The sequence below is a fragment of the Hoplias malabaricus genome, chromosome 2, assembly GCF_029633855.1.
Source record: "Hoplias malabaricus isolate fHopMal1 chromosome 2, fHopMal1.hap1, whole genome shotgun sequence".
In the NCBI taxonomy this organism is placed as follows: Eukaryota; Metazoa; Chordata; class Actinopteri; order Characiformes; family Erythrinidae; genus Hoplias; species Hoplias malabaricus.
The window spans coordinates 25,829,843-25,890,790 of record NC_089801.1 but is presented as its reverse complement, the minus strand read 5'-3'; the positions used below and the strand labels follow the sequence as shown (position 1 = coordinate 25,890,790).

At 38.0% G+C, this 60,948-nt stretch overlaps 1 long non-coding RNA gene across 1 annotated transcript; it reads left to right on the top strand.

The window, feature by feature from the left end:
• Nucleotides 1–1,108: 1,108 nt before the first annotated feature.
• Nucleotides 1,109–42,772, top strand: LOC136674614 (uncharacterized). Its single transcript, XR_010796073.1, has 4 exons — nucleotides 1,109–1,285; nucleotides 13,353–13,432; nucleotides 38,811–38,858; nucleotides 42,699–42,772. It is a non-coding gene; the product is annotated as an uncharacterized lncRNA (long non-coding RNA).
• Nucleotides 42,773–60,948: the final 18,176 nt, after the last annotated feature.

Below are 60,948 nucleotides of genomic sequence, written 5' to 3'. Positions count from 1 at the left end.
TGGATACAATAATATTAGCAATATTACAGTGAGTTTGTGCTGTTCTGATACTGTTATTACAGGGTTTAGTATTAGAAATGACACAGATACAGGAAAGTGCTAACTAATATCGGCAGGGCGGGTGGGTGCATCTTATCCACCCAGAGAGTGAGGCCAACTCTGCGCTGTTGGCCCTTGTCCTCAGAGGTTTTTTGAGTGATGTCTATCATATTGCCAGATATTTACTTTAAACAATTGATTGGGCTTTGAACAGCCTTTTAGATTTGATTGATGTATTTCATAATGTATTTATTGTACTACAGCAAAGCATAATGCATGGATGACCCCGGGGCGCTGTATTTAAATATCTGACATTAATTTTAGTGCATTCCTGTTACACTAAATAATTATAATCTAATATTAAAGCAGAGAGTGTAAAATCTGTATTTAAATTAAATAACAATAATTTGACTTTGGTATAAGACTCTCATATCAGTACATCACCAGTGATAACCACTTTTATTGCTTGGCCATCTTAATACAAGCAAATAAGTTGTAAGTTGATTCATGTTTTATTAATTTGGATAAAGAATCAATGCTGATCTGTCTGTACGGAAACACGAGGTAGTAGGAACCCATACATCTACACACATGAACGCATATATTTTGTTTGGCTAGAGGAGGAAAGTTCCCACTTGTGAGTATTGGTTCCTACCAAAGTTTCTTCTTCCAGCTTCGAGGGACTCTTTTTTTGCCACTGTCGCCTTTGGCTTGCTCTTCTGGGGATGATATTCATTTACATTTGTTTAACTTCTGTAAGTGCATGTAAACCAACAAGTATGCATTCACTCTTGTTTTCATGGTTTTGCGCATGCACATGCTCTCGGTGCACGCAATTAAGTTAGACTTTGGACAGAGCTGGCTGAGGGGAGGGCAGGAAAACAGAGAGAGAGAGAGAGAGAGAGAGAGAGAGAGAGAGAGGGAGTGACGGATGGGGAAAGGAGGGGGCGTCCTGCACTGGGAGTGTATGTGCGTGAGTGGAAAAGTGGCTGTGTGCATTTCTCTCTCCATTTGGAGCACTCTTGCACTCTTTCTGTCTTTCTCCCATTCTCTGTTGTTTTGGAAGGTGGCGGCCAGTGTGAGTCCAAGCCAAGTGCAGCCACTGGATTTAGAAAGAGGACTTCTCAACAAAGAAATAAACACTAGAGCGGAGGAAGCAGCCAGAAGGTCTGGAGCGAAACGAGTTTGTACTGATGCAGAAGGGAATATGAAGGACAAACTTCGTTTTGAGAAAGCGACGAGGAAGGTGAGCACAATTTTTGAAATCCTGGGCGAGTGGCTCGTCTGAATTCTGACTTCAGGGTGTAAGTCTGTGAGGGAAGTTGAGATTGGCATCAGAGAGCATTTTTCTTAGAACAGTTTTCGCTTCATTATTGAGCAATAAGTTCTTCTAAAGTTAGACCTCTTGCATGTTTTAGATATTACATGTACAAGTGTGTCTGTGTATTTATCGTGATGGTTAACACACATTCCTTCCCAGAAATGATATATAATATATAAAATAATATGATATATAAAATAATATATTACATTATTTTCTATAATATAAGTATAATTCATCGTGGTGTCCTTAATGATGCTTATATATGTGGTTTTGCATTTTGGGGGGGAATTCCCTGATGGCATTTGGTTTAACAGCAGCTTGAAAAGTACAGTTGGTATCTCTGCTTCCGCTTGGCAAACTTTGATTTCTTGGACAAGACTCTGTAGTCTACAGTTCACCTACCTCTGTAGGGCAGATTTAAACTGTTATAATACTGTAGTCTTCAGTGATTTCTGAAATTCTGTTTTTGCTTATTTTTATTGTTATTCTGTGTTTTTGTGATTATTGCATCTTTGGCTTCATTTTGGGATTTTTTATTTTTTTTAGGATTTTTTGGTAGAGACTCTAGATGCAGATGAGTATATTATGTGCTTTTAATGTCAGTTCATGTAAGTGCCTTTGCTGTATGCTGTAGATGTATATGGTCTGGTGTGGTATTAGATTGGCTTGTTCACGTTCAGAAGGTTGTATGTACCTGTCATGATGTAACTTATGAATTCAAATAGACATAGTTTGTTTATGTGTATGATGAGTGTTAGCCTTGTGGTACCGTAGGTGACAAAATTAATGTGAGTGTACATGTGTAACAGAAATTCCAGGGTATATATACAGCGTGAGTGTGTAAGACTGAAAGACAGTATAAGTGTGTTTGCTTGTATCTGTGTGTGTGTGTGTGTGTGTGTGTGTGTGTGTGTGTGTGTATGCTTGTGTATGTGAGGGACTCAGCTGCTGTGTCTCAATCCACTGGCTTGTCTGTGTCTTCTTTGTTCAGACGTACAGACATCTACTGCATCCAGAAATAGACACACTGATTTTTGTGAGAAACACTAAAACCGTACATGCACAGAACAAAGGAGCACTTTGCAAAAGTTAGAAACCACCCTTGGACATTAATTACAAGATGTCATTTTTTTCAGGAGAAAATTCTAAGGACAATCCACTTGCACAAGAATGAAGGAATTAAAATGAAAATTAGTGTATAAATAAGTATTTTTTATTTTTTAAAACAAGAGCTTATAATAAGACTCCTAACAAATGTGCAAGACCTAGCAGACCAGTGCTTAATGCTTTCATCTTTGCGAAATTAATATTTATTAATGCTTTGGATCAGGAAAAAAATCTGTATATACTTATACAGTGAAAATATGCACTAGATTGTAATGTTTAATGTGTTTGGGATTATTTCATTTCTAAAAAGCAAAAGGAAAAAAAATGCAACCAAATTCTCTGATTGAACTTTGGAGGTGTGGAAAAATATCAATATATATATTTTAAAAAATCACATAAACACTTACATGAAATTAAAACTGGAAATTACAATCTCAGTTGTAATTTTCTGTTAAGGATATTTTCTGCTTTCTTTCCTGATGGTAAAACACGGCCAAGGACATGTAGTTAATGACCATTTTAACTAGATAATATAAATTAATTCAATCAATTTGTCTTGGCAACCTTATGTGATTTGATTTTAGCTTTTAGAGAACACTTTAAATAATCAGCTAACTATCAAGACCTTGGTGAGATTAAATGCTTGTGTACAGAATGCTGGATTTAATGATTATTATAAAATATTAGGGGTATTAAAAATTTATCACACTATTTTGTATAGTTAGTTGTTATTAATCATAGATTGTAGTTTCTAATATTTCGTGCTAAAATATAGATTTTGCTAATTAACCACATGAATGGAAAAAAGTGAACAACATCAGAATGGTTTTATTATTTTTGATGATTCACAAGTGAAGCCTGAGCCCTTAAATTTTGCAGGTTACAAAATTATATATTTATTTTTGCTGTTGTAGCAGACTGTGATGTTCAAAAACTACTATACACCTATATACAGTTACACTACAAAGAAATATAGCAATTCTTTGAGTTGATGCCTGTGTTATCTCCTACAATGGGACGTCATATAGGGTGAATGTATCTTTTAAAGATTGAAGATTGTAAAATAATATTAAATGAACAAAAAAAAAATTTGGATGCTCTTAGCTGCCACTTCCTCTAGTTAACTGTCCATTGGAATGGGCTAATATCTGAGAAGATATATAGTTTTCACTTTATTTTGTATAATAGTTTATTATTTGTTTACAAAGTTATGTTATGACATGGCTTTACACAGTATTTTTTGTTTTGTAGGTTATGAACCATGTAACCACAACTGTCACTCATCTCACAAAAAACGTATTTCTTTCCAATAAAGATGGATTGTGGCTCATTGATACATTGACTTCTGGTAGAAAACATGTGGAATAATGACTTTATTAGTTAGTAGTCTGCATCCATAAATCCGCTGTTTGTTCAGTGGGCTTACTTAAATTCACTCATCAGAGTCTCTCTTGCTGTCCCCTACACACTTAAAACAAGAGGATTACCATCTGCCCTTGGGGGAGGTCTTTGTTAGTTTAGCAGAAATTGGTTGTGTCTGAATCATCATAAATGCTGTCTACTTGGGAGGTATTATGAGGGAGGAAGACAGCGTGTATTGAGTGTTTGTATAAAGTTGCTTGTTGATGTTCCTCCATTAGGCCAGTTTTTGAAGGCTGTTTCTGTTTAGATAATGTTAACATGAAGTAACAGAACTAAAATTAGAATGTAAAGCTAATTTGCTAAAGCTTTAAAGGTGGTGCTCATTATTTTAAACACAAAACACTTTTTCTAAAATACTATGGTTGTTTCTTCACTATTTGCTTGCTCTCTAGCCTGTTTGCATGCTCGAAACTGGTCTAAAGTGTTTAAGAGGCCCCAGTGACTGTAAACTGCTAAAAAACAAAGGGTCTCTGTCCGGTACGCTGTGCTTTCTCTCTCTCTCTGCTCACAGCAGAGAAAATGTGTCTGGGGGTTTTTAGACAAAAAAACAGACACCCAAATGTTCAAAAGCATGACCTGAGATGAGGATTTTGCAGGACAATTATCTAGGAAATATCATGACAGATTGCTGTTTTTATTACAGGTATATTCATGTCAAAATGCTACCTTCTAAGGCACTGATTCATGAGACTTGATGAGCAGCAAAGCATTAAGGTTGCTGGTTTCTCTTTTGGGAATAGCCAATCTCTGGCTTACAGGGTTAGCACTAAAATATTCTTATTACATTTATAAATCTAAATGATTTCATAATGTTTGTTTTCCTTACTTTATCTGACTGAAATGGACTGTCAAGCCTATAATGAAGTCCTCTTAGATCTGCTCATGAATAATTATGGAAATTAATAGGTTAGGTCTATAAACATCCAGAAGAGGGAGAGCCTAATTGGTAAAACAACATAGAGAGAACACCATGTTTAGGTTTCTTATTTAATAATTTTTTTTGAATGGCATATTCAGGTGTACATAATTATATGTAAGTAAAATATTCTCAAACTAACTCTTTAAACTAAGATTAAATTCTGTCTTTTAAAGAATACCGTTAGAAAACGTCAGTTAGATACTGCTACTCTGGTGCAATCAGTTAGCCTGTAAAATAGTATGTAATGTAACGGCTGGATAATATGGCCAAAATTTATATCATGATATATGTCTTAACTTTGGTCCATATAATAATATAATTCCGATATCGAAATGAACAGTAAAAAATCCACGGAAAAACATGACATCACCATCAAACATGAACTTATTGGCTTTGTCAGTATTTTTAAACTTAAACTTTAAACTTGCCAGGCTACTGTTGTAAATAAGAATATGTTCTTAATGACTTGCCTTGTTAAATTAAAGGTTAAAAAAAAAAAAAAAAACAACTAAATTTAATATTGAGTGCAGTGAACTAATGGCAGCGCCCTGCATTGAACGTCAGTCAGTGACAGATGTTGTGGATAATGTATTTTAAAATATTGAAAATGTGTTTAAAAGTCATATCATTGTTATTGAAACATTTTATATTGATATTTAGTTATTGTCCAGTCCTAATCTACTATGTGGAAAAATTTGTACACTATTACCCTGCAGTCAACTAATAATTAGTAATACCCTTTTTGTCATAAACTGCCAATGCTTTTTGTAGCCAACTAGGATTCTTTCTGTTATTTTTTTAGGCATTTCCATCCACACTTCCAGGATGCTTTAACTTCTGCAATATTCTTGGGCCTTGAATGAACCTAATTTTTATGGTCTGCTTGCTGTTTTTCACTGTTGCTCACCAGAATCAAGAAATTGTGGGCACTTTTCCAAAGCTTTTTGTGTTTCTTGAAGTAATTTGGATTTATTTTGGATTTTGAGATATGGATCATTGTTTAATTGTAGATGCCAACATCTTTTCATTTTGTTTCTTGACTGACAAATTTTCTTTCAGAACCTATTGATATATAGTGTAATTCATTCTTCCACTGCAGTGTTTCTGGTGCCACTGGCTGCCAGTGGGTCTACACCTATCAAATGCTGTTCTCTATTTCTCCAAACATACCTTTAGTGACCGTGCCTGAAGAGTTCAGTTTTCTAAATGCTCCTGACTTATGTAGATATATTTTCAGTATTTCAGACAATGTGTTTTCTCAAGTAAAGATTCCTTTTGATTATTTTTCAGTGCTGGTTATGTTTATGTAGGTGAAGTATATTTTAATGTCTTTAAATTTTGGACACCCCAATGATATTACGTAGCAAACTTGTTTTTTGTGTGTGGTGGGAGAATTTGCCAAAGGTTCTGAAAACCTACAGAATGTCCAAAAGGATATCCTGTGGTTAAACAGCCTAAAATAGCAACTTTTTTAAACATGGTTATAGAGGAGATATTCAGATTTAATCAGCCTAACAACAACACGAGACAAAAACTTTAGATACATCAGGTAGTTTTGTATATATGTTTTCATGTGTTCATTAGGGAAGATTACAGTACATATTTAAATTAGCATGAGAGGAATAAATTAGTACTGATTATATTTTTCTATGAAAGACTTTTTTAATGTATGTTTATTTGTATGTTCATTTTTATGAAAGAAAAGCTTCTGTGTGTCAGTTTCTATCTGATTAGAGTTAGAGGGAACGTTGATAGAAGTATTAATACCCACTAATATGTGTGCACACACACACACACATACACATACTCACGCACACACACACACACACAGTGAAAGTAAGGGACAAAAAGTGAAAGTGTTAGCAGGAATAGAGCTGCAGACAATCGCTTGCGGGCCAGGAATTCCAAGCTGCTGACCGTTTGTAAATTTCAGTACAATTCAATTTTTAACAGCACATTTTATAACTGGTGTTATCATAAACAAATTTACAGAATTCTGGTTTGTAGGCCCAAGTTTGCAAGCAAGTGACAACTCACTCAGAACATAATTTTAAGAGGAACCAAGATTTAAAAGTGGGACCCATCCTCCTCTGGTCAACAGAACAGAACAGACTCAGAACAATCAAATCGCCGTGTATAAACAAATGAGAGTTTATAAACAGAGACCAGTATGAATAAGGAGTTATAGGTATAATGAATGTACGGTGATCTGTTATGCCATGTTCTGAATGTGTTAATAGCTGTGTTAATAAAGAGCATTCTTACGCAGTTGAAGTGTAAACAGTAGTAGTCTGCTCAGATTCTAAAGTCTTGGATATAAAAGGTAGATTTGAAATAGGTCTACAGTTTGGCAGCTCACAGGGTTTAAGATTTGGTTTCTTTATCAAAAGCGTAATCACTGCTAATTTAAATGCTTTTGGTACGTACCCAAGTTCAAGATGAATTTATTATTGTCAATACAGGCTCAATTATTTTTGGTAACATTCCCTGAATGTGTGTACGAATAAAGTTGAATATGTAAGTCAAAGATGTTGAAGAGAATATAAGTTTATCTATGTCTGTTTCCAGAAGTAAGGTATATTCAAGATCTGCACTGGCTGCATAAAAGCTTTGTTAATCGTGTGGTCAGGATTTTTTCTAAACCCTTCAATTATTTTATTTCAAAATATTCATAAAATCATTACTGCTACAGACATGGTATACGAGGATTAAACATTGATTACTAGTTAGATTAGAAATGGAAATTAACAGTAACCTAAACTTATACTTATTAGAGATATTAGCCGAATGTGCTAAGGCTAGTGCCTTTCGAAGGTCTGAGACTATCTTTCCAAGTCACCTGGAATATTTGTAGTGTTGTTATCCATAAAATATGCTCAAAATTTCTTACAATTTGTTTCGGGTTATGAGAGTGATGGTGTTCAGTGGAGAAAATACAGCTTGATTAAACACTGAAAGTGCTCAAATAAAAAATTTAGATCCTCCCTGGTAGTGACAGGATGATTCATTCAATAACTGTAACCGCTTATCCAGTTCAGGGTGCCGGTGGGTCCGGAGCTTGCCCAGAATCACTGGGTGCAAGGGGGGAACACATCCTGGAGGGGGCGCCAGTCCTTTGCAGGGTGACACACACTCGCACATTCACTCACACACTCACACCAATTGACATTTTTGAGTAGCTAGTCCACCTACCAAAGTGTTGTTTTTGGACCGTGGGAGGAAACCCACACAGACACAGGAAGACCACACTATATTCCTCGTAAGAGAATTATCCTGATGAAAAACAGAAACAAGAAACCAAAGCCCATGTAAAAAAAACAAGGGTAAATCATCAAAAAAATTTTAATGAAGTGTGCTTTAGAGTTCCAAACAAACCACTATAACAAGTGTCACACCACAATAACAAGTCTCACACCTCCGGCATGCACAGAAATGCAGATGAATAGTAAAATTAGTCTGGTGATGAACTAATGAAGTCATCAGATTTTCACATCTTTATCAAATTTAATCAAATTAACCCGGTTAAACAAATATACTTGGATATATGTATTATATATGTATTTTTGTATGACACATGTATTACATAATGAAATATTACAAATATGTATCTCTCCTTCTGGAGAAGAGAGTGTAAAGTACCTTTAAGGAACAAAACTGGACTTTTAAGCACTGTTGTACGTTCACTGGCCAATAATGTACCTCTACCATACCTTTTTTCTGAGAGTGTACCAGCCATTTTGGAATAGCAGAATCAAAGTCCTCATCTTAATCCAAAGGAAATGTTGTGGAAGGACTTGAAGCGATCAGTCAATGTGAGGAACTCCACCAACTAACGTGTGGCTAAAGTTCTTTCAAGCTGATTTGCAGAATTGATCAACAGTTACCAGAAACATTTAGCTGCAGTAATTATTGCACAAGGATGTCACAACAGATGCTAAAAACAAGGTTTCCGTAATTTTGCCACTCATGTATATTTAATATTGCTTAATATTTTAATTGTGATTCTGTATATTTAGGTGAAAATCTGATGATATTTTAGGTCATATTTATCCACAAATATAAAAATATTTGAATATCTTATATAATGCAAGTTCATGAACTGAAAATACAAGGGCAGATTTTATTGTACTAGTCTTCAATTACAATACTTTTTGTTGATTCTGTGTGGTTGGAAATATATATATGTTCAAATTGAATTAGCACAAACGAAACAGAACAAGACACTCTTGGCTAGGTTTTGTTGGGAAATTCTCTGTTCAGTAGTTTTATTATGTAAAATAAAAATATAAAAATCTTTTTTGGGACGAGGCAGCAGTCTGGTTTGCTGGGCTTGGCCCATTGAGACTTACAGTGACTAAACTGCATCCTTCTTGGAATCAAAGGAGTTACCAAATAATGAATGATTTTCACTGCACACCATGCCTTTATTTGAAAGACATTGGAATGTTTTATTTATTGTAATACGCTGTCTCATTTCACACTGAGTATATGCTGCCCCCCTCTCTCCACAATATCTCTGGTCATGGTAATAGCTAGCCTGTGTGTGTCTGTTAGCCGATCTTACAAATCTGGGCTGTTTGTGTTCTTTTCTGGTGAGTTAAACTGTTCAGTATTGTTGTATTGGTATCACATTGAAAAGAAGTGGTGGGGTAGCATTATGTGAAGGAAGCACATACTCGCCCCCACCCTCCCAAGGCTATTGTGAGGATACTCACTCATGGGTGGAGTTGACAATGACTAATTTTCAAAGACAAATATTCAGCAAAAAAAATTATATATTTGAGTTTGCATAATATTTGGGCAAACATTCTAGCAAGATATAGCCAGACATAATGTGTGTGTGTTTGGTGTGTGTGAATACATGTTCCTTAGATCACTCGCTTATATCATGCGGTCTTGTTTCAGAGTGGTCCACTCCTACACCTCCTTCCTTTTCTCTTTTCCTAATCTGATTGTTGCCTGCTTCTTTGCAGAGCTGAGTCAGCTTGCTTTTGTGAGGCCAGAGAGCATGGTCACTGTGAGAGGTCACAACCCCTGAGAGTCTGAGAGGACACATGAGGAGATGTGTCATAGTGTGGCTGTGGTAACTCAGGGGTCAAAGTTCAGACTGAGGTCGGCCTCTGTCCTCTGGTTTTGGCAGAATTAAGAACTGACTTGGTAGGCTGTGAGTATGGGATTGTGATATATGATCATTATTGTGATTACTTACCACAGAGTGCTCTGAGTATGTTGTAAGAATTGTCAGTACTTCTAAAAGCGAACAATGATGTTTCATAAAAATCTGCAGTCAGTATTTATTAACTGCAAAAAGGCAACACAAGTAGCTTTAAGTTATTTTTCTTCTTGTTCATGTAGGCTTCTGTTAAACAACATTAAAATTAATGAGTTAAAATACTTTGTATCAATAACTCACACCTCAGATACACTATATGTGGTGACAATACCTGTATAAATTTTACAGTAGAAGTATCATATTTCATCTCATATCAGAAATTATAAGTTTCAAAACATGTTCTTGTATATATTCATTCATTCATTTTCTGTAACTGTTTAACTGCTTATCCAGTGGTGGGTTCAGAGACTACCTGGAATCATTGGGTGCAAGGCAGGAACTCAACCTTGGGGAGGCGCCAGTCCTTCACAGGGCGACACACACACACACACACACACACACCTATGGACACTTTTGTGTCGCAAATCCCCACCTACCAACATGTGTTTTTGGACTGTGGGAGGAAACCGGAGCACCCGGAGGAAACCCACATGGAGAACACCTCACAGACAGTCACCCGGAGCAGGACTCGAACCCACAACCTCCAGGTTCCTGGAGCTGTGTGACTGCGACACTAACCTGCTGCGCAACAAAACTTAAAAGTATTGAACACTTAAAATGTTTTCAGAATATCCGTTGGTCCATTCGTCATGGAATGTTCACAGACGACTGGGCAAAGTCAAAATTTAAAGAACAAACATTCATTCATTCATTGTCTGTAACTGCTTATCCACTTAATAGTTGTACTTCTAACAAACTCCTAGATTGTTTCTAAAGGAATTTTAGCAAGTATGGGCCAGCTATCATTAGCTGTCTTTTCCAATCTGTGTCACTTATCCTAAGCCAAGTTAGCATATTTCAAGCTAATTATTCTTTCAGACTCTTTAGAGTATTACCCTGAGGCCAGACTCCTAATCCAGAATAGGAAATGAGTTTTATAAATGCCTTTTTTCTTTAATGAAGACTTTGCTCCAGGCTTTTTGTTTTCTTCAACATTTTAGATTTGCTTAAGTTATCCAATAATTTTGCTTTACTAGTTTATCATTAACTGGATTTTAACCCACATTCTCACTAGCACTCACTAGATCTGCACAACTGGGATATGACCTATTGCTTACTTGATTATATAATGTTTCATCAGTCTGAATGGGACTTTTTTATTTCCTTTTACCAATTATTATTAGGCAATGGATGCATCATTATTAGAAAGTTTTGACTACACATCATTTATTTAGAGTTCAGTGTCTGAACATGATCAGAATCACTGTTTAGAAAGAAAATGCATAGTTTTATATATTTTATTCTCTTATAAGAATTAGTGAAAACATAAAATGAGGAAACAATGTAGTTCATTTTCTCAAAGAGAACATTATTCAGATTCTAATTGATTTTTATGTAGGATTCGAATAGTTTCTTTCTATTTTACATTTTTGAAATATACATGAAACTGTACAGGAGTCATACCTCCTGAGCACCAGTGTAGTGCCAAAAGTGGAGGGATCATGAATGTATACCACTTGCTGTACGGCCTCCTACTCTTCTCGGCTTGAAATCGATAGAGTGCAGGTCCTTCTGGGCTTTGGATTCTCTGTCCTCCAGAGTTGTTCTTTTGCCTTGGATTGAGATTCATCATTTTTGTTGAAACACTGATATTAGCTGGCTTTTATATGGAACTTAATACACCAATTATCCATTACTTCAAGATTTTGGCATCTGAAGTACTCTTGGCACACTGATGGCCAATGTACTCAGCACTTCCGTGTCATAGCGCCACTTCATTGCCCTTTCAACTTGGTGCTTGGTACACTGAGTCCATCATAGCTGTCTTGGCATGCCTTAAGTAGGGCCGCCCACTTATTTTAACTGCGCTTAGTTTCTAGCTGGCCCCAAATGCTGCCACTGCTACCATGATCACCAGACTAGCCCCGGACTTTACATGACTCTGAGGCTGTTGTCACTTGAGTGCTGTCGACACTTCTAGCTGGCCGTTGCTTATCACCACCAAAATACATCCCCACTCCTGTGTAGAAAGCTTGTGCTAAATGGAGCCCTTTGAGCCTCACAGAGGTGCAGCAAACGAAGAAAGTCTTAAGGAAGTTCTCTCTCTAACTGTGTAGACTTTGTTGTCTCAGAAGTAAACCAGCTAAGAGCAGTGAGCAGCCAAGAAGAGTGAGCCTTTGCACAGGAGTCACGGGTGGCGGCTTCACCACAGGCAGAGGTGGATTTCAATATACTTTCCACAACCATGTCAAATGCGGATTTCTGGCCTTGTCAGTTCTTGACCACTAGCTGGCCTTGAGAATTTTTCTTCTTCTCAGAAGAGGCTAACAAAGGCAAAGACACTCCTGCAACAGTTGTGCAGGGAACTACGGTTCATAAAACACTGCATGCTTACGTCATCAATCTATGGATTTTTATGTTGAAAAATGGCACTTTTAGAGAGCACTGTGGAGTTCATGATTGTACTTTTTGGCTTATTTGGAGGTTTATTGAGTATGCAGTGCAGTGATTTACCTATAATTGGCTCAATGTTAAAGAAGGATTTTACGGATGTAAAATTAGAATTTGCATTCAAGTATTTTACCAAATATCTCAGCAAACACTTCCAGCAAACAGCAGTAGTCCAGAGTAATCTTTTTGTCACTATGTCTGTTTACAGTGAGTGTTGCATCACTGACATCAAGTTCAAGTTCCATGCTCAGGCATGGTTAGCAATCCAGCTGAACCCTGCCCGGGCCCACCTCTTCGAACTGCTCTTAAATAGATTTCCCTGAAGACTGCTTTTTTTGCTTGCTGTCTGTATGGCAAAGTGTAAATATGAACTGCATGCACCTTCAAGCCCTCATTGTTTGCAGAGGAGCTTGGGTGATTCTAGTATTAGACTGAGACTGAAGTTCTGGACCCTGCTGTCCTGAGCCTGACCATTGACCTCCCTGCTTTCTTGGACCATTCTAATAACAGAGAACTTGGATGTTGCCCACTGCCTGAAGGCCTGTGTTTCGGCTACAGCTACTATTCAGGCAACTGATCTGTACTTTTTTTTCCGGCCAAGTTGAGATTGTTGCTCTCAAGGTAGTGTCTTTCTCTTTGACTTGTGGAGGTTATTGTAGGGGCTTATGGGGCTGCTGGCTGCTCCGTTTCTACCCTGACAATGGGGCATTCTGTCTGGAATGTAGTGACATTTTGGGCTATATTTCGGGACATTTCCCTACAGGAGATACGTGCAGTGGCTACATGGTGGTCATCATGAATGTTCTGTCTTTCCACAGTGTGAACTGCCGAGGGACTGGCTACGGATGTTTGATCTTGGACCGCTGGCTACTCTTGGGCCATCCTTGGGACATTGTTGGTAAGTGTCATCCACTTTTAGCACTGCCCAGCATTCCTAGTCACTCAGAGTAGGTCCCTGAGGACATACAGCATATGCAAAGTGGTATATATACCTGCAGTTGGCTCATATGCTGTGACTGACTTTGTTGACATGCATTCTCGGTTTGCTGTGGCACAACAGAGATGTATCCAATTTTAGCACTGCCCTGGCAGTCATCCACTATTCAGATACATGTGTAACAAATGTTTCATATTTACTATTTAGTGTTGAATAAACCCTGCACATTTTATCATCTTGATTTCTTAGCATGTTTTTGTTACAGCAAATTGCTTCATCTCCAGAGTCTCAGAAGTAGTGTTCTCTCTCATGTTTTTGGCATATCATTCTTTCATATTTTTTTCCCATTGTAATAACACAAAACAGAGTAAAGTGTTGCACAATTTTCCAAATGCTGTGGCTGTGTTAGCACTGCAGTCCACACAGAGGCTATTCTTTTCCTTTAGAATTTAAGGCATATTCAAGCTTGAATGTTTTTTCCAATTCACAATAATTTACACATTTATCATTCTGTCTGTTTAGTGCTGCCATAAAAATGAAACTCAAGTTTCTGTTTTGTTTAATTCAGAGGTGGACCAAAGTCGTTTTTTGTAGAAAAACAGATTAAGCCATTGTTTCAGGAGTAGTTGGCTAGGCTTAAATGAAGGGCTGACAAAATGAAAACCTTACTCTTACTCTATATAATTTTTTTTAACAGAAACAGAACAGAAACAGCTGTGATTGCCCCAGGGTGAGCTGGTCTGTGCCTAATGGATATAGTTGTTCTGTTAGATACTGTTTTGCTACTAACTCAAACGCTCATTCTTGTTCAATCAAATATTCCTCGGTGGGCACTAATCAGTGCCTCTCATGAGTGACATTGTGTGTACTTATTTTAACTTCTGACCTTATTTCATTGTGGGATTTTATCAAACTTCTGCCAGGTGCAGCATTATGATGTCAGGCAAACCAGCAGCTGAGTGGGTCACCATTGTCAGCAAACTACCACAACATTTGTTGTCACCTTGGTTAGGGTTAACAAATTAGTTCTGTGTTTCATTGCTGTTCAAAGAAAAAGAATGTATCTCAAAAAATAGTTATTTTATGGAAGAAGGAAAAACATTACTTTCAATGGCAGTCGGTGTAAAAAGATTTAATTCCAAGTAATTGCTCCATTCAAATGATGTACTGAACATTGACAAAAATCCAGCAAAAGCTTGTTGGAAAGATGATTTGGACAGCTGTCTCAGCCGTCATCAAAAAATATAAAAAAAAACAAAAAATGAAAGTGAAAAGACATCTACAAAAAGACGTCTCTCTGCATCTAAAATTGTTTGATGTGTGGTACATGGTCTGAAAAACAATGTCTGTCTAGGTCTAATTTTGACGGACCAAACACAATCCACATTTCAATGTCAGTATTTATTTCAATATTTTTGGGCTAAACAGAGGTCATGAAGGACTTGCCAGATGTAGTACAAAAACAACGTCCATATGATGTCTGGCGTTTGGTGAGTAACCAAACAGAATCAATCATCAAGACACTGGTAACAGGCTTTGCCTACCCCGGCTCAAAGATTTAATGATTGTTTTCCCTGTTTTATAGAAGTGACTGAATTGTGTGCCAGAAAGGATTTTGGGAGTTTCTTGTTATAGAATAACCACTAAGCAACCTTTGGATTAAATGATGTTCAGTAAATATTACTATGTAAATACTAATATTATTATGTACATCAAAAAATCTCCACATTATCTTCACAAAGCCTGGATACAAATTGTATATAAGTGTGGCTAAAACGTTGCCAGGAAACACATTATTTTTAAGAATGAAATACTGAAACAATGTCAAAAAGATATCAATCTCAAAGGATGTTACATTGTTTCCAATTACATTTTAATCATGATACTTGTGACTCCCCTACAGCACAGTGGAATCCACCAGTTTTCCCCTTCATCGCCTAATGTCAATACATTGAGGACCTTCATCCATAAATTGCTTTATATTTTCCTTATTCATTATTTACTCTGAAACCTAATAATTCTTTCATTTCTGTAAATTATTGATGAAAGGCTTGTCACTTCTGCCCCATATCTCAGCTGTATTGCATTACAGAGCCTTCTAGACTAGTCCATGATTTCAGAATCTTTGCTGATGTTCTGTTTTTTAATTAAAGCCAAAGGTGTGACCAGGACAGAAGAAGAAGTTTCTCACTCATAAATGGCTTATTATTGCCAGGCAACCCAAGCAGTCATGCTTCATTAGTGTCAACCAATTGCTAGGGGTGGGCGATATGGCCTTAAAATAATGTTACGATACTTTGTAATCAATGTTATATTAACATGAACTATATTCAATTAAATGTATTTAATATATATTATTAATATTAAAGGCTTCTTTCATTTCTAATATAATACCATGGTTTATTGTACATCTGATATTTCATAACCAAACCACTTTTTCTGGAGCAAATTCCTCCACCTCTGAACCACTTTCCACTGTTATTCACTGTAGCTAAATGACTAATGTAAAGAACATATGCCATATTATGGGTAACTGCATGGTGTCATTACTTAAATCGGAATATCAGTAATATCACAATATTGATTTTTAAAAATGATGACAATGTTATTGCGAACGACACGATAGGGCACAGCCCTACCAATTGCACATCGCTTTCCTCCTTGATTCTTTGTTCTACTCTACTTTTCAGCTTATCGGAATACTTTCTCTCTGGAATGAGGAAAAGTTTAAGTTAAAGCCACAATCTTTTTAAGCAAATACATTTTATGTGGGTTTCCCCAATAAATGCACAGACCTGTGTTTGAGTTCTTGTTCTATCTCACATATTTAAACCAATATTTATTGTCCCTCCGGAACTTTTGGTTTCTTTGGTAACTATAGGTGCGTGATTAACTTTGAGGTATTTGGCCATTGCTTAAATATTGACAGAATCTCTCATGAAAATTTTTCCTGCGTGAAATCATTTTACTGTGCATATTGGAGACTTCACTGTGTGTTTCTGTAGTACTGGGAGGCAAATAAAGAGAGGGGGTGCTATTCAGTTGGGGGTGTACATTTTATTTTTAAATGACAAACAATTTACATAATCTATTATACTGAAGTAGTGGCAATTCTAAACGCTGCCAGCTACCACAATTTAGTCTGATCTCCCGCTTTTTCTCCCGCAAACATTGATATTCAACCCAACTGCATTAAGCTCATTGTTGGATTCAAGTATCTGAACAAACCGTGAGCAGGTTGCTAATTGGTTGATAGCAGGTAGTTGGTGTCTCACATTGGCTGTTATTTGGTACAGTGTTTTGGTGTAAAACCTATAGTTGAATCTTTGTAAACTATGTAGGAATTTGGGATTATTTGAGACATTTAGTTTTGTTTTACATATGTTGCCGATTAGAGACAATACTTCATTATGTATTTTTTCATTTATGGCTGCAATGGGGCACCAACTCTTTTAATGCCTATGGATTTAGGATGGGATGTGTAGGTGTCCCAACACTAAACATTTAATTGTCTTTATGTAATTTTAAAAAATTCTAATGATTTACAATTACATTTGGTTGGAATTTATTTATAGCAAGTATAGGAATGCAAAAACAATAAAAATGCAAATATCTGCATACTGCATTTTATTAAACCTTATTGGCTCAAACCTACATCACTCCAAATCTCCCTCCAGCAAATTCTTCAAAGTTGTCAGCTGTACATGTTTGTGCATTTGATCAATCAGAATGGCTTTAAAAAAAAAAAAAAAAGAAAGGTGGATATGTTACTCCAAGCCCAAATCTCCATGCAGACACATACACACTTCAATGCATGCAACAGGACGTTGTCCTTGTCAAGATTGTCTGTTTTGCAGGAACTAGAACTTGTTGATAAGTGGCAAACTTTTTTTTATTTGCTTTGTTGTGTGATGTGTCCAAAAGCAGCTAAAACTCCTAAAGTACAAAACCAATATATTCCCAATCTTTTCTCAGATGCTTGAAACTGGGTAATACACAACACTATGTATATTTTTACACATACATATCTATAGTGTTTAATTGATGAGTAGGTGGGGACATTAAAATATTTAATATTTGCGTGACTTAAAGATATCATGAGTGAGCTGCTTATACCAGATTGAGCCCCTTGTACCAAATCCAGCCCTCTGCTCCTCTCAGACTGATCCTCTCTGCCAGATGGGAACACTCACTAGTGGAAATGAACTGACTCGCATGCCAAAATGACCTGCCAGAGGCTGCCCCCATTCACCTCAGTTCACTGAAAGAACTGGTGATATTTTCAGTCTTCAGAGAAGTGCCCAAGCTGTTTATGTACTTGTTGCCAGAGTTCAAGTCACGGTCTTGCGATTGTTGTTCTACTGGTTCTAATGTCATATGTTTTCTTAACATAAGTTGTTCATTAAAAGATTGGGGACTCTGAGCTTTTCAGAAAACCTTTTAATTTTTATATTTAGTTGCACATGTTTTCTTTGTGAATTAAACACTTTTTTCGTATGAAAATATAACTTTTTTCTCCCCCAAAAAATGTACAAACCAAATAATTTCCAGAAAAGTTGGGACAAATAAAAAAAAATGTTAAACTAATAAAAGTAATTTGATAAATCACTTGAAATATTATTTAACTTATAAAAGTACAAGGAAATATTTTTCAATGATTTCACTGACAAATCGAATTCTAAAACAAAAAAATAATAATACAAAAATACTCTGCCTGCAATACACTGAAAAACAATGTTGGAATTGAGGCAAAATTGGACTGAAAAGGTTATACAAGTAACACTGCTGCTGTAACAAAGTTATATTATGGACTTAGCAGTTTAACCGAATGTGTGTGAGACCGTCAACCCCTCAGTCAGTTTGATAATATGATGGACATTAAGGGTGTAATGATTAATCGACATGGTCAACTAAAACTAATTAAGTAGGCAACTATTTCTGTAGGAGATTAGTTAGTGATGTCATCATGTGTATTTCTCACTCTAATTAGGAATGTTTTGATATTCCAGCTTACTGGAGGATAGAAAAGCACTCAGCCCAAATCTCCCATTGTTGCTCAACTGGTTTGAGATCTGTTGAATACAAAGACCATAGCCTATTTACATCAATTCATTCAGTGATCTCCTTGTACACAGCTGATGGTGCGCTGTTATGTGAAAAGAGGTCACTCTCTTCAGGATAGAAATACCTCGTTGTAGGTTAAAAAAATCAGTCAGTATAACTTTGTATTGATTTGTAGTGACCCTTCCTTGTAAGTGGTAGACTCAACCATGCCAGCAAAGTGCTACTCTCAGAATAAAAGTGACACTGGGACATTCACTGTAGAGGTCAAACATGTATAGTTCTCTTGTATGCTACACATGTCCATATCCACTTGTAGAGAATACAGCGAAGGATTTTTTTTCAAGCATCATGGGCTTTTATGAGATTCAGTTTCCATTCCTATCATATCATGTCATTCCCACAGATCTAAACATAGATCACACTTTAATTACTGGCTTTTACTTAAATGAAAATCAAAATCAAGCTAAACTGCGCCTGCTCAGCGTTCTTTCACAGCCCACAGAACATGGAAGGGTGTCAAATGAAATCGCCTTCTTGCTTTTTACTTCTCTATTCAGTTATTCAGGATTTACTTTTGACTTCTTACTTGTCCACAAGGGCGTAGAATTAGCATGGATGGAGGTGATGTGTCTGCACCAGTATCCAGCAATTATTGAATTGTCCCCACCAATAATTTGATCCCCTGATCTGTCAACTTCTCATTAATCTAGAGGTTCAGAAAGGGTTAAATCATGTTCTCTACTTGAGTCCTACCTCTCCATAACACATATGGCCAGTGTGATTGGTTGTGCCTTTTCTTGCTCTCACGTGAGTCTCTGTAATTTGGTTGTTAGCAGCGCCAAACCAGAAAGGAAAATTTTCCAGTCATAACTGTGCCCCTCAGGTGCAATGTGGGTGAAACATGGGTTTCAAAAGCTAGTGAGGATCGCAGCAAAAAAGAAGGTGGACATAACGAGCTATTATTCAAATAAAGTCACTTAAAGTAAAATTCGCTAATGAAATGCGTCCATCATAATAACAGCAAGCTAGAATCGTCTGTAGCTATGAATAACATGGTTTGGAAAATAACTGCACAGTGAATTTGTTTTATCACGGAGCATTGAGAGAAGAAAAAAAACAGGCATAGGTCCCCACCAATGTCAAGAGTAAATTTACGCCCTCGCTTGTCCATATGTGAATATTAACATTAGGGCTGTTGATTGATTTTAAAAAACCCTTTAATTAAATGCACAATTCGCTGTGCTTAATCACAATTAATTGCATTGCTCCTTCTTAAGACTGAAGCTGTTAATAATGGATGTTTAAAAATAAAATAATTAATGTAAGACCAACACAATGGATATATATATATATTTTATATTTATATATTTTATATATATATTTATTTTATACATTTTATTTTGGGCACGGAGATAAATGTGTGGTGTGCTTCTCTTTTAAACACTGCCTAGAGGTTCTTTTTCTTTTATTTTTTTTCCTCAGTGCAGTTTTTTAATGATTTTAGAAAATTTGGACTTGAAAAACTTGGATGAAACAAGCTCTCTGTGTGTGTGTGAGAGAGAGAATCAGTATTTATTGACACAGAAACACCTCCACAGACCTTTACATGGTTCTGCACACTATTGTCTGTATAGTAGCCATAGTTACGACACCCAAACAAGACTCAATCCAAGCAACTCGGACAGGCGGTTAAAAAAAATGGAGCTGTTTAAAGGCTAGTTGTCAGGAGATGGTACAGTGATTACACTGCCATATATATTCAGAGGTGGTATTCACTGTTAAAAAAGTAAAACTGTCTTTTCCAGTTTTATTCCCTTTCCATAATCCTTTACAAATAGTGAATGAGATTTTCTAGAGGCTGCTTGTTTTTTTTTTTTTTTTTCTTCACTTTGAATTGGCTCATTGCTCTAGTGCGTATGTTGGCTCCTTGCTCTAGTGTGTATGTTGAAGTTATGTTAAAGAATGTTGGCACACATCCAGGTGAACATCTGCGTATGATGCCCGTGTCGTGATGTGGAGAGGTTTACATGAAAGAGTGAGGAGGGACAGCTAGGTATGAAGAAAAGAAGTGATAATTCCAACACCTGTCTCACTGTATCTCTGTCTTTCTTTCTTTCTCTCTCTCTCTCTCTCTCTCTCTCTCTATCTCTTATACTCTCTTTCTCCCTCTCTCTCACTCCCTCCGTGGGTGTAGTTACAGTCTGACACCATTAGCAGCATGGCAGACTAGAGAAGGCCCGGGGCTCAGTCTGACCCAGCTGTATAAAAATACCCATCGCTCCCCTTTTAGCACACACACATACACACACACACACAAAAATGCTGTTTATCTCCCTATGCAGCCCTGCAGCCCAGAACAGAACGCAACTGACTGCAGCACTTTCCACCACCCACCCAGAAATAGACTGAGCATCAACTGTGGCCCAGATTGAAGAGGCTAGCTATAGACAAGATGTCTTTTACTTGGAGGTCAACGCTCACTCATCTTTTACAGAGATCACTATAGGTAGAATAGGTACTTGAGGGAAAGTGCTTAAGGTGACCCGCCACTAATTCATGGTCAGCTCACCATGCTCAGAGGAGAACGCTAACTTTCTGATGTAAAATGTAAGACATACTAATGTTGAAGGCGAAGGGTCCTCCTAGAACAAGGCCTAATGTGCTCTGTTGGACTTCCAACCATCACTGGCTTTGCTGGTCATTGAACACTGGAACAGAACCAGTGCTTAGACATTTGACCTGGGAGCATATAGGCTTGAATTAATGGATGGTCCGGAGCCTACCCAGAATCACTGGGCCCAAGTTGGGAACACACCCTGGAGAAGGCACCGGTCCTTCACATGGCGACACACACTTACACATTCACTCACACCTATGGACACTTTTGAGTCGCCAATTCATGCCACCCATGGTAACACTTCCTTGTTGTTATTAGAGATACACAGATCAATTGTCAGGTGATTTTCCAATGTTACCAATAATACCAACATAAAAGTGTAAGAAACTGTTGAAAGTGGCTTGCCAGAATAAGGTGAATATGCAAAACGAAAATAACTTGTTTTCTTTTGAAAAATGAAAAAATATTGCTCCTTATTTAATTTGGGGGTCTGTGAAAAGAAAAAGTTTGTTCTATAACCTAGTGTACATATTTAGGTCAATGTAGAAGTTTTATTAAAAGAAAAGTTAAACTAAACCCGTATGCCATCATTTATCATTTTAAGAAGAAAGAAAGACCAAAATCAGAATTGGTTACTTACATACTAAAAATTTAGAAATGGCCAATAAGATTTCAATCTAGTTATAGTTTTATGATGTTTACATGATTTATGTATGTTTTGTAACGGTGGTGCAGCAGGCAGTGTTGCAGTCACACAGCTCCAGGGACCTGGAGATTGTGGGTTCAAGTCCCACTCCGGGTGACTGTGAGGAGTTAGGTGTGTTCTCCCCGTGTCCGCATGGGTTTCCTCAAACGTTGGTAGGTGGATTGGTGACTAAAAAAGTGTCTGTAGGTGAGAGTATGAGAGTGAAGGACTGGCGCCACCTCCAGGGTTTATTCCTGCCTTGTGCCCAATGATTCTGTGTCTCCAGACACACCGCGACACTGAACTGGATAAGCGCTTACAGATAATGAAAGAATTCTATTTTATGAAATGTTTGGAAGATGACACTGAAATGTATTAGTGTTGCCCATCACTATGGCTGATATTGTGATTACTATTTACAAACAATATATTAAGCAGCCCTTGGTGCACAGTAATTTTTTCATTGGTGTAAACAAATTTAGTCATAGCAGTGGCTGTGACACTGGGTAGTGTGTAATCTACCACTAATCATTTTTAGGTGAGTTGGAGGTAAATAAAGATTCCCTGTTAGTAAGATGATCCAGGCTCACACTGGTACCTCAGGGACCCACAGTTCATTCCAGAACCCCATTCAGCATCCCAGAATAGTCTGAAGAATGGCAGGATGTGAGTTGCCATAGAAGAAGAGGTCAGGTGGGGTCGGCTGTATGTGTAGAAAGAGATTCAAGGAATGGAGTGGAACAGATTATTCAACAGAGACTCCTACACACAGTCAAACACACTCACACGCACAAACACACACACACACACACACACGCACACACACACACACACACACACACACACACACACACACACACACAGCAATTTGGGGGCCTTCTATAAATGGTATAAGTGTGAGAAAGGGACACTGTGTTCCTCCCCTCTTCCTTTGCTGTCCCTCAGCTCTGTGTCTTTATAGCTCTATACAGAATTATCCAGTTGATACTAATAACTAGAGCTGTAAATTATCATAGTTTAATGATATCACTATATTAAATATCCATTGGAAAATATACAAGACCTGATTACAAATAAATAAAAATTATTAAATTTAAAAAATTAAGTAAAATATTACAGAATATAAAAATCACAACACTTTACATTCATATTTTTCAATATTTCACATCAATAGTTTCATCCTTTAAACGTAATATTTTTATTAATATTTTGTAAAATGTGTGCATTAACATTTCAGCTGATAATATATTAATAAAAAAACAAGTCTTAGCGTGTAATTTCTCTTTAATTGTGTGGTCCTACTCCGAACTCCTCCCCTCAGTCCTATGTGTACCCTCCAAACTCACATAATTTCTGCGTCGGGTAAACTCACTCCCACCTCTGCCCCATCTCTATTCACCGTTTTTTCACACAAATCACCCTGCCCAAAATTATATCCAAGTTCATCTCCCTGTTCATCAGTGCTAGCACAATTAAAAGAAATAAACCCTGGGTGTTCACTTTATTGAAGGTGAGAGCAGTGTCTTCCACAGTGTCACTGTCTGTGACACTGTAGTTTGCGTTTACTGTGCAGGCAGAAAATATGAAGAAAGTTCTAGAGCTTTTCAGCAGAAATTTAAATGCAGTGTACACATGAAAGCACAATGAACCAGAGACAGTACTCTGATAATAGAAGAACATAAAGCTAGAGTAGGTAATTTTGTAGAAACCAGCAAGTGTAAGCTATTGTTTGAAAAGGTCTATATGAAAAACCCTCCAGTTTACTCTTACTTCATTCTCTATTCCAATGCTACTTACCCAACACACATGAACATGCACTGCCTGACTACAGCTGGAGGAGTCCATTTTAGACCATGTTGGAGAGATGAGTGCAGCATTTCAAGGCAAGCAGTTGCAGGAGTTGCTGTAATTTTCTCTGCATGTTAGTGCAAAAGTCTTGCTAGCTTTGAGCAGCACGAAGGGCTGTGCATGTGGATATGAGGCAGGTAGGCAGGACATCCAATCATTTCATTCTGTTTTTAACAGTCCTGTGGCTGCCACAAATATATATTTCTTTTTATTTTCAGAGCATTAGAATTGTTTATTGCCCTCACACCGGACTGAATGTGTATTTGTTTGCACATGCATACATACTAGCACCACTGAGCACTGGAAAATGTTAGAGAAGTGGCATACACTGGTAAACAACTAAAGAAACGAAAGTCAGAAGCAGAGATGGTATTTATCAGGTAGTTTATCATTTTGTGTATGGGATTTGTGTGAGTGTGTGTGTGAGAGTGTATGAAATTTGCTTGTCGTTTTTATGTAGCCAGAAGAGCTGCTTCTCTGTAGCGCCGTAAGCTACAGATCTTACTATCTGCCGGTGTTTAAGTCTCATTCGTAATCTGCACTGTAGTTTCCTACCTGAACCATGTGAGCCATTCTGTGATAGCTGTAACACTTGAGGTGGAATAGAAAAAAAGAAACAAGCATAGCTGTTTTGTTCTCCAGCTTGCAGCTTTGTGTCACTTTAGATTATGCAGTAGTTTTGTCCAGGTGCCTATAACTGCTTCACTATTTAAGGTGTTGTGTGATTGTATGAATATCGTGGCAGCATTTGAAGTGGAACTGAATATTCGAAGAACTCATCTTAGTCATTTCGAATGTGGAATGGAATAGTAAGGAACTTCTAGAGTGCACTTGTGAGTTTGAGGAAGTTTAAACGACTAATGGACCGTATAAAAATAGGCATGAGAAAGATTATTATCTCTGCAGCACTCTCTCTGTGTTTATTAGTCTCTGTGTATACATTCACGTGCAAATTGGGTGAGTGGCTTTGAAAGGGTGGGACTTTTTAGTATGAGTTCTTTCCAACCCCACCCACACTGACTGGTTTCTACAAAATCACCTACCCTTGCTTTAAGACATTAAAGCAATATATTTCATACTGTGTACACTATGATTTTATATACGTCAGCCTGCTACACTTCCCTTCCTAAAATTTTCCCTTTCGCTTGATGTATTAGGTGTGTGTGTGTTGGTCATATGCTATAATCTCTTGTGTACATTTCACAGGAGAAAATAGGCGAATGTGAGTGGATGGAAGGACGCCTGTTCTCCATAGTAGGGTTAGTCTTGTACACTTGTATTCCTAGCAAATATTTTATTGCAAGAAATGTGTTTATTTACTTACAAGCCTCACTCAAGTAGTCACTAATTTCAGAGATGTAAGGAACTGGAACATTGACATAGATCCACTTTGTTGAAGTTACTTTTCAGGTTGTAAGTGCATTTTCTATTTTTATGGATGCTTTATTGCATGTCCTTGATAGCCTTAGGTTGTAAAGCATTTTGCGATTGCATATAGATACTATACCAACATACGTTATCACTGTACTGTACAGATATCATGTTGCATGGTAGACTTTTAACTTAACTTAGCAGGGCTGTTCCATTTGTAGACCTGCATTGCTTGTGTGTGTGTGTGTGTGTGTGTGGGTTGAGGAGGGTCATTAAACTATCTCACTGTTTGTTTAACTTTCATGGCTATAAGTCAAGCGAAGGATGTGATGATCTTTCAAATTGTGCCTCAGAGCCCCCCACACACACCCACACACACACACATACACACAGTCACTCCCTAACCATGCCTCTCTTTGGGGGCCCCTTGACTAAACAGAGGAGACAAGCTTTCTTCACTGTTATTTATGTAAGGAAAACTTCACAGAAGCATGCTCTTTTCAACCATTAGAGCCATATATTGTCCTGTTAGAGGCTGACTCAGCAAACACACAAACACACACAGACCACAATTAATGGGACGCTGTGTTTGGAAGATGAGAAAGAGAAAAAGATCTAATATCGTTATGTCCAATGATTGGCTCAAAACTAATCTCAGTCTCTCTGTGGCTGAAACATTGTTGTAGATAGCAGTATAGACATTTATTGATTAATCCCTCCTTCTGCTTATGATCCTTTGAAAGACACAGGCATATAGTTACCCAGTTTTCTCTTCAGTTTAGTCACAGCTAAATAATCCACCCATCAAGAAGGATACGAAAGCGTGAAGGCACTTAGAGGAAAATCATTCAACTATCAATTGTAGTCAACGAGCAAATGGCCAACACTGGCTAGCAAATTGTGAATAGATTTTTTTCAGTCACGTTGTTTCAACGACCTGCAAAATCCAAATGGAGGGCTGGAAGACTGAAACAGTGACGAAGACTATGGGGGGAGGGGCAGTTCTGTGTTAATTTAGGCAATATTCCGAGAGAAATGTACAAACAAATGCATCACAACATATGTAGAATGTGATTCCTATAAAAATGATCTGAGTTGCTTTTAAATTGCCATATATGTGGAGATATACTCCAATGCAACAAAGGGTTAACCTTCTCCTTTAACCAAATCATTACCTTTTCTTAAAAAGGTTTCCATAACACCTCTAGAGTATATATGGGGTGATCCAAGTAAAGTTGAACATCTTATTTATTATGAAGAAACGTAGCACCCATTATGTAAAATGCAGACTTTAAAATAAAGATTTCTCTCTGTCTTTTACACACTATATTTATTTGCATATTTTCAGTTATCTATGTGTTGTAAAGTGTTATGTGATTGCATGCAGAAGCTTTATATCACATTTCCTACAGTAGAGAAAACATGCAGCATGTTAAACTTTTAATCAGTCTTAGCTAAGCAGGACCTCTTTTGTGTGTGTGTGTGTGTGTGTGTGTGTGTGAGAGAGAGAGTGTGTGTGTGTTGGAGAGAGTCATTAAGCAGTACCTCTGTTTCATTTTCATGACTATAAGCCTTCTGATAAGCTTTAGGGTTAATATTGATTCATTACATGCAGCTAGCATAAGAGGAGTACCACTGGATAGTTTGAAAGAGTAAGTGATTTACTTATTATTGTAGGCGTATGTGATTTAACATTTCACTGGTCAGTCTACAGATCAGTTACTTGCACGCCATTGAAGTCACACCATGTTTGTCCTTTGTGTGAGTTGTGTATGTGTATTCTATCCGGCTTCTGGCAAGGAAACCTAATACGAACTATATACTATACACCGATGACATTAGAGCCAATTCTTTGTTGTTACACATTTTGTACTTTGTGCATTTATGTGGTTTTACAGTTACAGTGGTACCTCTGTTGACCTTTAAACCCCCTTTTCACCCTGTTCTTCAACGGTAGGGCCCACCATCGCATTACCATTCTCAGCGCTGCAGTGCCACTGACATGGTAGTGGTGTGTTTTTTTGTGTTGTGCTGTATGAGTGGATCAGGCACAGCAGTGCTGCTGGAGTTTTTAAACCCCTCGGTGTCGCTGCTGGACTGAGAAAAGTCCACCAACAAAAATATTCCATTTGACAAACCTAGACAATTACAGACTTATACATAGATCAGCCATTAACTTAAAATTACCTAATTGTTTCTACATTCATTGTTCATTTGTTAACTCCTCTGACCTTATAGTTACACTTTGTATTTCTCTAGTTACAGACTGTAGTGTACCCTTACTACATCTACGTCATCTGTTGCTCTACAGGCTTCTTAGTCATCCTCTAGTCAGTCCTTCATCTGTGGTCACTGTGAATGAATGTAGAAACAATAAGGTAATTCTAATGTTATAGCTGATCAGTGTATATGTATTTCTTTTTGTCTTTGGCTGTCAAATGGGAAGACAAATTAAATTAGAATTATTGTCAAATATAAAAATATATTCCAATTCCTTAAAATGAAATCATTACTTATGAAACAAGTAAATGATTTTATATTTTTCCTGAAACAAGTAGGCTTTTTTTTTATTTTATTTTATTTATTAATTTTTTTAAATCTGAGTGAGCATATGAAGATGATGTTCTATGTGGTGCTATTCATTGAAAATATTTGGCCTGAAATAAACTCGGAGCTTCAGCAGAGTGCTTTAAAACATATGCTTTTCTCTACATTTGGGTGACTGACTGTGAGGAGTTTGATGTGTTCTCCCTGTGTCTGCGTGGGTTTCCTCCGGGTGCTCCAGTTTCATCCCAAAAACACACATTGGTATGTAAATTGGCTACTCAAGTGTCCATAGGTGTGAGTCAATGTATGTGTGTGCGTGTGTCCCCCTGTGAAGGACTGGCACCCACCTCCAGGGTGTGTTCCTGCCTTGCACCCAATGATTCCCGGTAGGCCCCGGACCCACCGTGACCCTGAACTGGATAAGCTTTTACAGACAATGAATGAATTAATGAAAAAATTTAAGTGTATGAATTGTGAAATCTAGTTTGACAGCATTAGTTTGCATGAAACTATGGGAAATGGGAGCAGAAAAGTTATTCCAAAGTCTTTGTTGGAGCCAGTCATTTACATTTGTCTCTACACCAGGTTTGAATGAATTTGTCTACAGTTGCAGTTACAGTTGTTGCTAATTATTGCTAAACCTAAATCATCTCCTACAATAGGAAATGACTGTTTGCCTGTTGTTCTCTTGCCTTAAAATTTTTGATAGTTTAGATACCCCTTTTTTTTCACCTGCTTGTGCTGTTAACATTGTCAGATTTTTTCTTGACTCAAATCAAATTGCAAACATAATAAAAAATTCCAAGATTTATATATAATTTTTTATATTATAAACTGAATGTCTCATTAATACTCATGTATTGATATACTCATATATCAAAACTAATTAAATAATTACAACAATTAGTGTTGTACCATAAGCCTAGCTGAGTGACTGATCTACAAACAGGCATTTTAGTTCTCCAGTCTTTGTCCACAAGATTCCCTGGCAGGTTCGATACTGTAAAACTCCCTGGTCTCAGGACTAGATAGGGCCTTGTGTGTAGATCATATTTGGAAGTCCTAATCCGAGCTGTGAAATGAAAAGCAGCTGCTCTGTGTTGTCTTCTCTCTTTTCTTTTCCAAGTGAAGGCACGTCCCAAACACTCTGCTTCTCATGGAGCCCGGCCGAATGCCCACAAGTAGATGGGGGTAGGTGAAATGCTGTTTGCAACAGTGGACAGAGTCCAAAAACTGAGCTCCAGTTCCAGCAGGCCTACTATGAAAATACTGCAGTTATTTTTTGTTTTCTTTTCCTTACAAACATCTTGCAAGATATCACTCACTTATAATGTCTCTGAGGTCCATTTTACATGTTGTGTAACTTTTTTTAAGGGTGGGAATGTGAGATCACATGCCGAATGTACAAGCATTTTATTGTGCACCAGTAGTTAAAATTGCATGTTTAGGAAGTTAATGTCTTGGCGTGTTAGGAAAAGCAAAACATAAAGTATGAGGTCAGTATAATGACAACATGGTTAAACTCGTAGGGCGTTTTCACACCTGTAGGTCATTTACTCTGGTAGTTCGTAATCTTGGATAGTTTTCCCTTTGGTTTGTTCTGTTTTCACACAGGGAAAAATCAAAGTGCATCACAGCAACCCACTTGCGAATGTTCTCCTCACATATTGGTCAGACCTGAATGTTTTTATTAAGTGTAAATTTAAACAGAAAACTGTGGTGAACTCGTCAGAAAGGCATCAACAGATGTGTCGAGTTTGTCGGTGAGGATTATAGGAAGAGACGAGATTATTTTGTGTATTGTAAAAGAGCAGAAAGGTAAAAGACCTCCAAAGCCTCCAAACATGCAAGGGTTGTAAATGATCTCAACAATTTTAAACATATTTATGTTTAAGTGAGCAGTAACACTGTAAATTCAAGCCCAGTTTAGCTGTAATCTGCTGTGTTTCACGTTTAAGCTTTGGTGATGTTTGCACCTGCCCCTTTTGTTCACCCTTCAACAACATCATCAAATGTCTTTAAAGTGCCCATTTCAAGAAAGGCTTTAGGGCTTTGGGAAAGGGGGCATGTTTCTAATTAGCAGCTAAACTTTAACCAGTTCTCTGTTTACTTGCTCTGCAGCGTTTAACACCCAAAGCACTCCAGGCTACGACAGCGGCTTAGCACCGACCTTCTGCATACACCTTACAGTTGGGTCGGATGGAGGTTGGATCCTGTTCTCACTAGAAACAAACTGAACCAGAATTTGTTTGGGACCTGACCGAGACCACCGGTCTCGGCATGGTTGGTTTGCTCACATCTTGCTCGCATCAGAATGTGATTACTTCTGAATACGTTTACAGAAAATGAACAAATGAATTGTTTTTTTTTTTTTTATTATTGACCTGGCCCAGATAGTGTTTGAGAAAGTAGCAGTATGGCTAATTATTTGCTAACCCTTCTGGTATTTGCCTTCAGCTCCTAATTGTTTGGCTGCCTAAAATTACTTATAACCTTTTTTTGAGAGAGTACTAAGCAAATGTCACACATGACCTCATCCTAGCATCTGTACATCAGTAGTTGGATTCCCAGTGAGACCTCAGTCATTGAAGGCTGGGAATTCAAGAAAGCACAGTTGTCTTCTCTGTGCCTTCCTCCCACCACCATTCAGGAAAATTCAAACCAAGTGATGATTTTTAAAGTCATCAGCTTGCTGTACCTTTCACACTTGTTTTCTTACACTCAGGAATCTTTCACTATTTTTGGCTTCCACACTGCATGACAGAGGGTCATGAATTTTAAGATATTTCCCTAGGACGAGTCTGTCTGGTTTCTTAAAATACATTTTGTCTCGAAAACACGTGAGAAATGCTGTTTTTCTTCCCAAATACCCAGAAAGGAGCTAGTCATGTTGTTGTTGCATAGATTTGCAGCAAAAGATAAGACATTCGAGCTGAAGATATTGCCTGTTATGACAAGAAATTTGGAGGTAAATATATATTTTTGCAATGAAACGTAGCTGCCTGCTCCTATTACTGAAAAGCCTGTGTGTATGCACATGCATTCTGATACAGAAACAATATTACAGTTCAAGAGGTTTTGTCATTTCAACATTATAGGCTTCCAGTGCAGAGTGTAATGAAGCAGTGTTCCTCCAGGACCATGGTGCAACACCAAATATGAGTGCAGGCATTATGAAGGGACTTGAATATGGGAAAAGCATGTGTCTTGATTTCTCATTGGGTGGATTTAAGTTTGCTGACAAGTCCAGACATTTAACCTGCTAGGTAATTGTTGGGCATTTGTAAGGCATGGGCAATCACTCTGCAAAATCTCGGATTGTGTTTTTCAGCAGTTCAAACTTATGGCTGGCCCTCTGTACAGGATTGTTAAAATCCTAACTAGGGTTCTGAAGGGGTGGAAAATTTCCGATAAATTTCCAGTAAATTACCGGTAAGTTTCCATGGGGACTTTACCTCGGGAACTTTGGAAATAATCCAAAATGTAACCTTCCGTGGAAATTTTTTAAACCTTGGGAATTTAACCGTTTTGTCAGCAGCAGACATGAAGGCATAACAATGCAAATAATAATTATGACACATAGTTGCAAGCAAAATGTTATAAATGCTTAATTATTTCATTGAACACTCAAAAGTTTGATAAAAAAAAACAGTCAAAAGATTGCAAGCCGCCGCCCTCCTCCCTCCCTTCTAAAAAGAAGATCAAATTTAACATCAAATCAAATAAAGATATTTTCCCACAAGCTTCTCAAGCCTGGCTTCTGCATGTTCTGCATTTTTGTTTTAAAAGTTTCAGGATTCTTCCTGAACATTGGTATCTTCCATGTTCAAACAAATACTTAATAAGAATTAATTGTTGATTACAGAAACCCGCTGAGGCAAAAAATATAGGTAGCTAGCCTATGCTAGCCTTGGTAAGTTAACCTCTTGCTAGCCTGCTAGCCTTGTCTCTTGAATTTACTTGCTCATAAACATTTCTGATTTATCAGATAGCAACTGTGAGATTACATCTTGAATTAATAGTTGCTTAAATGTTTCAATGCTATTACTGTCAATAAAAATATGAACCTAAATGTGACCTTTCAGTAGTGGTGAGTTTCAGGGTTTTTAGAAGTCATGTGGACATATTCTGTACATATGATGGAGGAATGAGGAGTGCATGCAGAGGGTGTGGTCTCAATAGCCCTTCAGCTTGTAATGTGCCTGGGATTGAGGAACAGCTTTGCTATTCAACTGTTTTGGTATCATATCTTGGCTATTATATTAGCCAAGATTATGCTTCAGTATATTTTTTACCAAGTCTATGTAAGTTTCTCCTCTTTAGCTTCCGATATTCCCATTTTATGCCCATTAATTCCCACAATTACCTGTTAATTCTCATAATTCCTGTTAATTCCCATGGTAAATTTCCCAGAATTTTGCAACCCTAAGGGAGTTACACTGCAAAGGACTGGCACCCCGTCCTGCTTGTTTTCCTGCCTTGCGGCCATTGATTCCAGGTAGGCTCCGGACCCACCGCGACCCTGAACTGGATAATCGGTTACAGACAATGAATGAATGAATGTGAGTCAGATTAGTGGATTCATATTGCAGCTGGATGCTGCTGCTGTACCCAGACAAAATGTCAGCATTATGGAAATATTTCAGGGTTGTGTGCTTTCTGATCAATCTGTGCTCACACTTTTCAGTGTGATGTCTATGCTGTGAGATTGCTGTGTTTTATATAAGAGCACAAAGAATGACATGGTTATACTGCATAAACATACAGAGTCCCTAAAAGAACACATTGTGTTTGTTTGAGGTGACTTAGCTAGTAAATGGTGTTAGCAGTGACTAAACTGAGGAGATACAAACAGCCAGAGAGCACGTTATATTTGAGCTGTGCATTAGGTACAAGTAATATATAGATATCTGGGATCCGGTAAAGTTTTGAGTAGGGCTGTCCCGAATACAATATTTTGGGCTTCGGAGCTTCTGGCCAGGATCGGGAGAGTGGGGTGGTGCATGTTGTTGTCATTAACAAAATCCGCCTCCAACCCCTGCATTAACCCAGCTAGTAAAATTGTATCGGCCCACAATTGCGCACGCCGGAACAAAAACACTCAGCCCGATGCCGGCATGAAGAGTCTAAGGGCACAGAGTATACACAGTTTAACCAGTTTGAGTGGAGATGCTCTAATTTCAGGCACAAAGCTGACAAAATGAACTGTGGTGTCGCCTCGCTTCATTGTAAGTGTGTTGTTTTAGCATGTTAGGCTGTTTTATATGACTGAGTTTTAGGCATCATTTGCACAAAGACTTTTATGTTGATGAGCCTGAATACGGGTGAAGTGGGCAGAGCACTGTTTTCACTGCTGGAGCCTGAATGTGGTGGAGCGTCGATAATCACATTTATCCAAAAATATCCGAATCTCAAAGTTAGAAACCAAATACATACCCAATGAACAAATATCTGAATACCTGAATACTTGGGGCCAGTCCTATTGTTCAGAAAATCAGCTCTCAGCACATGCTGTAAAATTAAAGCTGCACTTTGGCTCCCAGCATGGCTCTGCTCACTGAGTTGTTCACTAACTCGTGCGCTACATGGTGCCACTAAGAGCATAGAGTGTACACAAATAAACTTTTTGGAGGTGTAAAGCTGACAAAATGAACTGTAGCTTTGCCATGCTTCATTTTAAGTAGGTTGCTGTAGCATGTTAGGCTGTTTTAGGCTTTGTTCAAGACTTTTATGTTGACAAGGCTGAATACATGTGGAGTGGAGGGTTGCCTTTATTGCCACGAATATCCAAAAAAACAAATATTCGAATCTCAGAATTATAAACTGAATACATACTCAACGAACGAATATCGAATATTTGGGGCCGGCCCTAGTTTTGAGATTTTATGGGCAGATTAGTCTGTAACTGTAGTTGAAGGCATTTATATGGAAATGAAATTAAAGCTCTTATTACTTACATCTTTAAGGTCATCTGTGTGTTAATGAGCATGTATGTGTGTACATATGCATGTGTGTGAAACTGTAGGAGTGTTAGCCCCAGGAGAGCACAGACTGTTCCATTTTTTGACAGAAGGAGGCCAAAGGGGAGTGCTGTAGAATGTCTCAGATATCCAGCACTTAGATATGAATGTGAGATTCCCTTTTCTTTGTTAGCGAGGCCTGGGTGTGATCATGTTAAACTTTCAACTCTGCTTGTCTTAACCTGAGCTTGTGGAAGAGTCTTTGCACATCATTTCTGTCAAAACAAAAACCAGGAAAGGTCTTAAAATGTGATGATTACCATTGAAATATTTTACTTAATTACTGCATAAATTGAAAACGCCAGCCACCCTTTACACTGTGGAAAAAAAAATTCCCTTTATTTCAGGAGAAACGCTGAATGGCAAGGGGTCGTTTGCAAATTTGGAAAAATGAAGTTTGAACATATCTTGCTTTGTTCTGGTATGGACAGAGCTACAGAACAGAGTCTATGTGCCTATGCCTGAGTGTGTGTGTGTAGATATGAGGAGGCATATGTGTTTCCTCTCAGAGAGGCCTCTCTGGGCTGGGTCCACATGTGTGTGTGCACGTGTGTATATATATATATATATATATATATATATATATATATATATATATATATATATATATATATGTGTGTGTGTGTGTGTGTGTGTGTGTGTGTGTGTGTGTGTGTGTGTGTGTGTGAATGAACTCGTTGCCCTGGTGCTGTTTTGAGGGCGGAGGGTCACAGGGTGCAGAATTCCTTCAGAGCAGCACTGTCTGTTTACAGCTGAGGGGCTACGCCATTAGAAAACACACACAAACACACACACACACACACACACACACACACAAGTGACTATCTCTGCTGCTGACTCAGTTCAGTTCATACGTTACTGTTGTCAAATCTTGGGCTGCAAGATTTAATTATAATAAAATTGACTCTTTCTCCTTGTGATTTTTTTTCTGAGTCAGTCTTTCAACCTGTCTATCTCTCTCTAATTCTCTCCATCTCTCTTTTCTCATTCTCATTCTCTGACTGTGTGCCTCCTTTGATTTCTCATTCTAAGATTTTCTTTTTACCTTTTCTCCATTGGTCAGCCTTTTCTCTCATTCTCTCTAAACCTGTCTCTTTTTCTTGGTCATAATATGTGTGTGTGTGTGTGTGTGTGAGTGTGTACACACAACTCTCTCTCTGATGTCCATATGTGGCTCTGCTCCTGGTGGACACACAGCATGATCTGTTATCATGTACAGCATGTTATGGAGCACAACAATTTCAGAACATAAAGACAGATGGAAAGAAAGAGTGAGAAAAGAGAAAGAATGAAATTAATGTGCTATGCTTGCTGTGACAAAAACAGATAGAATGTCAAAGGCTCTATTGTCTTACAGTGCCCCAGGCTTATGACATCTGCATAGCTTTCACTCTCTCCGAGACCTTTCCCTAGCTCTGTGTTTCTCTCTTCTCTCTCTCTCTCTCTCTCTCTCTCTCTCTCTCTCTCTCTCTCTCTCTCTCTCTCTCTGTGTGTGTGTATGTGAATGCGTGTGCATGCTCAGAGAAGGTTTTTTTTTTTTTAATGGGTTACATTGTAACCGTGTGCATGTTTTCTCAGTGCGTTCGTCTTGCAGGCTGGCGATGAGGCCCTTTTGTTTAACTAAGCAGAGAGGTTCTTCAACATCAACACAGACACACACACACACACACATATGCAAACCATGAGGGCCCCCCACACATGTACGCACACACACAAACACATTAACTAAGTGCATTTTTCACCACTAACCACAGACAGTAACCACAGCTTCCGATGCCTGTGTGCAATTCACTTTTATGTTTTTAGTGTAGTCCATTAAACCAGCCACTAGAGTTGTTCACCAGTCACTTGGTGCATGTCCAGCTGAAGTCTTGATTCCCTTGAGTCAAATCTTGTCTGAATCACATCTTGTGTCTCTGCAGCGTGAGTGGAGTCTCGAATCTATTCAGCGCAAGTCTGAATGGAGTCTAGAGTCTCTGTGGTGCGACTGAAAATTCATGCTGAGAATCAACATGAGGATTTGGGATTTCAGAATCATGAGTCTCTTCAGTTTGAATCAGTGGAGACTTGGGTCTTTGGTGAACAGGGCTGAAACAGTTATTAGCAAGTCCTGTAACAAATCTAGCCTAACACTAATATTGTGTGATGTCATTTTATTTCTGTTAGATGGGTGAGTAGTTCGAACATGAAAGGTTACTTTTACCATAACAATGCCTTCATGGGAAAGCATGTTAATATATGACCGTTCTAACATGTGTTGGTAGTTGTGTGTGGAAGCTGTGCAGGAATACCATCTTTGCTTTTATTTAATGCAACACCAGAGCTAACACGTATAGCCATGCCAGACGTTGTAGAGCAGGGGTGGGCAGTCTTATCCACAAAGGCCCGGAGGTCACAGGTCACATGATCAGTTGAGTTAATCAACTAATTAAAGGAGTGAAATCAGGTGTGCTCTGGCCTGAATGGGGTAATATCCAGCAGCCACACCAGCCCTTTGAGATAAGACTGCCCACCCCTGTTCTAGAGAATACATTGATTGTACTGATATGACTCATTATATTTGGACTGCTCTTCTGTCTTTAAATAGGCTGTGGTTTGAATGTGGTTATGTTTTGATATCTGTGTGGTACTGGGATATGGGTGCTTACCAGTTCTAACCCCTATGGCGCAATGCTGCCCCCTTCTGGAATGTTTTTGAGTGGGTCAGGGAAAACCTGCTTGCAAAAGAAGGTTATACATTAGTGTACTATATGGAATCACTAGTCATGTTAATTATTGCTGTTGTAATATTCATATCAATGTCATATATTTGTGTGTACATATATCGGAGTGATCGGAACACATCCTTGTCTCTTCAGTATAGCGGTTGTACAGAAGAAGGAAAAATCCATTTTCAGTTCAAGTGAATGTGCATAAATTTGCATAATTTGCAGTTATGTGTAAACCGGGGCGGTGCGCTGGTGCAAAAAGTAGTGTAGCTGTCAGCTCCAGGGTCCTGCGAAGATGTTAGGTTCTAGTTCCGTCATGTTTCTATGTTCACTGTGCATTTTCTCAGCACTACTCACCATCCAGGAGCACTTTGTAGTTCTGCAATTACAGACTGTAGTTCACCTGTGTCTCTGCATACCTTCTTATCCTCATTTCACCCTGCTCCTCAATGGTCTGGACCCCCCACAGGACCATCATCCTCAGCTCTGCAATGACACTGACGTGGTGGTGATGTGTTAGTGTGTGTTGTGCTGCTATGAGTGGATCAGACACAGCAGTGCTGTTAGAGTTTATAAAGCCCTCAGTGTCATGACTGGACTGAGAATGAACTGATGAAGGACTAGAGGACGACCAACAGACGAGCTGCTGTCTCTGACTTTATATCTACAGGTGGACCTACGAGGTAGGTGTGACAATATTTAAAAACTCAAGCAGCGCTGCTGTGTCTGATCCACTCATAACAATGCAACACACACTAACACATCAGCACCACGTCAGAGTTTCATACAATGCTTGAAGAATGATCCTGTGGGGTTCCCGACCACTGAATCGGGGATGAAGTATGCAGAGAATCAGGTGGACTCCAGTCTGTAATTGTAGAACTACAAAGTGCTCCTGTATAATATAATGTAATAATGTAAAATAATATGATAGACCCTTGTCATGAGAGAACTACAGAGCACTTCATATTTTGTAAAATATTGTACTGATGATTGATATATAAATGTTAATAGTTAACATTCTCTGTAAATGTTGTTTTAGATGGAGACTTGGCTCTTAATTATCTTCAGGCCATTTGTGGCTGTCAGAATGAATGGACAGCATGTTAATTACTTAACGAAGCCAGAGAGTTAATGAGACAGAGGCGGAATGACAAGGCTAGCACATGGAATCACACCGGCTCACAAATTCACAGAGTAGTTGTAGGCACGTGCACACACACACACACACACACTTCTACTCATGTACGCTGGCAGAAATGGAGCTGTCTGGTGCCATGGCAACCATTGCGGATATCCCTTCCCTCCCTCCATCAGAGAAAAAGAAAGTGGTAATGAAACTGAAGACAAGGAGTGAGACAGACATACAGACACACACACACACACAAGAAAGTCCAAAATGACAGAAGGCAAATGGGACACCAGAGCATTTCAGGATAATGGTGGAGGAATAAAAGAGGACAGAGAGAGAGAGAGATGCTGCGTCACCTCCCGATAACCGTCTACTGCTGTCTACTCCATAAGCCCTAGGCGCACAGTTCAGACATCACTGCAGTGACTGTCTACTCTGTGCTGCCCTGAAACACAAAAACACACACACACAGACACACACACACAATCATTCTCTGATTTTTGAGCTATCACTATCAAACTATTGTCAAAATATCAAACAAAATTTTTGGGTCTAGATATAGGAAAATTTACATTGGTCAAAGAGGCCACCAGTGAATCTTTTGGCCAGAATTAAGGCTCTTGGGCAGACAGTTCGTTATTTAGAGAACATCAGCAGTATCTGTTCTATCAGTTCTACTATTTCCTTTTCTCAGCATCAGCTTCTTGTCATCTGTGCATCATTCAGTTGTCTTCAGACAGTGAAAGCAAGGACAGAAACACTTACTCTATCGTGAACTGTTGCTTGAAGTCAAAATTTCTCGGAACCTTTTGATGATACTTTGACACAACCGATTATTTCACTTAGAAATTTTTCTTTTTTTCTTTAAAAGAAATGGTTTGTCTTGTTCCTCTGCTGTTTCGTACTTCATAAAACATATACACTCAGTCTCTCACACAAATATATGTTTATAAACTATTAATACATTGAATTGAACATTACAGTCACATAGGTTTTGCTGTTAAGTTAATGTTTCATGTTGAAATAGCTGATCTGTTCCTGTTTGCTCTGTGTCTGACCAAACAGCCTCAGAGCGTTGCTGCACTGTAGACTGTAGACGATTTAAAACGCGGTTTTGTATAATGTACTTTTACAGACCGCAACTGGACTTTAAAACCACCGTTGTACATTTTAAAGACAAATTTACATGGTTTATACCTTTAGTGACAGTAACGTAAGTACCTTTTTTCTGGGAGTTAGCTCATTAGTGATTAGTGATACATTTCCTCTTTCTTATATGTGATTTTGCATGCTTAACATTACATAAAATACTTGTTAAGTGACTATTTATCTGTTTGCACCTTACAGATGCCAGTGGATGAAGGAGTGAAGCCTCGACTTTTCTCTTCTGTTAAGGTAAGTGGAATTGTGACTGTCCTTGCCTGTAGTACACTTGTGATTCTGCAGGTGGCAGTCTCTCACATTAGCATCGTTTTGTGTGTGTGTGTGTGTGTGTGTGTGTGTGTGTGTGTGTGTGTGTGCGCGCACGCCTGTGTGTGTGGTAAAACATGACCTAGCAAAAAGAGTGTGTCAGAAGGACAGGAAGAGGTGGATAAAAAAGGAGTAGTCACCATGGCACCACCTCAGTAGAGTCCGAACCCATGACTCAGCCGGATACGGACATAACTCTGGCAAATCTTGTGTGGGTGTGGGTGTGTGTATGTGTGTGTGTGTGTGTATGTGTGTATGTGTGTGTGTGTGTGTGTATGTTTGCTTGTATTTGTGTGTGTGCACGGCTGCAAATTTGCTGCGTCATCCCATTGTTGGAACTGTGTTTTTTCTCCAAACACCACGCCCTGTCAGAGCTGCTGGCTGATTTGTTGCTCGGTTTGAATGGTACAGAATTTTAATGTGTTTCTGTTGCCTCTACTCGTGACCATATGCTGCTTAATATTCGTAATATGAAGCAGTGCTATCTGCTTTTGACATTAAAACCAGGCGAAACTATTGAGGACACAAGATTGTTCCCAAGTAATGGAACACGGCTTAAAGAGAAATTGAACTCAATTCAGTTGTAAAAATATGGACTTTTCACTACACTTCTAGGTTCTATACGTTTTCACAGATTAGGAATAGAACAAGGAATAACGATGTCCTCACTGCGAAATATAGTTATTGTATTCACAATACCAAAATGACCATTAAATCTATATGGGTTTTGTGGGTAATGTTGATCGGGGTAAAATAGCTGTCTTCCAAGAGTGAGTTTTAAAAGTTACAAGAGACTGTAATAAAATAATGTCTTAAGCAGCAAATCTTTAACTATTTGTAATATGTTGGATGTATCTTTTAGGGGATTTAGCCTCTACAGATATCCAGATTTTTTTTCCTATCAACAAGGACACATTCCTCTTTAGTGTACTGTGAATGACTTCTCAACTATTTCATTAAGTAGACATTTTAAAAATGGGTGGAATTCCATTTGAGAGACATGCAGTGATGTGTCATATAGAAAAACTGAAATATTACTGTACGGTAAGGCAATGCAAAAACGAATAAATGAATGAAAACTTTGAAATCTGATACTGGGAGATTATTGCTTTAGAAAATGATGGACAGATATACCATCAGTATTTGAAATCGATATTTAATGACATATCAATTGTAATACACGAGTAAATTTGAGTCAATGCTGGGCTACTATGTTTAAATACTGTTTATTCTCCTTGTGATGAAGCTAAGCCAGGTACATGTCTTTAATGTTACCGTTTATGATTTTTTTATTTTTGTTATCAGCATATGCAGACATTTATTTGGAATTGGTGGGTATCAGAAAATATTATTCCCATAGTTTCACTTGATTTTCTGTTTATGTACAGCTCATACTGTTAAGTTTTCATCACAGATGTGAAGTACATATAAAGAAGACGTTTTTATGCAAACAGCTATAATTCTATACTCTTACAAACTATTTTAGAGATTAAAAAATTCTTTTTGGAACGAGGGATCATAGAGGCCATATAGAATATGATTTTATATTTTTTGTGAACATAGAGTGAATTGTGAAGTATTTAAGATCTGACTAATTTGGTCACCCATAGTAACCAGCCCCTAAATGCCAGTGTTTTATCATTCAGATTTTTATCCTATTATTAAAGCAGATAAGGCAAAGTAAAACATTTTTTTTTTCAAGAAAGACATTATAATATAAAATGTACTAGTGATCAGTGATGTACATCAACTTTTTTATGACTTCAGATCGAATGACACATCCTGGTATTTTTAACAAACGATGAGGACATTTGGGGATGTGTGGGGTGTTTTAATATATTTTGCTGTTGTTAGAATAAACTATTTTATCAATGGCAAAATTCTAGTACATTTTTTAAAATGAGAATTATATTCCTGGTGTATTCTGAGTTGCTCGTGTCCAAAGTAAATATGTGCAAGCTCAGATTTTCAATGCCTGCACTCAGAATTGTCCTGTGTGCTCATGAAGCAATCTTTGCTCCGACTCAGATGTTCAGTGCAGTATTCTGTGATAAATTCTCAAGTAATCACAAAGGGTTGTGAATATTGAACTGCAAAATCATTTATACTTCTAATCTCCTCATTTTCTCTGGTTGAGAAGAACACAGTAAACACACCCACATCTAAAGCCTGTTTCAATATCGGCCACAGGTTATGAAGCGTAGAAGCAGCACCTGAGAGAGAGCAAATCTGAACATGGGCAGTGAAAGTTTTTAGTGCAGACATCGCAAATCTCATCGAGCACTCAGTGAATAGCTTTAATTCAATTAACACCATAAAATCACACAAATATGTGGAGAGAAAAGCAACAGTGTTTTCTGGGCCATTGTGGCAAGTTCAATGTTCTGTTTTTACTTTAGTCCAGAAAGACGATGGTGTAGCCCAGAAATCTGATGCAATGATAATAATCACAAAACATTAGTTGTAGTATTTTTTATTTTATTTAGAATTTTAAATATATCTTGTGAAAAATAAAAAAAATAAAAAAATAATACTAATGTTTTAGAAATATTTGTTAAAGAAAGCACAAACAATATTGTTTTTTTTTTTTTAGGTGAAAACTCAAAGCTCACTTCTGAAATATAACATGGAGGCCATGTGAGCTTCCCATAGGTCACTTAAAGGGTCAGCGACACTGAGTGGAGGTCGGAATGCCATAATATTTTTAAAATATGAAGTTCAGTTGTTACGCTGCCGCTTCCTCATGCATTTGTTGGCAGATGTTGTGGCCTGCTATCAAATGTCAGTATCACTGCCCGTTACTGGACTGTGGCACCTCTGATGTAGATTACAACCAAGAAAGTTATACAACTTTATACTCCATTTCCAGAAAAGTTGTGGAGCTGTTGCCAGTTAGCAGAATTAGATATTTTTTTGTAGAATTACAAAACTTACCAGTGTTTTGTTGCCTCATTTGTCTAATCAAATCCAAATGTCTTTCAAAACGTCTTTCAAAACACAATAATATTTTTAGTTGCTACATATAAAATATAGTCTTTGTGCTATTTTCAACAAAATATACTCTTTAAAGGATTTGTGAATCATTGCATTCTCATTCTCTTATTATTTATATTTTGCACATTTGTTAAGTGTCAACATTAAACAAAACATAAAAAATTAATAATTAATGAATTAAAATAAATACTTGTGTATATATATTTTTATAGACTTTTTCCATGCTGCGTTTTTCAAACCCAAATTCATGCACATCGGACTGGAAGTCAGACTGGAGGTTTTAAATTGATTACTAATCATGGTAACATGATAAAAAAGGGAAATTGAATTAGCTCATTACAAATAATTCAATTGCATTGCATTAAAAACATATTTACTGTACATTGTGCACGTGAATCCTGTTACATTGATGCATTATTTTAGTCAGCTCCTGATTTCTTGGCAGTACATGATGGGCCATGATACATGCAGAGCGACTCCTTTTTCTTAAAGAGATTTAAAGGCGAGGTTCAAAATTGTAACCAAAGTAAACACTTTTTATAATATTCAGAAGATATTTCCTCACCATTTGCTAGAGCCCCAGTCTGTTTGTGTGCTGCAATCTAGTCTGATGTGTTTTTTATGAAGCCCCAGTAAAAGACAAGACTCTGTAAAAGACAAACTAGCTCTGTCGGGTAAACTTGTCTCTCTCTCTCTCTCTCTCTCTCTCTCTCTCTCTCTCTCTCTCTCTCTCTCTCTCTCTCTCGCACTCTCTCTCTCTGCTCATGGCAGTATTTTTAGACAATGGAGCAAAAGCTGAAAAGCAAGAATTGAAATGAGGATATTGCACTATTCCTGCTCCATAGGTGGGTAATATTAACTTACATTTGCTGTTTCGGATCTCCAAACCCCCCGCCCCCCGCCACCCAACACCACCACCTTGAAAGATACTTAGCTTCACGAAATAAATAACTAGAGAGAACTCTGATTGCCCACAATGGTAGATGTTCCCTTTAATGGATGTCAATTCAGTTTCATCCAGCAAAAATAGCATTTTTGGCTTTATTTGAATATCCTTTTAATGCTAAAATTAGAATGCATTCATAACTAAAAAGACAATTGACATTATACTGATTTGCAAAATATCATTTACAAAGTATTGTGGCTTGTGTTTTGATCTGACTATAGCTTCGTGAGCTCTTTACATGCAGATATTTAGTCAAATACAAGACAAATGGATACTGTGTTTTATTGTACGTACTTCAATATCTAGACCACTCAGAAGTAGGCTCAGTAGAAGGCCTAGTAACATCGTGAATCACATCAGACAGAAATTGGTCAGAGGGGAGGGTGAGTGCAATGAAAGTGAGAGACAGAGCAAGAGAGATAGACAGCAAGCAAGAAGGAGAGAGAGAGAGAGACAGAGAGAGAACATGACTCAGCAGTCTGCTTGGCAGCCTCTCAGTCTCAGTCCCCTGTGGTTGTTCCCCATCAAATAAGCCCTAATCTTTAAGGCCCTGAGACGAGCGGGTCGAGTCCAGCTTCATCCGGTCCTGTCCAGGCAGGCCGCCCATCTGCCTCAGACCGGCCTGCGAAGACATGTTTGCTGCAAGACAGACATATGGATGGACGGACGGATGGGGGAGATGAATGACCCCCCACATTGCTTCATTTCTACTCTCTTTCCTGTCCTTCCTCAAAATGACCGCTGGCCAATCGGGTGCTGAGGCAGACCTGAGTTAAAGTGGTTCGAGTCCGGCTCTCGACCAATCGGAGAGCACTGCAGCAGGGTGTGCACGTAGAGAGAGAGAGAGAGAAAGAGAGAGAGAGAGAGGGAGAAGTGAGCGAGTGATAGATGAGAGAGGTAGACAAAGGAGGGTAGAGAGATGAGAGAGGGTGACTGAGGATGGGCCGGATGCAAGAAAGAGACAGAAGGCCAACGGGAAAGAAAGGGGAAAGAGAGAGAGGAAAAAACGGAAAAGAGAAAATGAGTGGAGAAATGGAAGGAAAAAGACAAAGGGATAGGAAGAGTCACAGAAAGTAATAGAGAGAGATAGAGAAGTGAGAGAGGTAGTCAAAGGAAGGTGGAGAGATAGAAGAGCGAGGGAAATTGAAGACAGGGTGAATCCAAGGAAGAGATAGAAGGTCAAATGTGTAGAGAGAGAGAAAGATGTAAGAGAGGATGAAAAAAGGGGAGAAATAGGAAAAACCCACAAAGTATAAGAAAAGTGACAGAAAGTTAAACAGATAGAGAGGGAGAAAGAATGAAAGGGGGATGGAACCGAAGAGGAGAGTGTCAAAGAAAAAAAAAAGACAGGTGCTGAATCCAAATTACTCTCATTGGAAAACTCTTTTCCTTTGCCTTGATTTTGCCTGATCAGTGGCTAAATGCCTAGTCAACTCTGCCAATTCATTTAGTAAACAAATGGGCTACAGATCAAACAAAAGCAAGGAAACCAGAGAGGAAAGGAAGTCTCGTTCAACAGTTTGGATGATGATAGAGAGGGAGAGGTACATGGAGGATGTCAGAGGCATGAGGAAAAACTTCAAGCGGTGTAGGGAAGATGAAACAGAGGAGGAAAATGGTGAGAAAAGCAGAAAAGATATGGGCTTGTGAATTTTAAGGTTGTTCAGATATGGGGTGGGGGGGGGTTATTGATTGTTGATGCCTGTATTGATCTCTTCCAAACACTGTTTGTCCAGTTCATTCATACGGCCCATTTATCGCACACAGCCTTCAGAGAGAGGAAATGCACTACTGCTGAACTCCTGAACCACCCACACACACACATTACAGTACATCACTATTGTATAATGCAGTAGTGCCTTTATTCAGTTCGTATTCTGATACAGCAAAATGCTACTATTAGCCTATTAAAGCATTAAAGGAACGCTAGGTAAGATTAGGTATTTTTGCTTCTACAGCTGCAGAGTGAACTTCACTTGTACAGCACTGCCCTGAAATGAAAGTGGGTGGTGCAAGCGAGTGTGGGGGTGTGGTCCTATCCTCAACCAATATTTATGTAGTAGAGTTTCTGCAGTGCTGAGCCTGGTGTAGCAACCACAGACAGTGTGTTTTTCTTATTACAGGTCAGTGAAACATCACAATGACTGAAGGTGTATATTTAAGGTTAAAATACTACTATTACATTTGACCTGACACAAGTTTTAGGCTGATTTATTAGCAACATTTACACATTCCTCAGTTTGGGTTTTGTAATGCCCTGACATAGCATGTTGATCCTGATCTAAAATGAAAGAGAGCTAGCCATGATACAATCCATTCATTCATTCATTGTCTGTAACCCTTATCCAGTTCAGGGTCGCGGTGGGTCCAGAGCCTACATGGAATCACACCCTGGAGGGGGCGCCAGTCCATCACAAGGCAACACACACACACACACACTCATACATTCACTCACACCTATGGACAAATTTGAGTCGCCAATCTACCTACCACCTAATGTTTTTGGTCGGTGGGAGGAAACCCACGTGGACACTGGGAGAACACACCAAACGTCACCGGATGATACAGTCCATTACATTATAATACGATATGGTGCTATGCATACAGTACTATACTGTGCTGAGATGTGTGTAGATACTGTACGGTATGTTATTATACAGTGAGATCAGCTACAGTGAAATATGAAGGCATTTATTGTTACTCACCTACCTTTGTCTGATTGTTTATCCACGCATCCATTCCAAATTCAAATGCAAATGTGTGCTAGCATTCCAACATGGGGATAGATGTTAGACAGTAGTGTTAAAGCAAATCTGACAATTGTAGAACATGCTCAGCTGCACATGCTGTTTTACAGCTGTAAATCTTTCACCAGTATGGATGCTGAAGGCCTGTGGTCCTTCACTGTGTGATGTGTAATTAGAAAGGGCGTTTGATGATTGGTGGTTGAAGTTTTGTGATTTACGATGTCTGCTGGAATTTAACTGCAGGAGCTTTGTGTTTTTGGAATAGAGCTTCATTTTCTGCACTGGTAAATCTCTTTGGTTTGCACTAGGAAATCTTTTTTTTTTCCTTTTTTTCTTGTCTGTTTATCTCCTTCCACCATTTTTGTCACTTCCACTACTTATTTTTCCAGTTATTTTCCCTTATGTCTCTCTCCCTCCCTCTCATACTGTCTGTATATCCCTTTTTCTATCACTTTCTCTCACTTTCTCTGAAACACACATACATACACACACACACACACACACAGCGTTTGTAAAGAATAAAGTATGTGTATGTCATTTGTTAAGGATGATCCAGTGAAATCCCTGACAGTGACACACACACACACACACACATGCACATGCGCACACATACTCAAACACTGAGGGTGGTTGGGTCCTAGTGATGTGTATAAAGATGTCTCTCTAGACAGGCACGTGACTGCGTGCTATTTATATCCTCTGTCTACTGAGTGCTGTCAGTGTGCTCACTTACATCTTCTTTAGGTATATGTGTGTGTGTGTGTGTGTGTGTGTGTGTATGTGTTTATTCTGTCACATGATTAGTGCGTAATCATGGTTGGTTTGTAACATACAGTTAACAAGGTGTCATTTTATCTTTTGTTTTTCCCCTAAATGATGTCCTAAGTTACTCCTAGCCCTTCAGCCTGAAGAACTATACCCCACTTATGGAGAATGATCCATACATTCATAATATGACCATACAGGAGCACTTTGTAGTTCTAAAATTACAGACTGTAGTCTGTTTCTCTGCATACTTTCTTATCCCTATTTCACCCTGCCCAGACCTCCACAGGAACACCAAAGAGCAGGTATATTTTTGGGTGGTGTATATCCACCGATGAAGGGCTAGAGGACGGCAAACACAAACTGTGCATCAACAAATGAGCTACTCGCTCTCACTTTACATCAACCAGGTGGACTAATGAGGTAGGTGTGTCTAACAGATTGGAGAGTGAGTGGACACATTGTTTAAAAAAAACCTCGAGCAGCACTGCTGTGTCTGATCCACTCATATCAGAGCTACACACACTAACACACAACCACCACATCAGTGTCACGTCACTGAAAATGATCCACCACCTGAAATGTACCTGCTCTGTTGTGGTCCTGACCATTGAAGTGCAGGGTGAAATTCAGTCATGATATTTTTGTATAAGCGTGCAGGGGAGTTTTGGCCCACAGCATTTGTTTCCTAACATTGCAAAGCACATGTCTGTTTCTAATCGTGGCTGGTTGTGATCATGCATCTCTTTTATTGGTAACCATAAAAGCTAATATTTGTCCAGACACAAGCTTCCCTGATCTGAAATCCATGAGCCAACAATAGTTGCAGGTTTAAATTTTGCTGTGGCTGGGCTTCTGTTCCAGTTTGAAGGTTATGAAATGAAATGGATCTCTTGACCTTAATCTATTACTCTGTGATCCAGCTGTAAATATCCTGTGTCTGGCTGTTTATATGAACCTACAGGATCTGTAGTCAAGTCTAATTGATTTGTATAGCGCTTATTTTCTCAAAGCAACTTTGAAGAAAGTGAGAATTAAAATAAAATTCAGACGAATACCCCCAGGTGAGCAAGCCAAAGGAGACAGTGGCCAAGAAAAACTCCCTTGAGGCTGGAGAAAGAAACCTTTGAGGGATTCAAGCCCCACAAGGGGGACCCATCATCCTCTGGTCAAACAAATAATAAACAATAGAATTTTAATTAAAAACTGCAGGTAGAAGCAGCCTTGGAGTCTGTATAAATCATGGAGGTCTTTAGTAAATATCTGTGCTTAATCAGTTCCATCAAATATGCAGGAGCTGCTACATGGTGACGACACGGACCACAGAAATGGAGTGCAGACTTCTGTAACATGTACGGTATGTAAATATAGTGCCAACCTTAAACCATGTTCATTAGAGGGTGCATCTGCATCACTTTTGTGTATTTCGTTAACTTACGGTTAACTTTCTAAGTTTATCGTTGCTGCAGTGCTTTCAGAACACACTAAACATAGATAAACAACGCATAATAGTCTGAGGGGACGCAAGAAAATCTAAGGTGCTGTGTGTGTGATTGTCGTCATGTGTGTCTCTATGTTAGAGTTCGTCCATGGCTCCAGGGGCTCCTTCTTTGTTCCCATCTGGCCCTGTTTTTTTGTAATATTGCTTTATTATTCTTTAAAGTGGCTCTTGGAGCCAGACGGGCAGAAAGCCACATACTGAACATACCAACACATTATCCACTGCCTGCTGCAGAATGCACCAGTCTCCGGGAGAGGAGAAAACAAAAGAAGAGAGTTCAGTTTCAGTTGTAGCTCTGAAAATTTCAGAACCGTCAGAAATGCAGACTCGATCCTGTCAAAACATAATGCAAATCAAGTGTTAATGTGGTGAAATACATAACAGTCTAATTACGTTTAAATAGTGTAACATGTTCAAGCATGAAATGCAAAGGGCAGAGTTTTGTTAACGAATCTAATTAAATTCACACCACTATTCAATTATGCTTCCTCTGTAGGTATAATTAGGCTGATCAAATAGTTGTCATTAGGAAAAATGGCACTGATCCCATACCACTGGGTACAATTTTGGAGTCTTCCTTTAGAGGGTAGAGTGTTGGAGAAGTTTCAGAATGATTACAGTTTTTAGATGCACAGCTGACAGCTCAGTTTGAAATGTAATAGTTTATAAAGGGAAAAAAAATCAGATCAGTATTCGGCAATGCTCAAGGTTACTCTACTAAAACAGAGGAAATTAAATTACCATTCTCAATTTTTGAAGAAAAAGCCTAACTAAGCCAGCTGGAAAAAAAAAAGCCATGGCATAAAAATCAATTAAATAAAATGAAATAGGACTAGACCTGAAGTTCTCAGATAAGAACATGTAAGTCGTATAATACATGTGTGTTTTTATTTTATTATTAGTGCAGAACTCTCACCACTGGAGCTAGGCCTTCAGTTAGGTCCATAAATGTCAAAATAAAAAAAAAATAAAAAAATACCAATATGAACATGTTCTTTCCGGCTAATGACCAGCTGAAACTTTAGAACATTTGAAACATTCCACACTTTCTGTTTGAATCTTGTAACAGTCACATTGATGTAGCAGTTTTAAAGTTCTTAGTGAAAAGCACTAGCATCAAGCAAGAGTGAGTGGTCAAACTTCCACTAGTTTTTACAGTCCGTGTTGTGTCTAGGACTTACAAAAAAATGGCAGTAGGCCCACCTATTACAAATCAAACAAGCAAACAAACAAAACCCTTCCTGTACTTTTTCTAGATATTATTCTCTGTGTATCTGCATAAAAATAATTATACAAACAAGTATGTAATTACATAAAGGCAGTACTATCACGCATACAGTGTTTTAATATGAGAAGAAAATTAACTTATTACTAATTAAACTATATATAATTTTGAGAGCTCTTCTCAAAAACATAAGCCAAATTCTAGATGTGGAACAGGCCAAATGTCTAGCAACACAGAATACAGAATGTATACATTATTTTTTACTTTGTTTTTTAATTTAAGTTTATATATATATATATATATATATATATATATATATATATATATATATATATATAATATACAGCATTTCTCAGGAACAAATTTAGTAATAAAGTTTAGAATAGACTGCAAGCTAGACTAATATTTCAGACAGACATGAGATAGTGGGTGTGTATGAATGTAAGTGTGTAAGCTTTTTGAAAAGAATGGGAGCATGGCCCACCATGCATGCCCTCTCAGAAATGTGTTTTAGGATATGACTCAGGGGACTGGCGTGTATTTGTGTGTGTGTAACGGATATGACTCAGGGGCCATTTGGAGGGTGTAGTGTGTAAATCAGTGAATCTGGATTAATTGTTGACTTGATCAACTGGTGAAAGTTCTCGGTGACTCAAAGGTAAAGCAGGTCTCTCACACGTGTGTGTGTGTGTGTGTGTGTGTGTGTGGGTGGCTTTACCCTTGAGTCATTGTTAGGAACTTTCGCCGCTTGACCAAACACAAAAAATCATTGAGATACACTTATTTACATTGTTTGAAAAAAACGAATATTTTTGTACGTTAAACTGCCCGTGTTGACAGAACAATGGTCGGATCACCCAAGAGTCCGGGCCTCAGTGTCATTTAGTGTGTTTAGGATCATTTGAATCGTGAGGGGCAAAAACTGCAATCAGCTTCGATGACAGAAATTTGCTTGTTAAAAAAATGCCACATCACTCAGCCCATGCTCAGTGTTTCAATAAAACAAAGGGCAAATTTAATATAAATTAGATGTGAAATGAACAAGACAGTGTAATCAGATTTCAGAGAAAATCTAATATGATGTTAAGGGTTTTGTCCTAAAGCAACCAGAGATTTGGTTGACACAGCTGCAGTGAGGTCAGAGCCAACCTGGGAGCTCTTTTCCTGGGGTTAGGCTAAATTTTGTCTGACTGGAATGGATCTTGAAGGCTGGTCATAAAAAGCACAATTATTATAAACAGAGACAGAAAGGGCACTTCTGAAGGCAAGAGAGCTCAAACCCATTCTGGGATGTGTTTGTGTATGTGTCTGCTTGCAGGTTTCTCAGAAAAACTCAGAGCAAGTGATTAAAAATGTCTTTATTTTGTAAAGGATAGATACACACATACATACTGAAATAATTATATATCATCACTAGGGGTTTCACAATACACAAAGTAATATTCATTTGATACGATACAAGCTGTGAATTTAATGCATTAAGGTTATATGTTAAAAACTTTGCTGAAGTTGCATCCAGTTGTATCCATCTGCAGAGCAGGAGATAGTTCTGAGGCGCACTGTAGTTTCATGTGACATCTAGTTGCACGGTGTGTAATAGGAATGCTGTGTTACTATGACAACGCCATAGAAGTGTTTAGAGCTACTGGGGAAACAAGAAAATGCTATTGTTTTGGTTAGCCTGTTGAACGATTAGATGCAAAAAGGCAAACGGAGAGAGCAAGACTGAGCTAGAACACCCAAAATTATCCAATGACAGCCAAAGAATGTTGGATCAAACCGTAACTGTGTGTAAATTTTGCTCAACTCGAGTTTCAAACATTGGTGCTAAAACCTCCAATATACAAACTCATTTGCGAAGACACCATCCAAGCATGTCACTTACTGGAGCAAGGAGAAAACACAGCACAGCTATTTGACCTCTACAATTAAAATAGTTTTCTACTTGTTTTCTCGAAAATCGTATCGTATCGTGGCACAAAACACCAATATGTATTGTACTGAAATGTGTGTATCGTTGCACCCCTAATCATCACTCTCCAAAGAAAACAAGCATCTCCATTTTTGATTTCTATTTTTCTACATCATTTGATTTTCTTTACGTTGTGTGAAACCGCGAGCCTGAAATGGACAAGCGTATAAGATAATGATGATGACGATGATGATGATGTTGTGTGAAAATGTAATGATGAATGGACCTGTAGAAATGCCCCAAAATAACTGAATAGAATCTTTTTACATTTTCACATTTTTTCCATTAAGTTACTATTTTGGACATGTTTTCTTTGGCCATTGATGATATTTAGATGTTCTATGTAATCTTTGTTAAATATAAGTTCAAATCACTGACCCATGTTGCTTGTACTATTTTTGAATGGACCTTAAATAAGTGTGTAGACATTGCTTATAACTAGAAAATTCAGGTCCTTTTTGAGGATTCTGCTCTCAAAATTCAAATGCTCAGCTGTGCATACACAGCTTGTGTAATCTCTATACAAAATCATGAAATTCTTTTAGGAAAATGTGTAAATCATCTAGTGTAAAGTCTTCCTAGAATTGTAGAAGATGCTGTTGGACCAGGGTACCCTTTATTTCAGAAGAAATGTTGGAAGAGCAAGCTTTAATGAGCATGCAGCTTTAGATTTTATAGTTTCAAGGGAAGTATTTGACTTTGGTACAGTACTATATACTTATTACTACACTAAATAGTTATTTTTATTCATATCATGTACTCACAGAATACACGCAGACATTTAGGCAGTACCAAAGCATTTCACTTAATATTAACCACCAGTGACTGCCAGCTTACTTCCTTTCATCCTGTTTTCCATAATGATCAAATTGTTCAGTTTTGCAAGAGACAGAAAACAGGCACTCACTGTCAGCGGGACACCACCCGTTCAGATGCCACACCTTACAGAGAAACCCAGACACTACACACTCCACAGGCTTCCTGTGAGTAAGCCCCCTTTATGACTCACACTGGTTTATTCACTCAGACTCTACTGATCAATAGTGTATTTGGGGTATATGACCCATAAGCTGATGCACATTGTGTGGGTCAGGCCAGTGATTTGAACTAAGGGATGAACCATAGATTTATAATTATTATTATTATTATTATTATTTTATAATACTTTCATATATAAAACATATGAGACAAGTAAATGTATAAAGTTTGCTTATTGACAATAAAGTACTGGAAAATAAATAAAACAAAAACTTCAATAAATTATGCCCCTTTTAACTTTGTTTTGTCCTGAAGTGACAGGGCTCATCGTTCCCGCAGGCTTTGAGACACAGTTGTGTAAATAGAACAGAAACTCCACTTGAATATATAACACTTTATTTGAGATCCCAAGAATGCATGTAAACATTTAAAATGAAAATACAGGAGACTATTTGTGTTTTGTTTTTCTATTTATTGAAGCAAAACATATCAGCAATTGAAAACAATTTTATTTTATTTTTTTTTGTATCTGATATAACAATTTTATATATATATATATATATATACTGAAATTTAATTTCATATTTAAAATGATTAGTCTACATTTATATATTTTTACATATAATACATATATATATATATATATATATTGGAACATTATTTGATAACATGAATTATTTATTAAAATATATTGTGCTTAATTTATATATTTACATGTATTCATTTATATATTATTTCTATAGACTTATTTATTTAGAATTTTAACTTTATTTGAATTATTTTGATAAATAAAGTTTTCATTTATATTGAACCTGTATTAAATAATTTTTTCTGTAACCCTGATTAGGTTATCAGGTTAGTTCTTGTATGTAGGTTTATGTATGTGTTATGCATGTATGTGTATGTGCACATGTGCTTTTTATATTTATTCATATTATACCTTCCAGTGCAAAGTATTATTTATTTTTAATGGGTCTCTGCAGTCAAATGACTGGTGTGGTGTTTCTGGGTATAAGAGACACAGTGTGTATTGTGTTAAAAAGGGTAAAAGTGTGTTTAAAACATATTTATTGAGACTGTAAACTCTGCCTGTATAGTCGGTGGGGCTGATAAAAAGGACAGTGATTGCTTAAACAAGGAGGTCATTATAGTGTTAGGGATTATTGATGAATAATAAATGGGACAAGTCCAGGGCTCTAAATTTGTACGAAAATGGTGTGTTTTTGGTGTATATGAAAATTCCCCTAGTGAGTAAGCATATGCTTGACTCAGCTTTGCCTGTAACTGACTAAACATCCATGGCGTGCCCCATAATTTGGCTGTTTGACACATTCTCACTTTTTCTATTTCCATTTTGTTCTGTTCCCTGTGATTCCTGTTACCGTTTTTAAAAAGAGTAAACAAGTCTGTCTGAGAATATACTTACAGGTTTGACTAACTGGACTGTTGATTAAAGTACCTATGATATCATTATTGCTTTCTTCCTTTCTTTCTTTCTTTATTTTCCTCTTTCTCTCTCTTGCTATGTCTCTCTCATTCATCTCATTCTCTCTCTATCTCTCTCTAATGCTCGTCCTGCGAGGCCCCAGTAAGGGAGTGCTCTCTGGCTGAAGTATTACAGCTCTTTAGCCTGTGTAAACATGTACTTGGCGAAACACTCTGAGAAACTCTCCGGCCTCACTCATTGACCTGTACATACTCTCCAAGACTTGAACTCAGTGACGCTTCAGCTGTGGTTGCATGTTAAAAAGGATAAAAAGGCCTCTCTGGTTTGTTTCTAAAGGACGAGGAGTCATAACCCTCCATTTATCTTCATATGCTGTTATGGTTCTACCATTTAGGATGGGGAAATAGCTTTGAAAGCATTTTCACATCATCTGCTCATGAGCTAATACCAACATATTGGTAAAAGAAAGCTAAAAGGTACACCTTTCTGTACATTTTTTAAATGTTTGTTTCATGGCTTCATTTTACCTCTTCACAATTCATTTTCACTGCTCTACATTTCATGAGGCACCATTGAATCAGCCATATGCATTTTGTATTTACAAAGTAACAATGTTGTAGCACAAGCAGAATGATGCCTGACAATATATTGCTGAAATAACCATGGACTTCCCAGGAATGAGTGTTCCCTTAATGGTTGCATGTGCCTCTCTGAAATAACAGTATGCACCTCCAAATCACATATTATTACACATATGTAAGTTACCCATGCTGTGGGCACTGATGCATATACCCCATACTATGACAGATGTTGGTTTTAGTAGCTTTTACTAAGAATAGTCTGGATGACCATTTTGTCCCTGACTCCACATTTGTTTTTTCCAATAACAAGCAAAAACATGGAATGATATTAACAACAGCAGTTTTCTGCTATCTTTCAGTCTATCTGAGACCAGCTTGGTCTTAGAGAACCCTCTTGACTCTATTAAGTGACAGTGCAGACAGCAGACACATTAGGGCCCAATCTGTTCCATATTCGGCACTTGTGGTTCAGTTAGGGTAATGGCAAGTGTTATGTGGACCTGACATGGGCCAAATGTCATGAGCCAGGCTTGACTTGGTTTACAGTATGCTCTGTGTGCACCAGATATGGGCCAAATGTGGGTTTGACAGAATAGAGTCAAGTCGATCAGTGAATACATTGGAAATCCTTTCTTGGTGCTTTTGTCAGTTAAACAAAAGGTTTAGCAGGATTAACAAATGACAGATTCGGGTTGCTATTGCATTTAACAAAATGTCTTACTTTTGTGAAAATATGATTTGTCCATTTTATTCTTTCACTCACCGGCACTTCTACAGTCACTCTGTAGTGACTCTGTGACAGAGTTATAAAGGGAGAAAAAGACTGCCCAGAACTCCTTCCCAACATTTCACTATTCCCCTCCACTGTCTCAAGCTCAGATTGGGTGTGGTCCATGCACGCAAACATTCATCTGGGGCCTTGACTATTAGCAGAGTCAACTACACAGAGTTTTTTAAGAAATAAAATGAAAAAAAAAAAAAAAAACACATTCTCACACATTCACTTACACCTACGGACACTTTTCGAGTCGCCAATCCACCTACCAACGTGTGTTTTAAGACGGTGGGAGGAAACTGGAGAACCCGGAGGAAACCCACACAGACACGGGGAGAACACACCAAGCTCCTCATAGACAGTCACGGAAAAGGATTTGAACCCACAACTTCAGGACCCTGGAGCTGTGTGACAGTCACACTACCTGTAGCGGAGCTTTGCTGCCCTACCACTAATATATGCATATAATTATTTTGTATTAATCATTTGAAATAGTGGTAAATTTTATAGCATCAGTTAGGGCTGAACAACAATTCAATATCAATATATATCGTAATATAAAATGTTTGAATAATGATATAATTTTTAAACCCATTTTAAAAATTTCAATGTACATTATTTACAGAATCTTTCACTGACTGATGGTCATTACAAGGCGCTGTCATCAGTTCCGCACAATCAACTTAAAATTTAGTATAAAAATATTACTATTGACAAAGCCATTAGGTTTATATTTTGCGGTGATGTCATGTTTCTTGTTTGTTCTTGGAAGTTGTTCATATCGATATTGGGATTATATCGTATCGACTACAATAAAGAAATATATTGTGATATAAATTTTGGCCAATATCGTCCAGCTCTAGCCTCAGTATAAGCTTAAGTTATTGAGCAAACTATATATCGGCTGGGCTGTACTGCCTAGGGCCTCCTGGTTGTAGATCACTGAGAAAGGGCAAGTTCTTCCCGGAGCGCGGCAGCATTGTAACAGTGTCAGGTGGGAGGCTTCAGGACTAAATGGGTTTTTATTGAAAAGGAAATCTGCCAGCACCAGATAAAGGAGAATGGGCTTCTGGACATGAAGAGAGGGGTCAGAGAGTTCACACTGAAAAGACTTTTCATCCTCACATGAGTCATTAACTGCATGGGTGTGTGTGTGTGTGTTTGTGTGTTATGTGTGTTATGTTGTGTATGAGAGAGATAATGCAAACATGACTGTTTTTTAAATCAGCCAATGTGTACATTTATTGCAAATTAGGAGATGCTGCTTAGCTGAGTGGGCGTTTTATTGTGTAAATGTATTTTGTCTGTGCCATAAATAAACAGCCAACAGGCTGTGCTGTCCGCACTCATAAAACTGTAAATGTTTCCATTCAAATGTTTTATAAATTGTGAGGGGAATTCCCATGAACGCATATACTAATTGTTATTGGTGTTTTGCCACTGGACACTGTGGTATGGCAAGGTTCCGTTACTAAACTGAACTCAGAATTCTCAGAGCATTGTTGGAGTAACAGAACAATGAAAGGAAAATGAGAGTTTTGGTTACGGCATTTCCTGTACGACACTAACTTAACAGCAAATACAAAACAGCAGTTTTAATGGATGAGCTTAAAATTCTGATTTACAATTTAATTAGCATTGACCTTAGTGCAGAATTTGATACCACAGATCATGTGATGCTACTTGATAGGCTGGAATATCTGGTAGGAATAAAAGGATCTGCCCTCTCTTGGTTCAGATCCTATTGTCTGACTGTTATCAATTTGTTTATCTGAATAATAAATCCTCAAATCATACTTTAGTTAAATATGGTGTTCCACAAAGGTCAGTGCTAGGCCCTATATTATTCGCACTCTACATATTGCCATTGGGTAGACTAATCCGTAAGAATGGTATTCAGTTCCATTGTTACACTGATGACACACAACTGTAGTCAGTCAAACCTAATGATATTGCTTGTCTACGTAAAATAACAGAATGTCTAACTCAAATTAAAGACTAGATGATGCAACTTTTTCTCATGTTAAATTCTGATAAAACTGAGGTTTTGTTACTACAGAGACTCAGAAACATTCACTTAGAAATGCTGCTATTCATCTTGGTAATTCAACAGTAAAACACAGTACCATCATTAAAAACGTATGGGTAGCTTTTGATTCGACTCTCACGTTTGATACCCACATACCCAATACAGTCAAAACCGCATTCTTCCACCTACGCAATATTGCCAAAATTTGCCATATTTTATCCTTAAAAGATGCAGAAAAAATAGCGCATGCTTTTATAAGTTCATGTCTAGACTACTGCAATGTGCTCCTGGCAGGGAGCTCGTGCAAAGCGTTATACAAGCTTCTGTTAGTTCAAAATGCAACAGTCAGAATGCTCACTAGAGCTAGAAAATTTGATTATATAACCCCAGTTCTCTCGTCCCTACACTGGCTACCCGTAAAATATCGCATTAACTATAAAATACTCCTCTTAGCTTATAAATCTCTAAATGGTTTAGGCCCACAGTATCTTACTGAACTCATTAACTCTGGAATAACCTTCCGGATACTGTTCGGGGCTCAGACACACTCTCTAAATCTAGATTAAAAACCTACCTTTTCAAACAAGCTTTTGGTTAATCACTCACTTTCAGGTTACTCCTTCTCTATTGGTGTTTGAGCTGGTTTTCATATTATCACTACTTTGTATTAAACCTGTCATACTACCATAGCTACAGCTTTTTTAGTTAGCTTTCTGGTAACCGCCAACCCGCTGTCTGTTGCTGGGTTCTCTTGCCTGACCCGTGGAAGCTTTTTTTGCAGGACAATTTTTGCCCCTGCATTACCATGAATATACCCCTCCTCCTTCCTCAGACTCCTATATCAGTAATATTATACATTCACATTACTATCACCTATTCATCTGTCATCAGATCACTTTTACTTCTGTTCTGTTTTCTGTTGTGCTCACTGGTGTCAACCCGAGGAGGATGGGTTCCCCCGTATGAGTCTTGGTTCCTTCCAAGGTTTCTTCCTTGTGCTTTGTGGCAAATTTCTGTTGTGAAAAGCGCTATATATAAAATTAGATTGATTGATTGATTTAGGTTTTACATTAAGATGTAAAATATCATATGCCAATCCATTAGAGCATCACATAGGGCTCACTCCACTCTCTTCCTACCGCAATATTCCTGTTATCGTCTATAGTTTTAATTTAACATTTAAATCCTACACATATCCAATTGAGTTGCTGTGTGTGTGTATGATCCAATCAGTGACCAGGTACGCCTAACATCTAAGGTTACTCATTGGGTCCAGCCAATGTGTACTCAAAACACCCACTAAATTGCTGCCTCTTCACAGGGGTAATCAAGTAGGTACCTTTCCTTTTCAGTGTTGTTTTGCATAAAAAGCAACGTCTATGATTTTAATTTTGGAATCTGGAGCTGTTTAGAAAACAGAGACCTCCAGACATTGAAATGCATGAACTGAATGAACTGAGATGAGGATAATCTGTTCCATATCTGGGTAATATTGACTTATTTTTGCGATTTCTGATTACTTAATGTGGAACTGACAACAAATTCGGTAGAGTGCTAACAACATGAAAGTTCACAAAGACCAGAGCTACAAAATTAATTCAAGTTTAAAAATGAGTTTCTGTGGTAATTCAAACAGTGAACAGAGAAGTTAAACTTCAGCCACATACAAACAACTTTTTTTTTTCTCAAACCACCTGAAATGACGAGGAGCTTCTGAACTAACCAGAAAGAAACAGCACTTCTCCGGCATCATCAACATTGCTTTTAAGCCCATGACACCTCTGGAAGGCTCAATAGTGAGGTCTGGCATCCCAGGCACCCCCCACACCCTCAAGCTAGGTTTGCAGCCTCACCATACTCTTAAATATAGAGTCAACTTGGTCTCGTTGGTGGCCAAGGCAATACCTAGCCCCACTGGCTCCTTTTAATGCATGCTTGGTGCCAACAATTCAATGTGGAAATTACTTACTAAATCAACTGCCTGCACCATCAATAATTGTGAACCCACACTGAACCCTGGTGAAAAAGGCTGTACCAAACCCCACTGGCACCGTTAATGCATGTTCAATACCATCAGTTTCATGTGAGCTTTACCCGATACATCAACCACCACCAACAGTAACACAACAAAGCAACCCAATCACCTGCACTGTCCTTTATACACCTAAAACACCACACCTTAGCCACTGCACATTTAGGGTGCATTTCCCCCACTAGTCTGCACTCTCCTTTTCCACAACCAATGACTATCCCTTTTAGCTACTTCTGACAACTCCTTCACGGCTACCATCTATCACTGAACTGCACAAGCAAGGATGCCTTAACTATAGACTTAACTACAAAACCCCTAACTCCTGTTTATACCAGTCTTACATGGCACTGCTCAAACTGGTTCTGGAGGCAGCGATGCTTTCAAGGCCGAAGGAAATTGGCAAAAGCCAACAGGTGGGGACGAATGTGATTGGTTAAAATAGATTGGGCGGAGATTTTCAAAAGCTACGCCATAAACAAGTAAAGCTCTGCCTAGACCCTGGTAGCTTGCCTGCTCTGACGGCCAGAAATGACTTTGGTAGAAATAAAAGGGAAATGTCTTGTACACTTAGTTCTGTTTCATAATAATCTTGCAAAAATCTCAGTATTTTGTTTTGCTTGAATAGAGGCTAATGTGACTCTGAGGAAGCTGCAGAATGCTCTACTGCCTCTGAGGCAGATTCTGAAGAAGTATTTTCCTGCACATTTGAGTTATAACTGCTGACTTTGAAGCAGATAGTGCTCCTGAATAAAACTGGGGATGTCCAGCATGATCAGACAATAAATGATGAACAGATTGTTGTGGAAGTGGTCACTTTACCTCTGCTTTAAGCCAACATGGGGTGTGTTGAGCATTTCTGTAAGTAACTTTATGTAGAGCATGTAGAGCTTACATTTGATCAAGCATTCACTACAAGGTAGTTTCAGAAGTTTGCTATAGCATATTTTCAGTAAATTGTTGACTTTATTGTTCAAATTGTTGTAATGAAAAGATTTCAAAATGTGGTATTTCACCCTCAAAAACCAGCAAGACCTCTCCTTCCTGGGAGGTTGTACTAGATCTGTGAATTTCTCTATTTCAGATGTTAACATATGAATCTTGATACACACTTTAGGATGCAATACAAAATTATACAGTTGAACAGGTAATGATTCAATACACTTTGATTCATTGCAGAGCTGATACAATTTGGTTCAGCATTGATCATTTGATGCAAGTCTGTTTTAGTATGTAAATTCAATATGTATTCATGTGTCCCAGTGTAAGTTCTTTGAGGAGCTAGGATCTAGACTTTTATTTTACCAAAGTTATTTTGCGTTGTGTGGGATGCTGAAGACAGGGGCAGGGGCTCTGCTGCATTCTTTGAATTACTTCCATAAAAACAGAGAAACACAGATGAAACGAGACAATGCAGCATGGTGGAATGAGGCAACATATGCCCAGGTAAAAACACAAAAATCCTTGCACGAGCATGGAATGGCATCAGGTGGAAGGGACAGGGGGCGGGAATGCTGGCTCGCTAATGTATATACTGTCACCTGTTACTGTATTTTGGAACAGAGATATAGATTTAGATATATATTTTCTCATTTTAAGCAAGGTGAATCTACTATGTTATTACAAACCATTGAGTTCAGCAGGGTTTAAGTGACTCTTTAAGAAAGATTATCTGAGCTAAACTGTTGACTTGGAGTACTGGAGTACTATCACCCGCTGTTCTAAAACTCTATTTGAAGCTATACTAGTTGCTAATAAACAGTGATAGCCACCTCTGTAAGTGTGCAGCCAATTTGTGCTGTACTTTACGGAAGTTTTTATTTACATTTACATTTATGCACTTGGCAGACGCTTTTTTTATCCAAAGCGACTTACAAAAGAGGAAATTGCACGCAGCAGTGCTTGCATCTCAATCAAACTTTTGCCAAATACAATGTATTTCTAAACTTTTGACCTGAGACTTGTTGGTGCGTTGCAAAACAGCTCCTCTGTTTTTGTGTGTGTAAGCAACGAAGAATCGGGTCGG